The sequence below is a fragment of the Pseudophryne corroboree genome, chromosome 11, assembly GCF_028390025.1.
Source record: "Pseudophryne corroboree isolate aPseCor3 chromosome 11, aPseCor3.hap2, whole genome shotgun sequence".
NCBI lineage: Eukaryota > Metazoa > Chordata > Amphibia > Anura > Myobatrachidae > Pseudophryne > Pseudophryne corroboree.
The window spans coordinates 335,530,838-335,602,926 of NC_086454.1; the positions used below are offsets into that span (position 1 = coordinate 335,530,838).

General features: G+C 48.3%; 1 protein-coding gene across 1 annotated transcript; it reads right to left on the minus strand.

Annotated features, from left to right (window-relative positions):
* Nucleotides 1–17,967: 17,967 nt before the first annotated feature.
* On the minus strand, nucleotides 17,968–52,682 carry CCDC102A (coiled-coil domain containing 102A). The gene is made up of 9 exons (XM_063945800.1): nucleotides 52,349–52,682; nucleotides 42,903–43,653; nucleotides 42,632–42,798; nucleotides 38,542–38,650; nucleotides 35,750–35,866; nucleotides 28,655–28,864; nucleotides 25,593–25,763; nucleotides 23,040–23,143; nucleotides 17,968–18,457 (listed from the first exon to the last, which is right to left on the minus strand). The coding sequence occupies exons 2-9, from the start codon at nucleotides 43,455–43,457 to the stop codon at nucleotides 18,334–18,336; spliced, it is 1,557 nt and encodes a 518-aa protein (XP_063801870.1). The 5' UTR covers nucleotides 43,458–43,653; nucleotides 52,349–52,682; the 3' UTR covers nucleotides 17,968–18,333.
* Nucleotides 52,683–72,089: the final 19,407 nt, after the last annotated feature.

Below are 72,089 nucleotides of genomic sequence, written 5' to 3' on the forward strand. Positions count from 1 at the left end.
GGGAGAAAATGCGGACGAGTCCTCAGTTCTGCCCTATCCGAATGGAAGATTAGATAAGGGCTTTTATAAGATAAAGCCGCCAATTCAGATACTCTCCTGGCGGAAGCCAGGGCCAGTAACATAGTCACTTTCCATGTGAGATATTTAAAATCCACCTTTTTCAATGGTTCAAACCAATGGGATTTGAGGAAATCTAAAACTACATTTAGATCCCACGGTGCCACCGGAGGCACCACAGGAGGCTGTATATGCAGTACTCCTTTAACAAAAGTCTGTACCTCAGGAACTGAGGCCAATTCTTTTTGGAAGAATATTGACAGGGCCGAAATTTGAACCTTAATAGATCTCAATTTGAGACCCATAGACAATCCTGATTGTAGGAAATGTAGGAAACGACCCAGTTGAAATTCCTCCGTCGGAACACTCCGATCCTCGCACCACGCGACATATTTTCGCCAAATGCGGTGATAATGTTTCGCGGTGACTTCCTTCCTTGCCTTAATCAAGGTAGGAATGACTTCTTCTGGAATGCCTTTCCCTTTTAGGATCTGGCGTTCAACCGCCATGCCGTCAAACGCAGCCGCGGTAAGTCTTGAAAGAGACAGGGACCCTGTTGTAGCAGGTCCCTTCTCAGAAGTAGAGGGCACGGGTCGTCCGTGACCAACTCTTGAAGTTCCGGGTACCAAGTCCTTCTTGGCCAATCCGGAGCCACTAGTATTGTTCTTACTCCTCCTCACCGTATAATCTTCAATACCTTTGGTATGAGAGGCAGAGGAGGAAACACATATACTGATTTGTACACCCAAGGTGTTACCAGTGCGTCCACAGCTATTGCCTGTGGATCTCTTGACCTGGCGCAATACTTGTCCAGTTTCTTGTTGAGGCGAGACGCCATCATGTCTACCATTGGTCTTTCCCAACAGTTTATTAGCATGTGGAAGACTTCTGGATGAAGACCCCCCTCTCCCGGGTGAATATCGTGTCTGCTGAGGAAATCTGCTTCCCAGTTGTACACGCCCGGGAAGAACACTGCTGACAGTGCTATTACGTGATTCTCCGCCCAGCGAAGAATCTTGGCAGCTTCTGCCATTGCACTCCTGCTTCTTGTGCCGCCCTGTCTGTTTACATGGGCGACCGCCGTGATGTTGTCCGACTGAATCAACACCGGTTTTCCTTGCAGGAGTGGTTCCGCCTGGCTTAGAGCATTTTAGATTGCTCTTAGTACCAGAATGTTTATGTGAAGAGACTTTTCCAGGTTCGTCCATACCCCCTGGAAGTTTCTTCCTTGTGTGACTGCTCCCCAACCTCTCAGGCTGGCGTCCGTGGTCACCAGGATCAAATCCTGTATGCCGAATCTGCGGCCCTCCAATAGATGAGCCTTTTGCAACCACCACAGAAGATATACCCTTGTCCTTGGCGACAGGGTTATTCGCAGGTGCATCTGAGGATGCGACCCTGACCATTTGTCCAACAGATCCCTTTGGAAAATTCTTGCATGGAATCTGCCGAATGGAATTGCTTCGTAAAAAGCCACCATTTTTCCCAGGACTCTTGTGCATTGATGTACAGACACCTTTCCTGGTTTTAGGAGGTTCCTGACAGGTCGGATAACTCCTTGGCTTTTTCCTCGGGAAGAAAAACCTTTTTCTGAACCGTGTCCAGAATCATCCCTAGGAACAGCAGACGTATCGTCGGAAAACAGCTGCGATTCTTGGAATATTTAGAATCCAGTCGTGCCGTCGAAGAACTACTTTAGATAGTGCTCTTCCGACCTCCAACTGTTCTCTGGAACTTGCCCTTTTTAGGTCGTGCAAGTAAGGGATAATTTAGATGCCTTTTTTCTTTGAAGAAACATCTTTTCGGCCATTACCTTGGTAAAAAGGCCCGGGGTGCCGTGGATAATTCAAACGGCATCGTCTGAAACTGATATTGACAGTTCTGTACCACGAACCAGAGGTACCCTTGATGAGAAGGACAAAATTTGGACATGGAGGTAATCCTTGATGTCCAGGGACACCATATAGTCCCCTTTTTTCCGGTTCGCTATCACTGCTCTGAGTGACTTTATCTCGATTTGAACCTTTTATGTAAGTGTTCAAAACATTTTAGATTTAGACTATGTGTCACCAAGCCGTCTGGCTTCAGTACCACAATATAGTGTGGAAAAATAATACCCTTTTCCTTGTCGTAGGAGGGGTACTTTGATTATCACCTGCTGGATATACAGCTTGTGAATTGTTTCCAATGCTGCCTCCCTGTCGGAGGGAGCCGTTGGTAAAGCAGACTTCAGGAACCTGCGAGGAGAAGATGTCTCGACTCTCCAATCTTTACCCCTGGGATAATACTCGTACGATCTAGGGGTCAACTTGCGAGTGATCCCACTGCGCCCTGAGACTCTTGAGACTACCCCCCCACCTTGAGTCCGCTTGCACGGCCCCAGCGTCATGCTGAGGACTTGGCAGACGCGGTGGAGGGCTTCTTTTCCTGGGAAGGGGCTGCCTGCTGCAGTCTACTTCCCTTACCTCTATGTCTGGGCAGATATGACTGGCCTTTTGCCTGCATGCCCTCATGGGAAAGGAAAGATTGAGGCTGAAAAGACGGTGTCTTTTTTAGCTGAGATGTAACTTGGGGTAAAAAAGGTTGGATTTCCCAGCTGTTGCTGTGGTCCCCAGGTCCGATGGACCGACCCCCAAATAACTCCTTCCCTTTATACAGCAATACTTCCATCTGCCGTATGGGATCTGTATCACCTGACCACTGTCGTGTCCCTGACATCTTCTGGGAGATATGGACAACGCACTTATCTTGATGCCAGAGAGCAAATATCCCTCTGTGCATCTCACATACATATATATAGAATGCATCCTATTAAATGCTCTACATGAATAAAATATTTTCAGTCAGGGAATCCGACCAAGCCAACCCAGCACTGCATCTCCAGGCTGATGGCGATCGCTGGTCGCAGTATAACCACCGTATGTGTGTATATACTTTTTAGGATATTTTTCCAGCTTCCTATCAGCTGGCTCCTTGAGGGCGGCCGTATCTGGAGACGGTAACGCCACTTGATAAGCGTGTGAGCGCCTTATCACCCTAAGGGGTGTTTCCCAACGTACCCTAATTTCTGGCGGGAAAGGGTATAACGCCAATATTTGCTATCGGGGTAACCCTACGCATCATCACACACTTCATTTTATTTTATCTGATTCAGGAAAAACTACAGGTAGTTTTTTCACTCCCACATAATACCCTTTCTTGTGGTACTTGTAGTATCAGAAACACGTAACACCTCCTTCATTGCCCTTAACGTGTGGCCCTAATGAGAAATACGTTTGTTTATTCACCGTCGACACTGTATTCAGTGTCCGTGTCTGTGTCTGTGTCGACCGACTGAGGTAAATGGGCGTTTTTTAAAACCCCTGACGGTGTTTCTGAGACGCCTGGACCGGTCCTAATAGATTGTCGGCCGTCTCATGTCGTCAACCGACCTTGCAGCGTGTTGACATTCTCACGTAATTCTCTAAATAAGCCATCCATTCCGGTGTCGACTCCCTAGAGAGTGACATCACCATTACAGGCAATTTCTCCGCCTCCTCACCAACATCGTCCTCATACATGTCGACACACACGTACCGACACACAGCACACACACCGGGAATGCTCTGACAGAGGACAGGACCCACTAGCCCTTTGGGGAGACAGAGGGAGAGTCTGCCAGCACACACCAAAAACGCTATAATTTTATAGGGACAACCTTATATAAGTGTTTCTCCCTTATAGCATCTTTTATATATATACAATATCGCCAAAATCAGTGCCCCCCCTCTCTGTTTTAACCCTGTTTCTGTAGTGCAGTGCAGGGGAGAGCCTGGGAGCCTTCTCTCCAGCTTTTCTGTGAGAGAAAATGGCGCTGTGTGCTGAGGAGATAGGCCCCGCCCCTTTTTCGGCGGGCTCGTCTCCCGCTATTTTTGAAGTTAGGCAGGGGTTAAATATCTCCATATAGCCTCTGTGGGCTATATGTGAGGTATTTTTTGCCTCTAATAAGGTTTTTATTTGCCTCTCAGAGCGCCCCCCCCAGCGCTCTGCACCCTCAGTGACTGTTGTGTGAAGTGTGCTGAGAGGAAAATGGCGCACAGCTGCAGTGCTGTGCGCTACCTTTATGAAGACTCAGGAGTCTTCAGCCGCCGATTTTGGACCTCTTCTCTCTTCAGCGTCTGCAAGGGGGCCGGCGGCGCGGCTCCGGTGACCATCCAGGCTGTACCTGTGATCGTCCCTCTGGAGCTAGTGTCCAGTAGCCAAGCAGCAAATCCACTCTGCACGCAGGTGAGTTCACTACTTCTCCCCTAAGTCCCTCGTTGCAGTGATCCTGTTGCCAGCAGGACTCACTGTAAAGTAAAAAACCTAAGCTAAACTTTCTCTAAGCAGCTCTTTAGGAGAGCCACCTAGATTGCACCCTTCTCGTTCGGGCACAAAATCTAACTGGAGTCTGGAGGAGGGTCATAGGGGGAGGAGCCAGTGCACACCACCTGATCTGGTAAAAGCTTTACTTTTTTGTGCCCTGTCTCCTGCGGAGCCGCTATTCCCATGGTCCTTTCAGGAACCCCAGCATCCACTTAGGACGATAGAGAAAGGTAAAGCTTTTCACACAACACTTAAGGTCACTGGGAGAGCTGTTGGTTCCCTTTACACAGCAGATAAGCAGTGGCTGACTATCAAGCTCTCCTTTAATGCATTTAAGAGTCAAAATGTCTATGCCTCCTTTCCTCCTATTGCTGTCTGAGAGGTTCAGCAATGTTTAGTTCAACTGACAGGTTAACCTCTGATAATTGAGATACTACCATCTCCTGACTGGAAATAGGTTGGTTAAGCACTTATATCCAAAATCTATATACCACTGACTCCTCACAAAATCCCCTGAGCCATAAGTCTGCACTTCCTTGCCAGTGGCAGTTTTAGAGCAGTCCATTATTCAAATAGGGGAGCCATCCTCAGCGATGTTTGACAGTGTTTAGGGGTGGCAGTTGATGTGGCTTCCCTATTTGAATAATCGACTGCTCTGCCACTGACCAGGAACTCCAGGAACAGAGCATTGTGTCCTCCCCCCTCCGTGAGTTGGTATTGTCAGCACCAAACATTCTTTATAGCCCCAGACAAGAAAAACAAAAGGATTTTTCCCATGCACTCCTAGGGCTGTTAGTAACAAGAACTGTACACTATATAATAATAGAAAATTTAGAGCTCTTAGTTACATATATTTTGCAAAAAATATGATAAGCCTCCAGGCCACTTCACGGCGGCTCTATTGCTGGAGGTCCCTAATACTAAGTATAAGCCCAGGGCGTGGACCCCACACAGTCGGCTCACGCCCAACCACCCCAGGGCAGCACACCATCGAAATACTAAAGTGTTAATATGTGTTAATAAGGAAGAAGCATGTGTTTTGCAAAATATATGTAACTAAGAGTTCTAAATTTTCTATTATTATATAGTGTACAGTTCTTGTTACTAACAGCCCTCAGAGTGCGTGGGAAAAATCCTTTTGTTTTTCTTGTCTAGAGTAACCCCCTCCCGCAACACCTGAAGAATGTTACCAGTTTGATTAGAGCAGTTTGCAATTATATATTGCAATTCTTTATAGCTCCAACTGGGTGGGCTGTCTCAACGCACCTCTGTGAGGGGGGAATTACCTCATCCCAATTAACCCCTTTGCGGGTGGAATTTTGAAAAATCCCTCCTCAGTGGGTGCACACGTCACAAAAGTCCAAATGTCAAGTTCTTAGTCCTTATGGAACATGAGATGTTGTGATGAGTCAGTGGTATTTGCCATATTTTTTATTTATATATATATATATATATATATATATATATATAAGCACTGGAGGTGCATTAATCTATCATAAGGACATTACTACACTATCGTGCACTTTGAATATATCATGGTGCTGGGTGGGGAAGGGGGGGGGGGCACCTGTATTGATCTTGCCTCCAGGCAATTGGATTGGAGTTACGCCACTGTAACCAACAGTAGGTCCTAGGAATAATTACACATTTTTTCTGTTATACAACACATGAGTTTATTGCTATAGTCCCAGTAATACAGCTGTAGTTTCCTAAAGGATATAAGTTATATACAGAACAATATAAAAATATAATATACATATTACAGACGCAGCCAGTCCTGCTGATTACGTGTACTCACTTGTGAGGTGTTATAAAGGTTCTCTGGTATCCAGGGGCTGGTGCTGCCGGAGCTCAGAGAGCACGCTATACAGGGAGATATCAGTATATACACCGTGCCGCCAGCCCTCTGTACAGGGAGATGTCAGTGTATACCGTGCTGCCAGCCCTCTGTACAGGGAGATGTCAGTCTATACTGTGCCGGCAGCTCTCTGTACAGGGAGATGTCAGTGTATACTGTGCCGGCAGCTCTCTGTACAGGGAGATATCAGTGTATACCGTGCCGGCAGCTCTCTGTACAGGGAGATATTAGGGTATACCGTGCCGGTAGCTCTCTGTACAGGGAGATATCAGTGTATACTGTGCCCATAGCTCTCTGTACAGGGAGATATCAGTGTATACCGTGCCGGCAGCTCTCTGTACAGGGAGATGTCAGTGTATACTGTGCCGGCAGCTCTCTGTACAGGGAGATGTCAGTGTATACTGTGCCGGCAGCTCTCTGTACAGGGAGATGTCAGTGTATACCATGCTGCCAGCCCTCTGTACAGGGAGATGTCAGTGTATACTGTGCCGGCAGCTCTCTGTACAGGGAGATGTCCGTGTATACTGTGCCGGCAGCTCTCTGTACAGGGAGATATCAGTGTATACTGTGCCCATAGCTCTCTGTACAGGGAGATGTCAGTGTATACCGTGCCCATAGCGCTCTGTACGGGGAGATGTCAGTGTATACCGTGCCCATAGCTCTCTGTACAGGGAGATATCAGTGTATACTGTGCCGGCAGCTCTCTGTACAGGGAGATGTCAGTGTATACTGTGCCCATAGCTCTCTGTACAGGGAGATGTCAGTGTATACTGTGCCGGCAGCTCTCTGTACAGGGAGATGTCAGTGTATACTGTGCCGGCAGCTCTCTGTACAGGGAGATGTCAGTGTATACCATGCTGCCAGCCCTCTGTACAGGGAGATGTCAGTGTATACTGTGCCCATAGCTCTCTGTACAGGGAGATGTCAGTGTATACTGTGCCGGCAGCTCTCTGTACAGGGAGATGTCAGTGTATACCATGCTGCCAGCCCTCTGTACAGGGAGATGTCAGTGTATACTGTGCCGGCAGCTCTCTGTACAGGGAGATATCAGTGTATACTGTGCCGGCAGCTCTCTGTACAGGGAGATATCAGTGTATACTGTGCCGGCAGCTCTCTGTACAGGGAGATATCAGTGTATACTGTGCCCATAGCTCTCTGTACAGGGAGATGTCAGTGTATACTGTGCCCATAGCTCTCTGTACAGGGAGATGTCAGTGTATACCGTGCCCATAGCTCTCTGTACAGGGAGATATCAGTGTATACTGTGCCGGCAGCTCTCTGTACAGGGAGATATCAGTGTATACTGTGCCCATAGCTCTCTGTACAGGGAGATATCAGTGTATACTGTGCCGGCAGCTCTCTGTACAGGGAGATGTCAGTGTATACCATGCTGCCAGCCCTCTGTACAGGGAGATGTCAGTGTATACTGTGCCGGCAGCTCTCTGTACAGGGAGATGTCAGTGTATACTGTGCCCATAGCTCTCTGTACAGGGAGATGTCAGTGTATACTGTGCCGGCAGCTCTCTGTACAGGGAGATGTCAGTGTATACCATGCTGCCAGCCCTCTGTACAGGGAGATGTCAGTGTATACTGTGCCCATAGCTCTCTGTACAGGGAGATGTCAGTGTATACTGTGCCGGCAGCTCTCTGTACAGGGAGATGTCAGTGTATACCATGCTGCCAGCCCTCTGTACAGGGAGATGTCAGTGTATACTGTGCCGGCAGCTCTCTGTACAGGGAGATATCAGTGTATACTGTGCCCATAGCTCTCTGTACAGGGAGATGTCAGTGTATACCGTGCCCATAGCGCTCTGTACGGGGAGATGTCATTGTATACTGTGCCCATAGCTCTCTGTACAGGGAGATGTCAGTGTATACCGTGCCCATAGCTCTCTGTACAGGGAGATATCAGTGTATACTGTGCCGGCAGCTCTCTGTATAGGGAGATATCAGTGTATACTGTGCCCATAGCTCTCTGTACAGGGAGATATCAGTGTATACTGTGCCGGCAGCTCTCTGTACAGGGAGATGTCAGTGTATACTGTGCCGGCAGCTCTCTGTACAGGGAGATATCAGTGTATACTGTGCCGGCAGCTCTCTGTACAGGGAGATATCAGTGTATACTGTGCCCATAGCTCTCTGTACAGGGAGATGTCAGTGTATACTGTGCCGGCAGCTCTCTGTACAGGGAGATGTCAGTGTATACCGTGCTGCCAGGTCTCTATACAGGGAGATATCAGTGTATACTGTGCCCATAGCTCTCTGTACAGGGAGATATCAGTGTATACTGTGCCCATAGCTCTCTGTACAGGGAGATGTCAGTGTATACCGTGCCCATAGCTCTCTGTACAGGGAGATATAAGTGTATACTGTGCCCATAGCTCTCTGTACAGGGAGATATAAGTGTATACTGTGCCCATAGCTCTGTACAGGGAGATGTCAGTGTATACCGTGCTGCCAGCTCTCTATACAGGGAGATATCAGTGTATACTGTGCCCATAGCTCTCTGTACAGGGAGATGTCAGTGTATACCGTGCTGCCAGCTCTCTATACAGGGAGATATCAGTGTATACTGTGCCGGCAGCTCTCTGTACAGGGAGCTATTAGTGTATACTGTACCCATAGCTCTCTGTACAGGGAGATGTCAGTGTATACTGTGCCCATAGCTCTCTGTACAGGGAGATGTCAGTGTATACTGTGCCCATAGCTCTCTGTACAGGGAGATGTCAGTGTATACTGTGCCGGCAGCTCTCTGTACAGGGAGATATCAGTGTATACTGTGCCCATAGCTCTCTGTACAGGGAGATGTCAGTGTATACTGTGCCCATAGCTCTCTGTACAGGGAGATGTCAGTGTATACTGTGCCGGCAGCTCTCTGTACAGGGAGATGTCAGTGTATACCGTGCTGCCAGGTCTCTGTACAGGGAGATATCAGTGTATACTGTGCCCATAGCTCTCTGTACAGGGAGATGTCAGTGTATACCGTGCCCATAGCTCTCTGTACAGGGAGATATAAGTGTATACTGTGCCCATAGCTCTCTGTACAGGGAGATATAAGTGTATACTGTGCCCATAGCTCTGTACAGGGAGATGTCAGTGTATACCGTGCTGCCAGCTCTCTATACAGGGAGATATCAGTGTATACTGTGCCCATAGCTCTCTGTACAGGGAGATGTCAGTGTATACCGTGCTGCCAGCTCTCTATACAGGGAGATATCAGTGTATACTGTGCCGGCAGCTCTCTGTACAGGGAGCTATTAGTGTATACTGTACCCATAGCTCTCTGTACAGGGAGATGTCAGTGTATACTGTGCCCATAGCTCTCTGTACAGGGAGATGTCAGTGTATACTGTGCCCATAGCTCTCTGTACAGGGAGATGTCAGTGTATACTGTGCCGGCAGCTCTCTGTACAGGGAGATATCAGTGTATACTGTGCCCATAGCTCTCTGTACAGGGAGATGTCAGTGTATACTGTGCCGGCAGCTCTCTGTACAGGGAGATGTCAGTGTATACCATGCTGCCAGCCCTCTGTACAGGGAGATATCAGTGTATACTGTGCCGGAAGCTCTCTGTACAGGGAGATATCAGTGTATACTGTGCCGGCAGCTCTCTGTACAGGGAGATATCAGTGTATACTGTGCCGGAAGCTCTCTGTACAGGGAGATATCAGTGTATACTGTGCCGGCAGCTCTCTGTACAGGGAGATATCAGTGTAAACTGTGCCGGCAGCTCTCTGTACAGGGAGATATCAGTGTATACTGTGCCGGCAGCTCTCTGTACAGGGAGATATCAGTGTATACTGTGCCGGAAGCTCTCTGTACAGGGAGATATCAGTGTATACTGTGCCGGAAGCTCTCTGTACAGGGAGATATCAGTGTATACTGTGCCGGCAGCTCTCTGTACAGGGAGATATCAGTGTATACTGTGCCGGCAGCTCTCTGTACAGGGAGATATCAGTGTATACTGTGCCGGCAGCTCTCTGTACAGGGAGATATCAGTGTATACTGTGCCGGCAGCTCTCTGTACAGGGAGATATCAGTGTATACTGTGCCGGCAGCTCTCTGTACAGGGAGATATCAGTGTATACTGTGCCGGCAGCTCTCTGTACAGGGAGATATCAGTGTATACTGTGCCGGCAGCTCTCTGTACAGGGAGATATCAGTGTATACTGTGCCGGCAGCTCTCTGTACAGGGAGATATCAGTGTATACTGTGCCGGAAGCTCTCTGTACAGGGAGATATCAGTGTATACTGTGCCGGCAGCTCTCTGTACAGGGAGATATCAGTGTATACTGTGCCGGCAGCTCTCTGTACAGGGAGATATCAGTGTATACTGTTCCGGCAGCTCTCTGTACAGGGAGATATTAGGGTATACTGTGCCGGCAGCTCTCAGTACAGGAGAGTAATCATATATTGGCTCTATGACCTTACTGCAGTGAGGGTATAATGTACAAAGGGGGCACAGGCCAGGTACACTCTAATGTTGGACGTCATCTCCGCGTTTGTCAGCAAAACCAGGTTTTGTCTTACCTCTTAAATCCCATTTTCTGACTCCATGGTGGACACTGGGACAGTGGAGCGCAGGGACTGGGCACCAAGGAGTTAACATTGTTGAACTGCATATAGCCCGTTTGTATCTATGGAGACCCGTGTGACTTAACAAGCCCCAGGAAGAGGCAAGGAGGAAAGGAGAAAAACCATCAACAACCCACACACAGAGCACGGTACACAATAACCCTTGCACCGGCTGCCGGAATGAAGAAAACCCCCCAGCAGGTGAGGTGCATGAGTGTGGGCGCTCAGTGTCCACCATGGATTCTGAAAAAGGGATTTAATAGGTAAGACAAAAATCTTTTATCCTATGGTGGACAGTGGGACTTCCCAAAGCTGTCTCTTCAAAGGCGGGAATGCCGAACGAACACTGCGGCCAAAGGGATAATCGGCCGAGGTAAAAGTGTGAAAACTGTAAAACCTGATGAAAGTGTGAGCGGAGGACCATGTAGCTGCCCGACAGAGCTGCTCTGTGTAAGCCCCACGCCAAGCCGCCCACAACTCGTAGATTGCGCCGTAACCAAACGCGGAACTGGCTGCCGAGCGACCAGACAGGCTTTTCGGTTAGTGAGACGCAGCCAGCGCACCAAAGTTTGTTTAGAGGCAGGCCAGCCTCTTTTATAAAAAGCGAGTCCATCTTGCGGAACTCTGCACTCCTGCGAACATTGATACGAAGAGCACAGATGACATCCAAAGACCGAATAAAAGATCCTGATTCGGAAGTGTCTGGAACTGACAGAGACAGAACCACAATCTTCTGGTTTATGTGAAACCAGGAGACAACCTTTGGAAGACAGTCCATATGTGTGCAAAGTACAATCCAGGTGGAGGATAAGAAAGTGCTCCCTGCAAGATAATGCCCCAAGTTGGAGACGCGGCATGCGGAAGCAATTGGTAACAGGTACTGTACACAGCTTTCCAAGTGAGCCACTGAAGATCGACTGAGCGCAAGGGTTCAAAGGGAGCCTCCTGGAAGACGTTCAAAACCAGGGTAAGGGCCCAAGAATGAACTGGCCGAACAAATGGTGGTTGTAAATAAGCACCCCTTGGAGAAAAGTCTGAACCGCCGGAAAACATACCATTGAAACAAAACGGAAAAGGTAGACACGTGCACTTTTTAGGAGGCAAGTCTAAGACCCAGATCCAAACTGGACTGAAAGAAGGACAAATATCTAGGCAGCCTATAAACCCTGGGATCCCACCGTCAGGTGGAACACCACTGGAAGTATGTCCTCCAGACTCGGTAGTAAATCCTAGCTGAGCAAAGTTTCCTGACCCAGAGCATGGTTCGGATAACAGGATAAGAGATACATACGCTTTCAGAAGCGTTGTTTCAATAGCCACCCCATCAAACCTAGGCGAGCGAGGCCAGGGGGGCAGACACGTACCCTGAGGGAAAAGGTCTGGCTTTAGAGGTAGGCAACATGGAGGAGCTGTGGACAATTCTTGAAGGTCTGCGTACCAGGCCCAAATGGGCCAATGGTTGGCCACAAGAATGGCCGTGATGCCCTGCTGACGCAACTTGTTTAAGACCAGCAGCAAGAGAGTGATTGGAGGGAAAAGGTACACCAGTGGAAAGGAGTACTGCATCGCCAGGCATAAACTAGAAAAGCTGTGGGGTCCCTTGTACAGGAACCCTACCAGAGAACTTGGGATTTTGATGGGAAGCTATCAGATCGATCGGCGATCAACCCCAGCAATGAAAAAGAATCCAGAATACTGCAGGGTGGAGAGACCATTCTTCCAAGTGGATGTCCTGTCTGTTTCCCAGTTCAGACCCCCAGGATGTAGACTGCGGACAAAAGCCAGGAGAAACTTCAACGCCCAAGTAAGAATGTGAGTCACCACCCGCATGGACGCATGGCTGTGGGTGCTGTCCTGATGATTGATATATGTGACCACCGTCATGTTGTCTGACTAGACCTTCACAGGATGATGGTGCAAGAGGGGTCCTGCCTGACACACAGCGTGGTAAACAGCATGAAGCTTCAGAATGTTTATCAGGAGAGTGGATTTGAACGAGTGACCACCTCAGAGCCATGGATGCTGGCATGCGCTGTCAGGAGAATCCACTGCTGGACTAGAAATGGGCAAGCTTTGTGCAGGTGAAAGGACTGGAGCCACCACAAAAGGGAGAGGTGCATGTCCCTGGTGAGAATGACCATCTGTGACCTGAGATGGAGAGGACAGCAGTCACACTTGTGCAGGAGTTCCAGTTGCAGCAGTCTGGGATGGAACTGAGCATATTCTACCAGATCAAAACAAGAGACCAGCTTGCCAAGAACGCACATGCACTGATGTACAGAAACCCTGTGTTTCTTCAGAAACTAATGAATGAGAGCCGGAAGGGAGACTAACTTGTCTTTGGGAAGGTCAACCCGCTGGGTTGTCATGTCCAACAGGGCCCCTAGGTGCAATATCCGCTGCGATGGGCTGAGGCTGGACTTGCTCCAATTGATGAGCCAGCCTTGTGACTGTAGGATGCCCAGGGTAAAGCGGAGTTGATTTTGTAGGTGGGCCTGCATTTGGGCCATCAGAAGAAGATCATCCAGTTACGGAAGAATCCTGACACCTTGGTGCCACAGGTGTGCTGCCATGATGGCCATGAACTTCGTAAAAAAAACCTCTGTGCCGTGGCGAGATCACAGGGTAGTGCCCGGAACTAATAATGGTCTGACCAAATGGCAAATTGAAAGAATCTTTGGTGATTGTCTCGAAATGAGACATGTAGATAGGTGTCCAGTATATCCAAGGAGACCATGTAGTCTCCTGGCTGGGGGACTGCATGATTTATCAGAGTGATTCCATTCTGCACCGTGGAACTTTGAGAAACAAGTTCAGCCTCAGCCCATCGCAGCGGATGTTGCACCGAGGGGCCCTGTTGGACATGACAACCCAGCGGGTTTACTTTCCCAAAGACAGTCTGTTTAGGTCGAGAAAGGACTCTTGTGGCTTTTGAATAAAAAAAAAAAAAGGTTTCAGTAAAACCCTGTCCATCTCTGAGGGGAGAGAACTGGGATCACCACTCCTGCCACATGAAGAGAGACACTGGAAGACTGAAGGGCGGCAGCTTTGCAGACATCTGCGGGAAGGTCGATGGAAAATAATTGCATCTGTGGCCTGTCCTGAAAGGCTAGAGAATAAACACTGGACACGATGGTTCAGACCCAGAAGCAGTTTCCAACCAGTCCGTCTCGCCATGCCACTGGTTTATCTGCTGGTTTGGGAACCTGGCGGGGCCCCGTAAAGGCAAGACGGCCCTTGGCTTTGGACGAGGTAGTCTGACCTCTAGCGGAGGGCTGACTTCTGAACCTGCCCTGTGGACGAAAGGATTGAAAAGACTGTTTTCCCGTAGAAACAGCAGAGGGCAAGAAGACTCTTTTAGGGGCTGCTACCGTAGCGACTATTTTTATCAATTTCAGGACCTTAGAGGACATCACCAGAAAATGGAAGCGCTTCCAACACTTTTTTGGAATCGTGATCTGCCCGCCAGGAGCACATAACGAACGCCTGGCTGCTGCTGAAGACGCAGAAATTTTTTATGCCAGGGTACCAGATTCTAGGGCAGCCTCACCTAGGTATGTGCTAGCCTCCCATAAGAGATCCACCATTGAAAATACATAAGAGCGACAGGCCTTCATCTAGCAGTTCAGCCCAGAAATCCAGGCTTAAGCTAAAGTTGGACGAACTGTTGCTTCAGTGTTACTGAAAGCCGACTTTAGGAATTGCTCTAATATCCTATCTGTCGGGTCTTTAAGTGACGCTGCATCCGTAATAAGTAGAGTAGTGGACTTTACCAGTCATGCAGTCCCCAGTAGGCAGGGTCTCCCATTTCTTTCGATCACCCACAGTAAAAGGGTAGAAAGATAAGATGCGTTTGGATACCAAGAATTTTTTATTGGGGTGCGACCATGTCTCTGCCAGGAAGTCCTCCAACTGTGCAGAAGGTGGGAACATGGAAGGGTCCTTATTTTTACACTTGAAGAGGAGTGCCTCCGAAGTAGAAGTAGTGTCAGAGTCCATAATACATACAACGGATCTATCAGCCTTCACCAGAGCCTCAACTCTGACCTGTGTAATATGATCATCTAGAACAGATGACGTGTCTGCGTCCAATGTCGGGGATAAATCCTCCTCAGATGAATCCTCAGATAGGGAATCCTCAGTGAGAAGATGTCCTGCTCTACTGTGTTTCTGGGTAGTGCGTGACGCTGAAGAACCCAAAACCTGGTGTAAGGCAGTAAACACCTGGACTAAGCCCTGAACCCAAGCTGGCTCCGAGAGAGGCAGAGGAGCATTATCTGGAGGAGGTGTAGTGTCAGAAGGCTATGGAAGCCAGGACACTGCCAGCTGGGAAGCCAATTCTTTAATCACTAAGGATAGAGAGGCGGCCCACTCTGGGTCTTGCTGTGGGAATGTCTCAGTGGTATACTCACCATGAAGCCCCGCAGAGCAGCAATCGCAAAGGTAATTAGGGTCCTACACCACACCCGAATAGTTTTTTTTACACAACATGCACATATAAGCATGCAGCACAGGAGGCCCATTATTCTTTTGGGAGGCCTTGGAAGAGGAACCCTTTGAAATCATAATGTCAGTGACAAGAGGAGTACTCCCAACACTGGGCCAGCAATTAGACTGAGAGCCGGAGGGGAGAGCACTGAACAGAATCCACAAATAGATTAATAAGTGGATTAGGCACTTGGGACACGGAGGCTCCAATAGTGTGAGTGGCTTACTGTTAAAAGAAACAATATCTGTTGGTGACTAACTAGTATACAGTAATATGTAATGTGAAAGAACCATGCAGATAAAATATTAGAACAATAGTAAAAAAAAATAAACTATGGCTAAACGACAGACATGTACAGTGCGAGGTCAATGTTTCCCTATCTGAGAGACTCCAAGATGTGTACAGTGCGAGGTCAATGCTTCCCTATCTGAGAGACTCCAAGACGTGTACAGTGCGAGGTCAATTCTTCCCTATCTGAGAGACTCCAAGACGTGTACAGTGCGAGGTCAATGCTTCCCTATCTGAGAGACTCCAAGACGTGTACAGTGCGAGGTCAATGCTTCCCTATCTGAGAGACTCCAAGACGTGTACAGTGCGAGGTCAATGCTTCCCTATCTGAGAGACTCCAAGACGTGTACAGGGCGAGGTCAATGCTTCCCTATCTGAGAGACTCCAAGACGTGTACAGTGCGAGGTCAATGCTTCCCTATGTGAGAGACTCCAAGACGTGTACAGTGCGAGGTCAATGCTTCCCTATGTGAGAGACTCCAAGACGTGTACAGTGCGAGGTCAATGCTTCCCTATCTGAGAGACTCCAAGACGTGTACAGGGCGAGGTCAATGCTTCCCTATCTGAGAGACTCCAAGACGTGTACAGTGCGAGGTCAATGCTTCCCTATCTGAGAGACTCCCAAGATTTTTTACCAGATACAGTAGAAGAAAAGGGATGCCTTTAATTTGCCGGCTGTCGGGATCCTGGTGGTCAGGATACCGACGCCGGAAGGCCAACAGCCGACAATGCCGCCAGCCGGAATCCCGGCTCTACAGGACTATTCCCACTCATGGGTGTCCATGACACCCACAGAGTGGGAATAGATCCTGTGGTAAGCAGAACAGGCAACCGAGCCCGACTATTTGCGCTTGCCCCGCTGCCGACATTCTGTTGTCGGGATATTCACAGCCGGCATCCTGTCTGCTGGTAAATCATACTGAATCCAGGAAAAGATACAATGCTCCCAACAACCACACACCAACAGGTGAGGAAGGGAAGAAATATAACCTGACACCAGGAGGAGGCAGATGCTGTACTCTCCTTCCAGGCAGGCTGAGTGCAGTGCTTGTCCCAGGGGGAGGAGAGAGCAGCCTCTCAACGGGAAACCCAGAGCAGGACCAGCCAAGGGGTTTGGGGCTGGAGCGACTGCGCCAGCTCCGCCCCCACCTGAAAACCTACTAGAGACCCGCAGCCTAATGGCGGCTTCCCTTCACGCATGTGTCCTTGGTGGTCTAGTGGAGGCACAGAGAAGACTGTGCCCTGCTGTCCACAACTGCCGGCGGCTGCCTCCACCCGCCGGTGGCAATGCCACTATAGTGCTACTCTGTGCGCTAGGAACCGGGTCCCAGCGTGGTGGCGGCTTTCCCTTGTGCGGAGGAGATGGCTGGTGTCCCGGCTGTCAGCGGTATCACCAACAGCTCACCACTAACATCCAAAAGTGCAAGTAAAAAAAATAAATAATAAGTTAACATGGGCCGCAAGCAGCACTTCCAAACCGTGCCCCATGCTTGAGGCAATAAGGAAAAAACTGGACTCCAGCAATACAGACGGGCTATAGGGGTGGAGGAGCCTGTGCTGCAGTTCAGCAATGTTAACTCCTTGGTGTCCCTGCGCTCCACTGTACCCCACTGTCCCAGCATCCACCATAGGATGAAAGATAAATGTGCCACCAGCATTCCTATGAAATTACTGTGCCAGTGAGTCACAAGTGGCGCCCTCCCTTTTTCTTCATACCCTAATTACCTTCGACCTCCAAAGGAGTGGGGGACAAAGCAGTGTAATGAGTTGTACTTATAGTATATAAAATACAGCTCTGTCATAATATACAGTAGGTATGTTATTATAAAGGAGGAGATGAGGGCACATGATAAGGATGATGAGAGGAGGGACTGAGATCAAGATAGGGCTTGTGGGGGCTTCCTGCACGTGGACCAGTACCACCTACCCAAACATTGTTTCAGACCAGGCAGCGGCATTGCCCGATGGCAGTGGTCTCTTATAATGCGCCCTGCCACTCTACAAACATTGCTCAGGAATGGTGTGAGGAGCACGGTAAAGAGTTTAAGGTGTCAACTTGGTCTCCAAATTCCCCAGGTCTCATTCTGATCTGCGGGATGAGCCATGGAGGCCCCACCTCACAACTTCCAGGACATAGAGGATCTGCTGCCAACACCGTGGTGCCAGATACCACGTGCTGAGGTCTTGTCCACGCCTCAATGGGTGGGCACTGTTTTGGCGGCAGGGCGAGGACTTACACAATATTATGAAGTAGGATTCATGGGTGTATATCACAATGTAGGATAAATACTGAAACAAGTAAATGTCGAAGCAGCTCAGTCACAGGTCAGTACAGTATATATGACACACACACTATATACTGATGACAGGCAATGGCGCTGTCAGGAAATGTTTATGTGGACCTCTGGCTGTATATGAATGGCAGGAACTAAGACATCACTTTGTGGCTCTTTACAATCTCCCAGGGTAGAACCAGCAGCGCCATTCCCTCAGGTGCCAGGCAGTAACAGCAGAGTTAGGGTGGCAATACTGGACACGATAAGTACCCTGCCTGGAGCTCGCACACACGGTAATACTGGATGTAGCTCCAGGGGGTGACCCATTCTGGAGTGCCCGATGTACCAGTTATATTCCAAGCACCCCATGATGTACAGATTATGCAGAGGCTATTCTGTGCAGCCCTGGATTGGACTGCAGTCTTCTCTTACATAGCGATGCCCGGGCTACGGAACTTGGATCTGGAGATCGTCCTCATCTGGGTCACTTCCCAACTCCCCGCTGTCCTCATTTCCAAACCGTGAGCTCCGCAGCTTCCCAAACAAGGAAGGGTTCTGCTGACGGCGCAGCCTGGGGGAGACAGACGGCTATTACTCAGTCCGCGCAGCTGCATTCCTCCATCTGCTGTGGGCATGTGTATTAGGTACAGTACGCTGCCAAGTACTGATGACTATGTCTGACAGTGACGTGTATGGCTATGTAAGCACTTGCTATAACACATATCTACACATGTTATTCACTCACTAAGTCCATGTTCACAATGTCAGCAGTTATGATGTCTACATGGTTACAATGTCAGCATCTGGAAAATGTCACAATTAGGGGTTGGCGGTATGGTTAGATGTAGGGGTTGGTGCTGGAGGTAAAGTTAGGGGTTGGAGGTATGATTAGGGATACAGTTAGAGTTAGGGTTTGGAGGTATGGTTAGATGTAGGAGTTGGGGCTGGAGGTACAGTTAGGGGTTGGAGATATGATTAGGGTTAGGGATACATTTAGAGTTAGGGTTTGGAGGTACAGTTAGAAGTAAGAGTTGGGGCTGGAGGTACAGTTAGGGGTTGAGGTATGATTAGGGATACAGTTAAAGTTAGGTGTTGGCAGTACGGTTAGATGTAGGGGTTGGGGCTAGAGGTACAGTTAGGGGTTAGAGGTATGATTAGGGTTAGGGATACAGTTAGAGGTTGGTAGTACAGTTAGATGTAGGGGTTGGAGCTGGAGGTACAGTTAGGGGTTGGAGGTATGATTAGGGATACAGTTAGGGTTTGGAGGAACGGTTAGATGTAGGGGCTCGAGGTACAGTTATTGGTTGGAGGTATGATTAGCGTTAGGGATACAGTTAATGTTCGGGGTTGGCAGTACGGTTAGATGTAGGGGTTGGGGCTGGCGGTACAGTTAGGGGTTGGAGGTATGATTAGGGTTAGGGATACAGTTAGAGTTAGAAGTTGGCGGTACGGTTAAATGTAGGGGTTGGAGGTAAGATTAGGGTTAGGGATACAGTAGAGTTAGGGGCTGACGGTACAGTTAGGGGTTGGGGATGAAGTGGATGGTTAGATTTAGAGGTTTGGTGGTACAGTTAGAATTAGGGGTTGAATGTACGGTTCGATTTAGGGGTTTGGAGTACGGTTATAGGCTGGAGGTATAGTTAGATTTAGGGGTTGAAGTTGGAGAAACTTAGATTCAGGGGTTGGGGGTATAATCAGAGTTAGGGGTTGTAGGTACAGTTAGATTTAGGGTTTGGGGGTACAGTTAGGGGTTGAGGTTGGATGAACGGTTAGATTCAGGGGTTGGGGTACAGTCAGATTTAGGGGCTGGGTGTACAGTCAGAGTCAGGGGTTGGAGATACTATTAAGGGTTGGGGGTACGGTTAGATTTAGGGGTTGGGGGTACAGTTAGGGGGTGCAGGTTATATAGTCTATGAGCTTTATGTATGTATGTATGTATGCAGGCTATATAGTCTACGGCTCTGTGTGTGTATGTATGTATGTATGTAAGCTATATAGTCTACGGGCTGTATGTATGTATTTATGCAGGTTATATAGTCTATGGGATGTATGCAAGTTATATAGTCTATGGGCTTTATGTATGTATGTAGGCTATATAGTCTACAGGCTGTGTGTGTGTGTGTGTGTGTGTGTGTGTGTGTGTGTTACATAGTCTACGGGCTGTTTGTATATATGCAGGCTATATAGCAGAGGTTCTCAAACTCGGTCCTCGGGAGCCCACACAGTGCATGTTTTGCAGGTAACCCAGCAGGTGCACAGGTGTATTAATTACTCACTGACACATTTTAAAAGGTCCACAGGTGGAGCTAATTATTTCACTTGCGATTCTGTGAGACCTGCAAAACATGCACTGTGTGGGCCCCCGAGGACCGAGTTTGAGAACCTCTGCTATATAGTCTAAGGGCTGTATGTATGTATGTATGTATGTATGTATGTATGCAGGTTATATAGTCTATGGGATGTGTGCAAGTTATATAGTCTATGGGATGTATGTATGTATGTAGGTTATATAGTCTATGGGGTGTATGTATGTATGTATGTATGTATGTATGTATGTACGTACGTACGTACGTACTGTATGCAGGTTCTATAGTCTATGGGATGTATGTATGTATGTAGGTTATATAGTCTATGGGATGTATGTATGTAGGTTATATAGTCTATGGTATGTATGTATGTATGTATGTATGTATGCAGGTTATATAGTCTATGGGATGGATGGATGGTTGTGTGTATGTATGTATGTAGGTTATGTAGTCTATGGGCTGTATGTATGTGTGTATGTGTGTGTATGTATGTATGTATGTATGTATGTATGTATGTAGGTAGGTTATATAGTCTATGGTATGCATGTATGTATGTTATATAGTCTATTGGCTGTATGTATGTATGTAGGTTATATAATCTATGGTATGCATGTATGTATGTATGTATGTTATATAGTCTATTGGCTGTATGTATGTATGTATGTATGTAGGTTATATAGTCTGTATGTATGTTTATGTTGTATGTAGGATATATAGTCTGTATGTATGTTTATGTTGTATGTAGGATATATAGTCTGTATGTATGTTTATGTTGTATGTAGGTTATATAGTCTGTATGTGTGTTTATGTTGTATGTAGGTTATATAGTCTGTATGTATGTTTATGTTGTATGTAGGTTATATAATCTGTATGTGTGTTTATGTTGTATGTAGGTTATATAGTCTGTATGTATGTTTATGTTGTATGTAGGTTATATAGTCTGTATGTATATTTATGTTGTATGTAGGTTATATAGTCTGTATGTGTGTTTATGTTGTATGTAGGTTATATAGTCTATGTATGTTTATGTTGTATGTAGGTTATATAGTCTGTATGTGTGTTTATGTTGTATGTAGGTTATATAGTCTGTATGTGTGTTTATGTTGTATGTAGGTTATATAGTCTGTATGTATGTTTATGTTGTATGTAGGTTATATAGTCTGTATGTGTGTTTATGTTGTATGTAGGTTATATAGTCTGTATGTATGTTTATGTTGCATGTAGGTTATATAGTCTGTATGTGTGTTTATGTTGTATGTAGGTTATATAGTCTGTATGTTTATGTTGTATGTAGGTTATATAGTCTGTATGTATGTTTATGTTGTATGTAGGATATATAGTCTGTATGTATGTTTATGTTGTATGTAGGTTATATAGTCTATGTGTGTTTATGTTGTATGTAGGTTATATAGTCTGTATGTATGTTTATGTTGTATGTAGGTTATATAATCTGTATGTGTGTTTATGTTGTATGTAGGTTATATAGTCTGTATGTATGTTTATGTTGTATGTAGGTTATATAGTCTGTATGTATGTTTATGTTGTATGTAGGTTATATGTTGTATGTAGGTTATATAGTCTGTATGTGTGTTTATGTTGTATGTAGGTTATATAGTCTGTATGTATGTTTATGTTGTATGTAGGTTATATAGTCTGTATGTGTGTTTATGTTGTATGTAGGTTATATAGTCTGTATGTGTGTTTATGTTGTATGTAGGTTATATAGTCTGTATGTATGTTTATGTTGTATGTAGGTTATATAGTCTGTATGTGTGTTTATGTTGTATGTAGGTTATATAGTCTGTATGTATGTTTATGTTGCATGTAGGTTATATAGTCTGTATGTGTGTTTATGTTGTATGTAGGTTATATAGTCTGTATGTTTATGTTGTATGTAGGTTATATAGTCTGTATGTATGTTTATGTTGTATGTAGGATATATAGTCTGTATGTATGTTTATGTTGTATGTAGGTTATATAGTCTGTATGTTTATGTTGTATGTAGGTTATATAGTCTGTATGTATGTTTATGTTGTATGTAGGTTATATAGTCTGTATGTATGTTTATGTTGTATGTAGGTTATATAGTCTGTATGTATGTTTATGTTGTATGTAGGATATATAGTCTGTATGTATGTTTAATGTAGGTTATATAGTCTGTATGTATGTTTATGTTGTATGTAGGTTATATAGTCTGTATGTGTGTTTATGTTGTATGTAGGTTATATAGTCTGTATGTGTGTTTATGTTGTATGTAGGATATATAGTCTGTATGTGTGTTTATGTTGTATGTAGGTTATATAGTCTGTATGTGTGTTTATGTTGTATGTAGGATATATAGTCTGTATGTGTGTTTATGTTGTATGTAGGTTATATAGTCTGTATGTATGTTTATGTTGTATGTAGGATATGTAGTCTGTATGTGTGTTTATGTTGTATGTAGGTTATATAGTCTGTATGTATGTATATGTTGTATGTAGGTTATATAGTCTGTATGTGTGTTTATGTTGTATGTAGGTTATATAGTCTGTATGTGTGTTTATGTTGTATGTAGGTTATATAGTCTGTATGTGTGTTTATGTTGTATGTAGGTTATATAGTCTGTATGTGTGTTTATGTTGTATGTAGGTTATATAGTATGTATGTTTATGTTGTATGTAGGTTATATAGTCTGTATGTGTGTTTATGTTGTATGTAGGTTATATAGTCTGTATGTATGTTTATGTTGTATGTAGGTTATATAGTCTGTATGTGTGTTTATGTTGTATGTAGGTTATATAGTCTGTATGTTTATGTTGTATGTAGGTTATATAGTCTGTATGTAGGTAACCCAGCTGCGATATGTACCTTGATTGTAGGTGCTCCAGTTGGACCTGTAGGTTTTCATTCAGTTCAGTCTGTTCATCGAGAGATCTCTGTAACTTGCGCGTCTGATTCAGCGTCTCGTCTATCTAAATAACAATATTGGTGTTTTACAGGGAGACAAACATCCAAGCATACGTATATAAAAGCAGAATGACACAAGTGGCTGATTAGCTAGGGGCGGGTGGCAGTAACGAAGCAGCGGAGGGAGACAAGGCTCTGACACTGGGGAGGATGCACAGTATGCTTGGGAGGGGAAGGGGGACATCACTAGCGTACACTATGCAGCGAGGGCACCAAAGCACAGTATGTGAGGGGAGCACCAGGGCACAGTGTATGGGGGGGACACGACACTGGGCACAGTATGCGGGAGGGGGGAGGAAACCAAGGCACACTATGAGGGGGGACACCAGGGCACTGTATGTTGGGGGACACAGGGGCACAGTATATGAGGGTTTGAGGTACAGGGGCACAGTATGCAGGGGGGGTTGTAGCGCGGTATGTAGTGGGGACACTGAGGTACACTATGCGGGGGGCGACATCTTGGTACACTATGCGGGGGGGGGGGAGCCGAGGCTCACCATGAGGGGGGACACCGGGGCACTGTATGTTGGGGGACACAGGGGCACAGTATATGAGGGTTTGAGGTACAGGGGCACAGTATGCAGGGGGGGTTGTAGCACGGTATGTAGTGGGGACACTGAGGTACACTATGCGGGGGGCGACATCGTGGTACACTATGCGGGGGGGGGGGAGCCGAGGCACACTATGAGGGGGGACACCGGGGCACTGGGTGTTGGGGGACACAGGGGCACAGTATATGAGGGGGGACACCAGTGCATGGAATACAGGGGGATTCAGTATACAGTGTACAGCACGGCCAGCGCAGATTCCCCTTGCAGGCTCGGTGGCTTTCTGTGCTCGCCATATGATCTATTCTCACTCTATGGGTGTCGTGGGAACAGTCCTGTAGCGCCGGCATTCCAGCGTCTGTATCCGCAGCCGGACGCTTGTTCTATGACTGCCGATAAAGACATTCAGGTCTTGTAATGGCTGCAGTCATTGCCCCCGAGGGTAGTGACTGTTTCCAGCACCATGTAACCAGGAGCGGCACTGGGCCATCACCATATCACAGAAGGAGGGGTGTAGTCCCTGGTGCCGGGTCACTGTCACCCCTACACTAGGCACCGGGAGGGTTAGAGGGCTGTTCCCGGGATGACAGGATGACCTGCAGGGAAGTAGCGCTGAGGTGTACCGGGGCTCTTCCTGCGTCTATTCCGCAGATGTCTTCCCTCCTCTCTTTATATGTCTAGGAATGGAAGTACGTCCAGGGCCAAACCAAGAGGAAGAACAGCGATGTTCTTCCTCTTCCAAATGCCCTGTGCCCAGTCTGGCATAGCTTATGCAGCTTGCTGGGGTCCTTCCCATTGTAGCTCTGGAGAATGCCCTCTACAAGGACCCTCTCTCCCCTGCAGATGAGCCGTATGGCCCAGGAATCACTAGAATGTACTACCACCAGTCCGTGTCTACAACCAACCAACAGACCAGGAGAAACCAGTTGTTGGACTCACTGGTGACTAGGACGAACATTCCCAGAATCCTCCCGTCAGTTGTCAGTCCTCTTCCCATCATCTTCAGCTCTCTCCCTGTCAGCATCAGATGTCCCCCCGTCGGCTTCTGCTCTCTCACTGTCAGCATTAGATGTCCCCCTGTCAGCATCAGATGTTCCCCCCCTGTTGGCTTCTGCTCTCTGCCTGTCAGCATCAGCTGTCTCCCCTGTCGGCTTCTGCTCTTTCCTTGTCAGCATCAGATGTCCGCCCTGTCGGCTTCTGCTCTATCGCTGTCAGCATCAGATGTACCCCCGTCAGCTTCTGCTCTCTCCCTATCATCAGATGTCCCCCGTGACGGCTTCTGCTCTTTCCCTGTCAGCATCAGATGTCCCCCCTGATGGCTTCTGCTCTTTCCCTGTCAGCATCAGATGTCCCCCGTCGGCTTCTGCTCTTTCCCTGTCAGCATCAGCTGTCTCCCCTGTCGGCTTCTGCTCTCTCCCTGTCAGCATCAGATGTCCCCCCGTCGGCTTCTGCTCTTTCCCTGTCAGCATCAGATGTCCGCCCTGACTGCTTCTGCTCTCTCCCTGGCAGCCCTGTCAGCATCAGATGTCCCCCCTGTCAGCTTCTGCTCTCTCCCTGTCAGCATCAGATGTCCCCCCTGTTGGCTTCTGCGCTCTCCCTGTCAGCATCAGATGTCCCCCATGACGGCTTCTGCTCTTTCCCTGTCAGCATCAGATGTCCCCCCTGTCGGCTTCTGCTCTTTCCCTGTCAGCATCAGATGTCCGCCCTGACAGCTTCTGCTCTCTCCCTGTCAGCATCAGATGTCCCCCCTGTAGGCTTCTGCTCTTTCCCTGTGTCAGACTTCCCCTCCTGCCAGTATCAGACCTCCTAATATCAGCATCATAACTACTAATGTCGCCGTCACATCTCTCCATGTCGGCATCAGCCCTCCCTGTCAGTGTGACGTATCCCTATCAGAGTTTGCTACCTGGTCCTCCGCCTGCCCCAGCTCCTTCTTCAGTTCCTCCACCCGGAGTCGCAGCTTCTTCACTTCCCCCTCCAGCTGTTCCATGCGCCTGTTGGCGTGACTCAGCTCCGCCATTTTCTCATGATGTTGTTTCTTCAACTTAGCATGATTGTGTCGCAGATCCGAAAGTTCCTACAGTTACAGGACAGTGAGAAAGGTTATACACACTTCGCAGAAATCACGCTATCACACACAAGCGCCAGATCAGACAGTTTCTGTTCCCTACAAGAATGTGCAAAATGTAGTTTAATTTGCCAATGTGACCAAGCGTTATAACAATGTGCTAGTCCATCATTCTGCTCTGCAACTGCACTGCAGGACTGATACAGAGCTGTGTAACCGCTGCACTGCGGGACTGACACAGAGCTGTGTAACCGCTGCACTGCGGGACTGACACAGAGCTGTGTAACCGCTGCACTGCGGGACTGACACAGAGCTGTGTAACGGAGTAACCGCTGCACCGATACAGAGCTGTGTAACAAAGTAACCGCTGCACTGCGGGACTGATACAGAGCTGTGTAACCGCTGCACTGCGGGACTGACACAGAGCTGTGTAATGGAGTAACCGCTGCACCGATACAGAGCTGTGTAACAAAGTAACCGCTGCACTGCGGGACTGATACAGAGCTGTGTAACCGCTGCACTGCGGGGCTGACACAGAGCTGTGTAACGGAGTAACCGCTGCACCGATACAGAGCTGTGTAACAAAGTAACCGCTGCACTGCGGGTCTGATACAGAGCTGTGTAACTGCTGCACTGCGGGACTGATACAAAGCAGTGTAACAAAGTAACGGCTGCACTGTGGGACTGATACAGAGCCATGTAACGAAGTAACCTCTGCACCGATACAGAGCTGTGTAACAGAGTAACCACTGCACTGCGGGACTGATACAGAGCTGTGTAACGGAGTAACCGCTGTACTGCAGGACTGATACAGAGCTGTGTAACGGAGTAACCGATGCACTGCGGGACTGATACAGAGCTGTGTAACGGAGTAACCGCTGTACTGCAGGACTGATACAGAGCTGTGTAACGGAGTAACCGATGCACTGCAGGACTGATACAGAGCTGTGTAAAGGAGTAACCGCTGCACTGCAGGACTGATACAGAGCTGTGTAACAGAGTAACCGCTGCACTGCAGGACTGGTACAGAGCTGTGTAACGGCGCAACCACTGCACTGCGGGACTGATACAGAGCTGCGTAACCGCTGCACTGCAAGACTGTTACAGAGCTGTGTAACGGAGTAACTGCTGCACTACAGGACTGATACAGAGCTGTGTAATGGAGTAACCGCTGCACTGCGGGACTGATACAGAGCTGTGTAACGGCATAACCGCTGCACTACGGGACTGATACAGAGCTGTGTAACAGAGTAACCGCTGCACTGTGGGACTGATACAGGGCTGTGTAACGGCATAACCGCTGCACTGCGGGACCGATACAGAGCTGTGTGACAGAGTAACTGCTGCACTGCGGGACTGATACAGAGCTGTGTAACGGCATAACCGCTGCACTGAGGGACGGATACAGAGCCGTGTAACAGAGTAATCACCGCACTGCGGGACTGATACCGAGCTGTGTAACGGCATAACCGCTGCACTACGGGACTGATACAGAGCTGTGTAACAGAGTAACCGCTGCACTGTGGGACTGATACAGGGCTGTGTAACGGCATAACCGCTGCACTGCGGGACCGATACAGAGCTGTGTGACAGAGTAACTGCTGCACTGCGGGACTGATACAGAGCTGTGTGACAGAGTAACTGCTGCACTGCGGGACTGATACAGAGCTGTGTGACAGAGTAACTGCTGCACTGCGGGACTGATACAGAGCTGTGTAACGGCATAACCGCTGCACTGAGGGACGGATACAGAGCCGTGTAACAGAGTAATCACCGCACTGCGGGACTGATACAGAGCTGTGTAACAGAGTAACCGCTGCACTGCAGGACTGATACAAAGTTGTGTAACAGAGTAACCGCTGCACTGCGGGACTGATACAAAGTTGTGTAACAGAGTAACTGCTGCACTGCGGGACTGATACAGAGCTGTGTAACAGAGTAACCGCTGCACTGCAGTACTGATACAAAGTTGTGTAACAGAGTAACTGCTGCACTGCGGGACTGATACAGAGTTGTGTAACAGAGTAACCGCTGCACTGCGGGACTGATATAGAGCCGTGTAACGGAGTAATCACTACACTGCAGGACTGATACAGAGTTGTGTAACGAAGTAACCCGCTGCACTGCGGGACTGATACAGAGCTGTGTAACGGAGTAACCGCTGTCACACAGTGTGACGTCACCCTCCCGGCAGTAGAAGCATGAGAGGGGGGCTGGAGGGGGGAAGGGGCGCTGCTGCAGAGGGTCAGAGCGAGTTCCGGAAGTGGTTGCAGCAAGTATCTTCCAGGAATAGTGGGTAATCACCCTGGCTACTCTCTCCACAGCTACACTGTACATAACGGAGAGTGTGTTCCTAGGAGGAGAGGTAGGAAGCAGGAGATGCTATAGCTGAGGTGCAGCTGCAGTGGCTGATCCTGTAAGCCAGGGATGAGAAGGGACTGGGGAGGCGTACAGCTGTAGAGGGTCAGACAGGGCACTCAGAGGCTGCAGGAAAGATTTATCTTTCGAGACCAGCCGATGGTCACCCCAGCTTTTCGGCATGTCATGCGAACACAACAGGAAAGAGGTTAAGAAACAGGTGGATCAAGCAGTGCTTCATACGTGATCTATAGGTGACTGCAGTATGGATACCTGGGAGAAAGGAGACTAACACCTGGAGACTGGATCAAGCAGTGCTTCATACGTGCTCTTTAGGTGAATGCAGTATGGACACCTGGGAGAAAGGAGACTAACACCTGGAGACTGGATCAAGCAGTGCTCCATACGTGATCTATAGGTGAATGCAGTATGGACACCTGGGAGAATGGAGACTGGAATAGAAATCTGCAGACACTGGACCCATCACCCTGTTGCAGTAGTGACCTCGCTGAGGTATGCTGGACCTTAGGGCCACATCTCACCTTGTTCCTCTCAAAGAGTTCAGCCTGGATAGACTTCAGGTCTGTGTCCAGCGCGCTGGCCGTCTGCCTTCGCTTACGGGTCAGAATCTCCTCCAGGTCCTGGATTTGAAGTCTCAGCTTCTTGTTCTCACGTTCTAGGCTAAGCTTTTCCGTTTCCAGCCTCTCCCGCCGGCCCCACTCCTCTGCGTTCTCCGCCTGCAGCCCCTCCATCTGTGCACATCATTCACAGACACACATCTAAAGTCACTTCTGCTAACCAGTTTTCATTTTCTACCCACAAATTTCCCATTCTCCATGCCATATCAATGCCATGCCAATCTATAGCTAACACCCAACTATCCCGCATATTGGCAGCAAGCAACATACAATTTCTATTAATGTTATTGCAGAAAAACCATGTAATAGGCAGGAAAGAGCAAAGCTCTGTCTGATGAAGCTTTTAGTGCCACGGCCTGAGGTACTCATCCCAGAAAGCCATGTCTGACTTTAATGACATAGCGCATTCAGATAATCAGCAAACGAGGACAGCCATACATAGCCACAGATAATAGTAATACTGGTCACAGATGGGCACCCAGAGCACCAATAATACTGGTAATAGATGGGCACCTCAGCCGGGAGCTCCAATAACACTGGTAACAAGGGGGCACATCAGCCCAAAGCACCAATAATACTGGTAACAGATGGGCACCCGGAGCATGGAGATCCAATAACACTGGTAACAGATGGGCACCTCAGCCGGGAGCTCCAATAACACTGGTAACAAGGGGGCACATCAGCCCAAAGCACCAATAACACTGGTAACAGATGGGCACCTCGGCCCAGGGCACCAATAACACTGGTAACAAGGGGGCACATCAGCCCAAAGCACCAATAACACTGCTAACAGATGGGCACCTAAGCCGGGATCTCCAATAACACTGGTAACAAGGGGGCAAATCAGGCCTAAGCACCAAAAACACTGGTAACAAGGGGGCACATCAGCCCTGACCTCAATAATACTGGTAACAGATGGGCACCTCAGACCAGATCTCCAATAACACTGGTAGCAGATGGGCACCTCAGCCCTGAGCACCAATAACACTGGTAGAAGATGGGCACCTCAGCCCAGAGCTCCAATAATACTGGTAGCAGATGGGCACCTCAGCCCGGACCGCCAATAATATTGCTAACAGATGGGCACCTCAGCCCGGACCTCCAATAAATAAGAATTTACTTACCGATAATTCTATTTCTCGGAGTCCGTAGTGGATGCTGGGGTTCCTGAAAGGACCATGGGGAATAGCGGCTCCGCAGGAGACAGGGCACAAAAAGTAAAGCTTTAGGATCAGGTGGTGTGCACTGGCTCCTCCCCCTATGACCCTCCTCCAAGCCTCAGTTAGGATACTGTGCCCGGACGAGCGTACACAATAAGGAAGGATTTTGAATCCCGGGTAAGACTCATACCAGCCACACCAATCACACTGTACAACCTGTGATCTGAACCCAGTTAACAGTATGATAACAGCGGAGCCTCTGAAAAGATGGCTCACAACAATAATAACCCGATTTTTGTAACTATGTACAAGTATTGCAGATAATCCGCACTTGGGATGGGCGCCCAGCATCCACTACGGACTCAGAGAAATAGAATTATCGGTAAGTAAATTCTTATTTTCTCTATCGTCCTAGTGGATGCTGGGGTTCCTGAAAGGACCATGGGGATTATACCAAAGCTCCCAAACGGGCGGGAGAGTGCGGATGACTCTGCAGCACCGAATGAGAGAACTCCAGGTCCTCCTTAGCCAGGGTATCAAATTTGTAGGATTTTACAAACGTGTTTGCCCCTGACTAAGTAGCCGCTCGGCAAAGTTGTAAAGCCGAGACCCCTCGGGCAGCCGCCCAAGATGAGCCCACCTTCCTTGTGGAATGGGCATTTACATATTTTGGCTGTGGCAGGCCTGCCACAGAATGCGCAAGCTGAATTGTATTACACATCCAACTAGCAATAGTCTGCTTAGAAGCAAGAGCACCCAGTTTGTTGGGTGCATACAGGATAACAGCAAGTCAGTTTTCCTGACTCCAGCCGTCCTGGAACCTATATTTTCAGGGCCCTGACAACATCTAGCAACTTGGAGTCCTCCAAGTCCTTAGTAGGCGCAAGGCACCACAATAAGCTGGTTCAGGTGAAACACTGACACCACCTTAGGGAGAGAACTGGGGACGAGTCCGCAGCTCTGCCCTGTCCGAATGGACAAACAGATATGGGCTTTTTTGAGAAAAAAAAACCACCAATTTGACACTCGCCTGGCCCAGGCCAGGGCCAAGAGCATGGTCACTTTTCATGTGAGATGCTTCAAATCCACAGATTTGACTGGTTTTAAACCAATGTGATTTGAGGAATCCCAGAACTACGTTGAGATCCCACAGTGCCACTGGAGGCACAAAAGGGGGTTGTATATGCAATACTCCCTTGACAAACTTCTGGACTTCAGGAACTGAAGCCAATTCTTTCTGGAAGAAAATCGACAGGGCCGAAATTTGAACCTTAATGGACCCCAATTTGAGGCCCATAGACACTCCTGTTTGCAGGAAATGCAGGAATCGACCGAGTTGAAATTTCTTCGTGGGGCCTTCCTGGCCTCACACCACGCAACATATTTTCGCCCCATGTGGTGATAATGTTGTGCGGTCACCTCCTTCCTGGCTTTGACCAGGGTAGGAATGACCTCTTCCGGAATGCCTTTTTCCCTTAGGATCCGGCGTTCCACCGCCATGCCGTCAAACGCAGCTGCGGTAAGTCTTGGAACAGACATGGTACTTGCTGAAGCAAGTCCCTTCTTAGCGGCAGAGGCCATAAGTCCTCTGTGAGCATCTCTTGAAGTTCCGGGTACCAAGTCCTTCTTGGCCAATCCGGAGCCATGAGTATAGTTCTTACTCCTCTACGTCTTATAATTCTCAGTACCTTAGGTATGAGAAGCAGAGGAGGGAACACATACACCGACTGGTACACCCACGGTGTTACCAGAACGTCCACAGCTATTGCCTGAGGGTCTCTTGACCTGGCGCAATACCTGTCCCGTTTTTTGTTCAGACGGGACGCCATCATGTCCACCTTTGGTATTTCCCAACGGTTCACAATCATGTGGAAAAACTTCCCGATGAAGTTTCCACTCTCCCGGGTGGAGGTCGTGCCTGCTGAGGAAGTCTGCTTCCCAGTTTCCATTCCCGGAATGAAACACTGCTGACAGTGCTATCACATGATTTTCCGCCCAGCGATAAGTCCTTGCAGTTTTTGCCATTGCCCTCCTGCTTCTTGTGCCGCCCTGTCTGTTTACGTGGGCGACTGCCGTGATGTTTTTCCCACTGGATCAATACCGGCTGACCTTGAAGCAGAGGTCTTGCTAAGCTTAGAGCATTATAAAATTACCCTTAGCTCCAGTATATTTATGTGGAGAAAAATCTCCAGACTTGATCACACTCCCTGGAAATTTTTTCCTTGTGTGACTGCTCCCCAGCCTCTCGGGCTGGCCTCCGTGGTCACCAGCATCCAATCCTGAATGCCGAATCTGCGGCCCTCTAGAAGATGAGCACTCTGTAACCACCACAGGAGAGACACCCTTGTCCTTGGATATAGGGTTATCCGCTGATGCATCTGAAGATGCGATCCGGACCATTTGTCCAGCAGATCCCACTGAAAAGTTCTTGCGTGAAATCTGCCGAATGGAATTGCTTCGTAGGAAGCCTCTTTTCCTGGTTTTAGGAGGTTCCTGACTAGCTCGGATAACTCCCTGGCTTTCTCTTCCGGGAGAAACACCTTTTTCTGGACTGTGTCCAGAATCATCCCTAGGCACAGCAGACGTGTCGTCGGGAACAGCTGCGATTTTGGAATATTTAGAATCCACCCGTGCTGTTGTAGCAGTATCCGAGATAGTGCTACTCCGACCTCCAACTGTTCCCTGGACTTTGCCCTTATCAGGAGATCGTCCAAGTAAGGGATAATTAAGACGCCTTTTCTTTGAAGAAGAATCATCATTTCGGCCATTACCTTGGTAAAGACCCGGGGTGCCGTGGACAATCCAAACGGCAGCGTCTGAAACTGATAGTGACAGTTCTGTACCACGAACCTGAAGTACCCTTATGAGAAGGGCAAATTTGGGACATGGAGGTAAGCATCCCTGATGTCCCGGGACACTATATAGTCCCCTTCTTCCTGGTTCGTTATCACTGCTCTGAGTGACTCCATCTTGATTTGAACCTTTGTAAGTGTTCAAATTTTTTTAGATTTAGAATAGGTCTCACCTAGCCTTCTGGCTTCAGTACCACAATATAGTGTGGAATAATACCCCTTTCCTTGTTGTAGGAGGGGTAATTTGATTATCACCTGCTGGGAATACAGCTTGTGAATTGTTTCCCATACTGCCTCCTTGTCGGAGGGAGACCTTGGTAAAGCAGACTTCAGGAGCCTGCGAGGGGGAAACGTCTCGACATTCCAATCTGTACCCCTGGGATACTACTTGTAGGATCCAGGGGTCCTGTACGGTCCCAGCGTCATGCTGAGAGCTTGGCAGAAGCGGTGGAAGGCTTCTGTTCCTGGGAATGGGCTGCCTGCTGCAGTCTTCTTCCCTTTCCTCTATCCCTGGGCAGATATGACTCTTATAGGGACGAAAGGACTGAGGCTGAAAAGACGGTGTCTTTTTCTGCAGAGATGTGACTTAGGGTAAAAACGGTGGATTTTCCAGCAGTTGCCGTGGCCACCAGGTCCGATGGACCGACCCCAAATAACTCCTCTTCCTTTATACGGCAATACACCTTTGTGCCGTTTGGAATCTGCATCACCTGACCACTGTCGTGTCCATAAACATCTTGTGGCAGATATGGACATCGCACTTACTCTTGATGCCAGAGTGCAAATATCCCTCTGTGCATCTCGTATATATAGAAATGCATCCTTTAAATGCTCTATAGTCAATAAAATACTGTCCCTGTCAAGGGTATCAATATTTTTAGTCAGGGAATCCAACCAAGCCACCCCAGCTCTGCACATCCAGGCTGAGGCGATCGCTGGTCGCAGTATAACACCAGTATGTGTGTATATACTTTTTATGATATTTTCCAGCCTCCTGTCAGCTGGCTCCTTGAGGACGGCCCTATCTATAGACGGTACCGCCACTTGTTTTGATAAGCGTGTGAGCGCCTTATCCACCCTAAGGGGTGTTTCCCAACGCGCCCTAACTTCTGGCGGGAAAGGGTATACCGCCAATAATTTTCTATCGGGGGGAACCCACGCATCATCACACACTTCCTTTAATTTATCTGATTCAGGAAAAACTACAGGTAGTTTTTTCACATCCCACATAATACCCTCTTTTGTGGTACTTGTAGTATCAGAAATATGTAACACCTCCTTCATTGCCCTTAACATGTAACGTGTGGTCCTAAAGGGAAATACGTTTGTTTCTTCACCGTCGACACTGAAATCAGTGTCCGTGTCTGTGTCTGTCGACCGACTGAGGTAAAAGGACGTTTTAACGCCCCTGACGGTGTTTGAGACGCCTGGACAGGTACTAATTTGTTTGCCAGCCGTCTCATGTCGCCAACCGACCTTGCAGCGTGTAGACATTATCACGTAATTCCATAAATAAGCCATCCATTCCGGTGTCGACTCCCTAGAGAGTGACATCACCATTACAGGCAATTTGCTCCGCCTCCTCACCAACATCGTCCTCATACATGTCGACACACACGTACCGACATATAGCACACACACACAGGGAATGCTCTGATAGAGGACAGGACCCCACTAGCCCCTTGGGGAGACAGAGGGAGAGTTTGCCAGCACACACCAAAGCGCTATATTTTACAGGGATAGCCTTATAATAAGTGCTCCCTTATAGCTGCTTTTATAAAATCACAATTTCGCCAAATTTTGCCCCCCCTCTCTTGATTTAACCCTGTTTCTGTAGTGCAGTGCAGGGGAGAGCCTGGGAGCCTTCCTGACCAGCGGAACTGTGTGAGGAAATGGCGCTGTGTGCTGAGGAGATAGGCCCCGCCCCCTTTTCGGCGGGCTCGTCTCCCGCTTAAAAATGGATTCTGGCAGGGGTTAAATATCTCCATATAGCCCCGGAGGCTATATGTGAGGTATTTTTTGCCAAAAAAAGGATTTTCATTGCTGCCCAGGGCGCCCCCCCCCCAGCGCCCTGCACCCTCAGTGACTGCCGTGTGAAGTGTGCTGAGAGCAATGGCGCACAGCTGCAGTGCTGTGCGCTACCTTAAGAAGACTGAGGAGTCTTCTGCCGCCGATTCTGGACCTTCTTCTCTTTTCAGCATCTGCAAGGGGGCCGGCGGCGAGGCTCCGGTGACCATCCAGGCTGTACCTGTGATCGTCCCTCTGGAGCTAATGTCCAGTAGCCAAAGAAGCCAATCCATCCTGCACGCAGGTGAGTTCACTTCTTCTCCCCTAAGTCCCTCGATGCAGTGATCCTGTTGCCAGCAGGACTCACTGTAAAATAAAAAACCTAAGCTAAACTTTTCTAAGCAGCTCTTTAGGAGAGCCACCTAGATTGCACCCTTCTCGGCCGGGCACAAAAACCTAACTGAGGCTTGGAGGAGGGTCATAGGGGGAGGAGCCAGTGCACACCACCTGATCCTAAAGCTTTACTTTTTGTGCCCTGTCTCCTGCGGAGCCGCTATTCCCCATGGTCCTTTCAGGAACCCCAGCATCCACTAGGACGATAGAGAAATACTGCTAACAGATGGGCACCACAGCACGGCGCTCCAATAACACTGGTAACAGGTGGGCACCTCAGCCCAAAGCTCCAATAACACTGGTATCAAATGGGCACCTCAGCCCTGAGCACCAATGACACTGGTAGCAGATGGGCACCTCAGCCCGGACCACCAATAATACAGGTAACAGGTGGGCACCTCAGCCCGGAGCTTCAATAACACTGGAAACAGGTGGGCACCTCAGCCCGGACCACTAATAATACAGGTAACAGGTGGGCACCTCAGCCCGGAGCTCCAATAACACTGGTAGCAGATGGGCACCTCAGCCCGGAGCTCCAATAACACTGGTAGCAGATGGGCACCTCTGCTCTGGTAACCGGTATTTACCTCAGCCCGGAGCTCTGCCAATTTCTTATCCATATTGGAGCGAACCCCTAGTTCATCTTGTAGATCTTCAGATATCCGACCCAACTCGTCCTGGTGGCGCTCTCTCAGAAGGGTGAGCTAGAGGAAGGTCGTCATACATTCAGTGACCTTACATTACATACAGGAAGACAGTGGCAGAAGGTGCTCAAACAAACCAATCAGCTTCTAGCTAGACTTTTACAGTGTACTTGATAAAAGGACAGCTAAAAGCTGATTGGTTGCTATGGCCAATTAATCCTACTCCATCTGGCCTCCTACTATGGGCAGCTACTCCAAAGTCACCTGTCCTCATTCTATGGGTAACTGCTCCTACTCCACCTGTCCTCATTCTATGGGTAACTGCTCCTACTCCACCTGTCCTCCTGCTATGGGTAACTACTCCTACTCCACCTGTCCTCCTGCTATGGGTAACTACTCCTACTCCACCTGTCCTCCTGCTATGGGTAACGACTCCTACTCCACCTTTCCTCATGCTATGGGTAACCGCTCCTACTCCACCTGTCTTCCTGCTGTGGGTAACTGCTCCTACTCCACCTGTCCTCCTACTGTGGGCAACTGCTCCTACTCCACCTGTCCTCCTAATATGGGCAACTGCTCCTACTCCACCTGTCCTCCTGCTATGGGCATCTACTCCTACTCCACCTGTCCTCCTGCTGTGGGCAACTGCTCCTACTCCACATGTCCTCCTGCTATGGGCAACTGCTCCAACTCCACCTGTCCTCCTGCTATGGGCAACTGCTCCAACTCCACCTGTCCTCCTGCTATGGGCAACTGCTCCTACTCCACCTGTCCTCCTGCTATGGGCAACTACTCCTACTCCAACTGTCCTCCTGCTATGGGCAACAGCTTCTACTCCACCTGTCCTCCTGCTATGGGTAACTGCTCCTACTCCACCTGTCCTCCTACTATGGGCAACTGCTCCTACTCCACCTGTCCTCCTGCTATGGGCAACTACTCCTACTCCACCTGTCCTCCTGCTGTGGGCAACTGCTCCTACTCCACCTGTCCTCCTACTGTGGGCAACTGCTCCTACTCCACCTGTCCTCCTAATATGGGCAACTGCTCCTACTCCACCTGTCCTCCTGCTATGGGCAACTACTCCTACTCCACCTGTCCTCCTGCTGTGGGCAACTGCTCCTACTCCACATGTCCTCCTGCTATGGGCAACTGCTCCAACTCCACCTGTCCTCCTGCTATGGGCAACTGCTCCTACTCCACCTGTCCTCCTGCTATGGGCAACTACTCCTACTCCAACTGTCCTCCTGCTATGGGCAACAGCTTCTACTCCACCTGTCCTCCTGCTACGGGTAACTGCTCCTACTCCACCTGTCCTCCTACTATGGGCAACTGCTCCTACTCCACCTGTCCTCCTGCTATGGGCAACTACTCCTACTCCACCTGTCCTCCTGCTGTGGGCAACTGCTCCTACTCCACATGTCCTCCTACTATGGGCAACTGCTCCAACTCCACCTGTCCTCCTGCTATGGGCAACTGCTCCTACTCCACCTGTCCTCCTGCTATGGGCAACTACTCCTACTCCACCTGTCCTCCTGCTACGGGCAACAGCTTCTACTCCACCTGTCCTCCTGCTATGGGCAACTGCTCCTACTCCACCTGTCCTCATGCTATGGGCAACTGTTCCTACGCCACCTGTCCTCCTGCTATGGGCAACTACTCCTACTCCACCTGTCCTCCTGCTGTGGGCAACTGCTCCTACTCCACATGTCCTCCTGCTATGGGCAACTGCTCCAACTCCACCTGTCCTCCTGCTATGGGCAACTGCTCCTACTCCACCTGTCCTCCTGCTATGGGCAACTACTCCTACTCCACCTGTCCTCCTGCTACGGGCAACAGCTTCTACTCCACCTGTCCTCCTGCTATGGGCAACTGCTCCTACTCCACCTGTCCTCATGCTATGGGCAACTGTTCCTACGCCACCTGTCCTCATGCTATGGGCAACTGCTCCTACGCCATCTGTCCTCATGCTATGGGCAACTGCTCCTACGCCACCTGTACTCCTGCTGTGGGCAACTACTCCTACTCCACCTGTCCTTCTGCTGTGGGCAACTACTCCTACGCCACCTGTCCTCCTCTTAATATGGGCAACAGCTTCTACTCCACCTGTACTCCTGCTATGGGCAACTGCTCCTACTCCACCTGTCCTCCTGCTATGGGCAACTGCTCCTACTCCACCTGTCCTCCTGCTGTGGGCAACTGCTCCTACCTCACATGTCCTCCTGCTATGGGCAATTGCTCCAACTCCACCTGTCCTCCTGCTATGGGCAACTGCTCCTACTTCACCTGTCCTCCTGCTATGGGCAACTGCTCCTACTCCACCTGTCCTCCTGCTATGGACAACTGCTCCTACTCCACCTGTCCTCCTGCTGTGGGCAACTACTCCTACTCCACCTGTCCTCCTGCTGTGGGCAACTACTCCTACTCCACCTGTCCTCCTGCTGTGGGCAACTACTCCTACTCCACCTGTCCTCCTGCTGTGGGCAACTACTCCTACTCCACCTGTCCTCCTGCTGTGGGCAACTACTCCTACTCCACCTGTCCTCCTCCTATGGGCAACAGCTTCTACTCCACCTGTACTCCTGCTATGGGCAACTGCTCCTGCTCCACCTGTACTCCTGCTATGGGCAACTGCTCCTACTCCACCTGTCCTCCTGCTATGAGGAACTGCTCCTACTTCTGGATACAAATATTCCATAAGCATCAATAATTCTAGTCGTATTAGTTCATTACTTTACCTGTGTGACCACTTCCTGCCGGGACTTGTTCAACTCCTCACACTTCATCCTCCACTTACTGATCTCAGCCTCCATCTTCTCAATGGTCTTACTCAGCAATATCTTGTCTCTTACACGGAAAACAAACAGGAACTGGGTGTGAGAGAGAAGAATGTCCTGATGTATATCGGGATAGGGTGACTACAGGAACTGGGTGTGAAAGAGAAGAATGTCCTGATATATATCGGATAGGGTGACTACAGGAACTGGATGAGGGAGAAGAATGCCCTGATATATATCGGGTAGGGTGACTACAAGAACTGGATGAGAGAGTAGAGTGTCGTCATATATATCGAGATAGGGTGACTACAGGAACTGGATGAGAGAGAAGAATATCCTGATATATATCGGGATAGGGTGACCACAGGAACTGGGTGTGAGAGAGAAGAATGTCCTGATATATATTGGGATAGGGTCACTACAGAAACTGGGTGCGAGAGAGAAGAATGTCCTGATATATACTGTATATCGGGATACGGTGACTACAGGAACTGGGTGTGAGAGAAGAATGTCCTGATATATATCTGGATACGGTGACTACAGGAACTGGGTGCGAGAGAGAAGAATGTCCTGATATATATTGGGATAGGGTCACTACAGGAACTGGGTGCGAGAGAGAAGAATTTCCTGATACATATCGGGTAGGGTGACTACAGGAACTGGATGAAAGAGAAGAATGCCCTGATATATATTGGGTAGGGTGACTACAGGAACTGGATGAGAGAGTAGAGTGTCGTGATATATATCGGGATAGGGTGACTACAGGAACTGGGTGTGAGAGAAGAATGCCCTGATATATATCGGGATAGGGTGACTACAGGAACTGGGTGAGAGAGAGAAGAATGTCCTGATATATATCGGGACAGGGTGACTACAGGAACTGGGTGAGAGAGAAGAATGCCCTGATAAATATCAGGATAGGTGACTACAGGAACTGGGTGAGAGAGAGAAGAATGCCCTGATATATATCGGGACAGGGTGACTACAGGAACTGGGTGAGAGGATACGGTGACTACAGGAACTGGGTGCGAGAGAGAAGAATGTCCTGATATATATTGGGATAGGGTCACTACAGGAACTGGGTGCAAGAGAGAAGAATGTCCTGATATATATCTGGATTGGGTGACAACAGGAACTGGATGAGAGAGAAGAATGCCCTGATATATATTGGGTAGGGTGACTACAGGAACTGGATGAGAGAGTAGAGTGTCGTGATATATATCGGGATAGGGTGACTACAGGAACTGGGTGTGAGAGAGAAGAATGTCCTGATATATATCGGGATAGGTGACTACAGGAACTGGGTGAGAGAAGAAAGCCCTGATATATATCGGGACAGGGCGACTACAGGAACTGGGTGAGAGAGAAGAATGCCCTGATATATATCGGGATAGGGTGACTACAGGAACTGGGTGAGAGAGAGAAGAATGTCCTGATATATATCGGGACAGGGTGACTACAGGAACTGGGTGAGAGAAGAATGCCCTGATATATATCGGGATATATCGGGATACGGTGACTACAGGAACTGGGTGTGAGAGAGAAGAATGTCCTGATATATATCGGGACAGGGTGACTACAGGAACTGGGTGAGAGAAAAGAATGCCCTGATATATATCGGAATACGGTGACTACAGGAACTGGGTGTGAGAGAGAAGAATGTCCTGATATATATCGGGATAGGGTGACCACAAGAACTGGGTGTGAGAGAGAAGAATGTCCTGATATATACTGTATATCGGGATACGGTGACTACAGGAACTACAGAAACTGGGTGTGAGAGAGAAGAATGTCCTGATATCGGGATAGGGTGACTACAGGATCTAGGTGTGAGAGAAAAGAATGTCCTGATATATATTGGGATAGGGTCACTACAGGAACTGGGTGCGAGAGAGAAGAATGTCCTGATATATATCTGGATAGGGTGACTACAGGAACTGGGTGCGAGAGAGAAGAATGTCCTGATATATAGCTGGATAGGGTGACTACAGGAACTGGGTGAGAGAGAAGAATGCCCTAATATATCGGGATAGGGTGACTACAGGAACTGGGTGAGAGAGAGAAGAATGTCCCGATATATATCGGGACAGGCTGACTACAGGAACTGGGTGAGAGAGATGTATGCCCTGATATATATCGGGATACGGTGACTACAGGAACTGGGTGTGAGAGAGAAGAATGTCCTGATATATATCGGGATAGGGTGACTACAGGATCTAGTGTGAGAGAGAAGAATGCCCTGATATATATCGGAATAGGGTGACTACAGGAACTGGATGAGAGAGAAGAATGTCCTGATATATACTGTATATCGGGATAGGGTGTCTACAGGAACTGGGTTTGAGAGAGAAGAATGTCCTGATATATATCGAGATAGGGTGACTACAGGAACTGGATCAGAGAGAAGAATGTCCTGATATATATCGGGATAGTGTGACCACAAGAACTGGGTGTGAGAGAGAAGAATGTCCTGATATATACTGTATATCGGGATACGGTGACTACAGGAACTACAGAACTGGGTGAGAGAGAGAAGAATGTCCTGATATACATCAGGATAGGGTGACTACAGGAACTGGATGAGAGAGACGAGTGTCGTGATATTTATCGGGTAGGGTGACTACAGGAACTGGATGAAAGAGAAGAGTGTCGTGATATTTATCGGGATAGAGTGACTACAGGAACTGGATGAGAGAGAAGAGTGTTGTGGTATATATCGGGATAGGGTGACTACAGGAACTGGATGAGAGAGAAGAATTTCCTGATATATATCGGGATAGGGTGACTACAGGAACTGGGTGTGAGAGAGAAGAATGTCCTGATATATATCGGGATAGGGTGACTACAGGAACTGGGTGTGATATCTGAGCATACTGTGTGAGGGAACACGATGGCCGAAGCATCGCAGCCGTTTTTGGCGTCCCATGCATTGTTTTTGGTGGAATGTGCGTTTTACACAAATAGAAGAATGGAAGTGTACGGATTAAGGCCCTCATTCCGAGTTGTTCGCTCGCAAGGCGAATGTAGCAGAGTTACACACGCTAAGCCGCCGCCTACTGGGAGTGAATCTTAGCTTCTTAAAATTGCGACCGACGTACGCGCAATATTGCGATTACAAACGAGTTAGCAGTTTCAGAGTAGCTCCAGACTTACTCTGCCTGTGCGATCATTTCAGTGCTTGTCGTTCCTGGTTGACGTCACAAACACACCCAGCGTTCGCCCAGGCACTCCCACCGTTTCCCCGGCCACTCCTGCGTTTTTTCCGGAAACGGTAGCGTTTTCAGCCACACGCCCCTGAAACGCCGTGTATCCGCCCAGTAACACCCATTTCCTGTCAATCACATTACGATCGCCGGAGCGAAGAAAAAGCCGTGAGTAAAAATACTTTCTTCATAGTAAAGTTACTTGGCGCAGTCGCAGTGCGAACATTGCGCATGCGTACTAAGCGGATTTTCACTGCGATGCGATGAAAAATACCGAGCGAACAACTCGGAATGAGGGCCTAAGTTGATAGAGACTGTGGGTACTCTGTGGCCTTCATCTGTGACTTTGGGCCTGATTTACATAAATCTCAGATGTCTAATGATCTGCAGAGACGCTCGCAGTGCAACATCGCTGACATGCTGCTGGCGATTGGCGGCGCCGATAGTTTATAAAAAATAGGGGCGTGTCATTTTCTGAGCGTTAAGAAACCAATGGCTACCTCCGTGGATGCAGATCCAATGTCCACGCAGTCTTCACAGAGAAGCGGTCAGTGTACAAAGATGCAGCGGCGGGGACATTAGCATCCACCTCTGTACATAACTTATCCCGTGCCGCAGCCCGGCGCCTCTGGTACAGACTGAGTGGTGTTTCGCTGCGTCCGCGGTGCGTGTAAATCGCTACACTGCACCGCTTGGCGCTGCTCACTCAGGTCGAGCGTCTCGGGCTGAATAGAGGTTTGAGGTATGAGGGCACAGCTCTACACATATAAATAATGGTGGTCTTCCATCCACTCTGGGGTACACCGCTGACTGGGTACAGAAGCCAAGCATTGGGGCTGGATACTTACTCTCTCTCCTTTAGCAGGACCTTCTGGCTCTCGTCCAGTCTCAGTCTCAGGGCAGTGATCTTGGAAGCGTCCTCATCGCTGGGGGCCAGGTCATCCCAATGTCGGGGTCTCGGGCTGCGAGACAGGCCCCCGTTCTGCTGCTCCAGGCTGCTCTCTATGTCAGACTCCTGCACAGACAGTAAGTACATTGGCCGCTGGACACAGCAGTGTATAATGCGGCAAAGGCGGAAGATTATAAAGCTCTCGCCCCCGGAGATAAGCTCCATCTCACCTGGCCTTTGGTGGGTCTGTCGGCATCCACATCACGCACAGGCTCTTCTCTCTGCTGATCGCCAGCCTCTTTCCCCTTCAATCTCTCCACCTCCCTGCGCAGCTGCTCCGTCTCAGTGGCCGCTTCTTGCCTCTCTCTCTTCAGAGCGCCCAACTCCTTGCTGAGGACCTCGAGACGACCGCGAAGCTGAAGGCCTTCCTCCCTGGCCTTGTTACGCTCAGCTCTGACTTTGCTCCACTTCTCTCTCCAGTTGGCGGTGCAGTCCGACCACCAACGCATGGTCTTCTCCATCTGTGAGGCCCTTGCCCTGGCCTCCTCCAGTTCTCGCAGCCGCAGCTCTTCCCGACTCTCCCAGTCTCCCGTAGGCACAGAGATGGGGGCCGGGGAGATTGGAGACGGTGGCAGGCTCTTTGGTGAAGGGGTAAGAGAGTCTGGATGCCGCATACGCTCGGGCTGCGAGCTGTCCAGGCTGCAGAGAAGCTCATTGCTTTGTAGCAGCAGAGAAGAGTCTATCAGCTGGGGGCTAGGACCACTACTCTGACTCATATTGGCCATTTATCAGGGCGATGTACAGCTGGGTAACACACGCCTAAAGGGGGACAGGCTCCTCTAATCAGAGACACTGCCCCCCCTGAGTCTGGACACAAGCCTAGCTATGGGCTCCAACACTGCACTATAAAACGCTGCCAGTGTCCTATTCCAGACGTGGACTCCGTTCTGTGGCTCCGAGTCGATAGCGTTCAGATCAGTCCTGCAACAGAGACAGCACACGTTACTGATGGGGAAATAATATATACACAGTATCACAGAGGGCGAGATACAGGAGTGCGGTCATTGTGCTATTATTGTGTCACCCATTATGTCATTACTATGTCATTTACTAAGCCAATGTGGAGGCTCCCAGGAAGGCCAGGGTGAGGCACGAGGTGTTCTGTGGTCAGACTGGAAGACTAGGGAGGCCACACTATACTCACATTGTGCATATACAGAGGTGCTACGCTCACATTGTGCATATACAGAGGTGCTACGCTCACATTGTGCATATACAGAGGTGCTACGCTCACATTGTGCATATACAGAGGTGCTACGCTCACATTGTGCATATACAGAGGTGCTACGCTCACATTGTGCATATACAGAGGTGCTACGCTCACATTGTGTATATACAGAGGTGCTACGCTCACATTGTGTAGATACAGAGGTGCTACGCTCACATTGTGTATATACAGAGGTGCGACGCTCACATTGTGTATATACAGAGGTGCGACGCTCACATTGTGTATATACAGAGGTGCGACGCTCACATTGTGTATATACAGAGGTGCGACGCTCACATTGTGTATATACAGAGGTGCGACGCTCACATTGTATATATACAGAGGTGCGACGCTCACATTGTGTATATACAGAGGTGCTACGCTCACATTGTGTATATACAGGAGTGCTACGCTCACATTGTGTATATACAGAGGTGCTACGCTCACATTGTGTATATACAGAGGTGCTACGCTCACATTGTGTATATACAGAGGTGCTACGCTCACATTGTGTATATACAGAGGTGCTACGCTCACATTGGGCGGGATGTATTAACATACATCGCCGCCCCTCGCCGGTTACCGCAGCGATGTTGATCGCATATGTACTAACATATGCGATCAACATCGCGATGCGGTGACGGAGGCCCCCCGCGATACCTGTTAGGTGGTCTGCGGGGGGTCTCAGTCACCTCCCCGGGGTCCCCACACTGGCTAGATGCCGGGAAGCAGCAGCAGGCTGCCCCCGGCACCTCCTCCTCCCCCCTGCAGCCGGAAGGACGTCCGGCTGCGTTGCTAGGGGGAGGAGGACACTACTTTCCGGGTCCAGGGCAGCCTGGAGGAAGGTAAGCCAGGGGGAAGGGGGGTCGGCGTCTGCGGCGGGGGTCGACGGTGTCGGCGGGTTGCGGCGGTCGGCGAAAAGAAGCCCATAGGCTTCTATAGGGTTTCGCCATCCAGAGATGGCGAAACCCTGGACGCCGAAAACGCTGCGGTAGGGTCTTAGTAAATATGAAAATGCGGTAAAACCCCCGTTTTCGGGGGTTTTACCGCATTTTTGCTTTAGTACATCCCGCCCACAGTGTATATACAGGGGTGCTACGCTCCCATTGTGTATATACAGGGGTGCTACGCTCCCATTGTGTATATACAGGGGTGCTACGCTCCCATTATGTATACACGGAGGTGCTACGCTCCCATTGTGTATATACAGGGGTGCTACGCTCACATTGTGTATATACGGAGGTGCTACGTGTCACACATGGTATGCACATCAGGATACTCTATGTCCATGTTCTCACACAAAGGCTGAGACCACAGATAGGCCTCACAGTGTACCTCTGACCTCCCCCCACACAGTGACCCCCCAATCCCCTGGTCCCCACTCCTCTCTCACAACCAGGGAATACACCCATCATCACAGCGTGTCACTCAGCGCCTGCAACTAGGCCTCACAGTGTACCTCTGCCCCCCCCCCTCCCCACACGGTGACCCCCCAATCACCTGGTCACCACTCCTCTCTCACAGCCAGGGAATACACCCAGCACAGCATGTCAGTCAGCACCTGTAACTAGGCCTCACAGTGTACCTCTGACCTCTCCCCACACACAGTGACCCCCCAATCCCCCGTCCCCACTCCTCTCTCACAGCCAGGGATACACCCATCACAGCGTGTCAGTCAGCACCTGTAACTAGGCCTCACAGTGTACCTCTGCCCCCCCCCCCCCAATACACACACACAGTGACCCCCCAATCCCCCGTCCCCACTCCTCTCACAGCCAGGGAATACATCCATCACAGCCTGTTACTCAGCGCCTAGAACTAGACCTCACAGTGTACCTCTGACCTCTCTCCACACAGTGACCCCCCTCCCCCCAATCACCTGGTCCCCACTCCTCTCTCACAGCCAGGGTATACACCCATCACAGCATGTCAGTCAGCACCTGTAACAAAGTCTCAGTGTACCTCTGAACTCCCCCCACACTGTGACCCCCCCAATCACCTGGTCCCCACTCGTTCTCTCACAGCCAGGGAATACACCCTGTCACCCAACACAGCATGTCAGTCAGCGCCTGTAACTAGTCCTCACAGTGTACCTCTGACCTCCCCCCACGCAGTGACCCCCCAATCCCCTGGTCCCCACTTCTCTCTCACAGCCAGGAAATACACCCATCACAGCGTGTCACTCAGCGCCTGTAACTAGGCCTCACAGTGTACCTCTGACCCCCCCCCCCCCCCCTACACACACAGTGACCCCCCAATCCCCTGGTCCCCACTGCTCTCTCACAGCCAGGGAATACACCCATCACCCAGCACAGCATGTCACACAGCGCCTGTAACTAGGCCTCACAGTGTACCTCTGACCTCCCCCCACACAGTGACCCCCCAATCACCTGGTCCCCACTGCTCTCTCACAGCCAGGGAATACACCCATCACCCAGCGCCTGTAACCAAGGGTGACAATTCTCTGCAATCTGGGGGGCTGGTAACACAAAGCAGCTTTTCTAGACAAATAAAACAAATTTTCCTCCCTGGAACATTATTGTGGTTTGGACTTGTGTGAGCACATTCTATATATGGAATCATTAAACCCCATGTTAGAAATCCATGCTTTGCTATTTGGTGGTCTCTCAGAAAATACACCATTATTTCATATACTGAGCGTCACAAAATAAAGCGTTATTCCGTATACTGAGCGTTATTACGGAACTACGAAGTACGGCGTTATTCTGTACAGTGGGCAAAGTAATATAGGGTTATGATGTACAGTGGAACGGTGTAATGTGTATGAACATTTTATATACATACATAAAGAGGTAGCCAGTAAATAATATATGGTGTAGGGATATATATACAGCGGTGGGGTGTAATAATACAGGGTGCAGGGATATATATACAGCGGTGGGGTGTAATAATACAGGGTGTAGGGATACATATAGAGCGGTGGGGTGTAATAATATAGGGCATAGGGAAATATATACAGGGGGGGTGTAATAATACAAAGTATAGGGTGTGGCCGGAGGACCCATCGGCCAGTTGGTTAATGGCGGCCACGGCACGTAAGGGGTTAACCCTTAAGTGTCAGGCACCATTTTGAGGACAATAGGCGCTTGGTGCCACTGTTAAATGTACTCACAGCGCCAGGCGTGGACTGTTTAAAAATATGTTTACTGATGTGTTTTAACATGCCATATGTACTGCTCTGTGCACAGCTGTAGGATTGCATGTTTACATGTATTTATATTTAAGATGTGGTCACATGTATTTTAAAAGGAAAAATGCATTTACTATATAGGACTGAATAAGACTCTCCTACCTTCTGTGACTAGGAAATGGGATGCTAATTGCTCTCTCCTAGCAGATCGGGTGAATGACGAAACCTTTTAATGTTGGACAGTGCCCGGCAGGTAAATGCTGGGAGTGTGAATATGTAAAGTGGTATAGGGATTGGTACCTGTATTTATTTATGTAGCTGGTTTGATTGATACACGAATCCTGAGTATATGTAGGAAGGATGAGGAACATTTGTTTGAGAAATCAAATACAAACCGTATTTTGAAGCTACAGTGTGTGATAAATGTATCATTTGAAATGTAAACTGCCAGGTGGTAAGGAATGGAGTTTAAATGACACCAAACTTAGTGTGTGACAGGAAGGAGGAAATTGCTTCATGCACTTATATCCTTTTAAAATGTAATTTATTTATATTTTGTAAGATATCCTGATTGGATGGAAAGGACTCAGGGGGGGAACTACCCCCTGAGGTGCATTGTGGTTTTACTGTATAAAAAGAGGAGGCCTGTGAGCTTCAAAGGTGTATTATACCATTTTCACTCTGCTGTAACATCTGCTGTATTGCTGAGTCTTTTTTAAGACTATTTTGGGCAAATAAAGGTCTTCTGCCTCAAGACGACTGCTTCATCTTGTGACCTGCAGGGCTAGGTGAAACCTAGCTCCATTTTCCATCTGTCCGTCTCCAAACTCCACCTTCCGCCTGCTACTGTGTGCTGTGCTTAGGCAAGCGATGATTGGGGGATTAGTCAACACTACACAGGGATGGTAAGACAGCGTGTCGACGCATACAGAGCAGAACCGTGGTTCCAGACGCCACGGCATATAGGAGTCTGGTGGTGACAGCGTAGTACCCGCCCACTGCGCAGTGGGTGAAGTCAGTAACAGGCGGTTACTGACTGTAAGCGGGAATCCCCTATGTGGCCAGGTCCCGTGTGACCTTATAACTCCATTCTGTGACTGGGGACGGGACCGTCCAGTCACAGAAATTGGGTGGCACAGTGGTGGAATAATCCCAGGCAGCTTTTCGGTCACCCAATTGGAGAGGCCAAGTTACTCAGGAGAGGAGTAACTGCAGCGCAGGAGAACACACAAGATGGCGGACTTCAGCGGAATGTCTAAGGACGATCTGGAGATCGTGTGTCGGCAGAAGGGTGTGGATATTCCTTTAAGCGCATCCAGAAGCGTTATGAGGGCGGCACTCGTGAGCTTTGAGGAGTCCCGCCGGGCGGAGGTAGAGAGCAATGAGTGCGTCGTCATCGAATAGTACAGCCCACCAGTGGATCTCCGTAAGGAACCGGTGAGACCCACAAGCCCTGCCACCTCTAGCAACAGCTATGTTTCCCAACATTCCCTAGCAGGGCCAGGATCTCAACGTCCCAGGGTGGGCGACACGGATACCCTAGTAGATTGGCTAGCGGATTTGGCGGAAAGGGCAACAGAGCAAGAACGCATGCATGTCATTCGGAAATGTGGCATGCGGAGCGGCCATCACAAGCTGTGGTACCCCGGGAGCCGTTGCCTGCTGCTGCACACAGAACTACTGCGCCACTGCTTGGACTGCCTAAACCTCCCAGGTAGCGTCCCCTTCACCCCAAGAGACTGCGGGACCAGGAGCCAAATCGTTGGTACATGATACGCTGGTTTTCATGCTTGAATTTGGGGGGGGGGGGAGGGGAGGGAGGGGGTGTGGCCGGAGGACCCCTCGGCCACATGGTTAATGGCGGCCACGGCACGTAAGGGGTTAACCATTAAGTGCCCACCGACCGTCACTTTGAGGACAATAGGCGCTTGGCACCACTGTTAAATGTACTTATGGCGCCAGGCGCGGACTGTTTAAAAATATGTTTACTGATGTGTTTTAACATGCCATATGTACTGCTCTGTGCACAGTTGTAGGATTGCATGTTTAAATGTATTTATATTTAAGATGTGGTCACATGTATTTTAAAGGGAAAAATGCATTTGCTATATAGGACTGAATAAGACTCTCCTACCTTCTGTGACTAGGAAATGGAATGCTAATTGCCCTCTCCTAGCAGATCGGGTGAATGACAAAACCTTTTAATGTTGGACAGTGCCCGGCAGGTAAATGCTGGGAGTGTGAATATGTAAAGTGGTATGGGGATTGGTACCTGTATTTATTTATGTAGCTGGTTTGATTGATACACGAATCCTGAGTATATGTAGGAAGGATGAGGAACATTTGTTTGAGAAATCAAATACAAACCGTATTTTGAAGCTACAGTGTGTGATAAATGTATCATTTGAAATGTAAACTGCCAGGTGGTAAGGAATGGAGTTTAAATGACACCAAACTTAGTGTGTGACAGGAAGGAGGAAATTGCTTCATGCGCTTATATCCTTTTAAAATGTAATTTATTTATATTTTGTAAGATATCCTGATTGGATGGAAAGGACTCAGGGGGGGAACTACCCCCTGAGATGCATTGTGGTTTTACTGTATAAAAAGAGGAGGCCTGTGAGCTTCAAAGTTGTATTATACCATTTTCACTCTGCTGTAACATCTGCTGTATTGCTGAGTCTTTTTTAAGACTATTTTGGTCAAATAAAGGTCTTCTGCCTCAAGACGACTGCTTCATCTTGTGACCTGCAGGGCTAGGTGAAACCTAGCTCCATTTTCCATCTGTCCGTCTCCAAACTCCACCTTCCGCCTGCTACTGTGTGCTGTGCTTAGGCAAGCGATGATTGGGGGATTAGTCAACACTACACAGGGATGGTAAGACAGCGTGTCGACGCATACAGAGCAGAACCGTGGTTCCAGACGCCACGGCGTATAGGAGTCTGGTGGTGACAGCGTAGTACCCGCCCACTGCGCAGTGGGTGAAGTCAGTAACAGGCGGTTACTGACTGTAAGCGGGAATCCCCTATGTGGCCAGGTCCCGTGTGACCTTATAACTCCATTCTGTGACTGGGGACGGGACCGTCCAGTCACAGAAATTGGGTGGCACAGTGGTGGGATAATCCCAGGCAGCTTTTCGGTCACCCAATTGGAGAGGCCAAGTTACTCAGGAGAGGAGTAACTGCAGCGCAGGAGAACACACAAGATGGCGGACTTCAGCGGAATGTCTAAGGACGATCTGGAGATCGTGTGTCGGCAGAAGGGTGTGGATATTCCTTTAAGCGCATCCAGAAGCGTTATGAGGGCGGCACTCGTGAGCTTTGAGGAGTCCCGCCGGGCGGAGGTAGAGAGCAATGAGTGCGTCGTCATCGAATAGTACAGCCCACCAGTAGATCTCCGTAAGGAACCGGTGAGACCCACAAGCCCTGCCACCTCTAGCAACAGCTATGTTTCCCAACATTCCCTAGCAGGGCCAGGATCTCAACGTCCCACGGTGGGCGACACGGATACCCTAGTAGATTAGCTAGCGGATTTGGCGGAAAGGGCAACAGAGCAAGAACGCATGCATGTCATTCGGAAATGTGGCATGCGGAGCGGCCATCACAAGCTGTAGTACCCCGGGAGCCGTTGCCTGCTGCTGCACACAGAACTACTGCGCCACTGCTTGGACTGCCTAAACCTCCCAGGTAGCGTCCCCTTCACCCCAAGAGACTGCGGGACCAGGAGCCAAATAGTTGGTACATGATACGCTGGTTTTCATGCTTGAATTTGGGGGGGGGAGGGAGGGTGTGTGGCCGGAGGACCCCTCGGCCACATGGTTAATGGCGGCCACGGCACGTAAGGGGTTAACCATTAAGTGCCCACCGACCGTCACTTTGAGGACAATAGGCGCTTGGCACCACTGTTAAATGTACTTATGGCGCCAGGCGCGGAATGTTTAAAAATATGTTTACTGATGTGTTTTAACATGCCATATGTACTGCTCTGTGCACAGTTGTAGGATTGCATGTTTAAATGTATTTATATTTAAGATGTGGTCACATGTATTTTAAAGGGAAAAATGCATTTGCTATATAGGACTGAATAAGACTCTCACACCTTCTGTGACTAGGAAATGGAATGCTAATTGCCCTCTCCTAGCAGATCGGGTGAATGACAAAAGCTTTTTGATATTGGACAGTGCCCGGCAGGTAAATGCTGGGAGTGTGAATATGTAAAGTGGTATGGGGATTGGTACCTGTATTTATTTATGTAGCTGGTTTGATTGATACACGAATCCTGAGTATATGCAGGAAGGATGAGGAACATTTGTTTGAGAAATCAAATACAAACCGTATTTTAAAGCTATGTGATAAATGTATAATTTGAAGTGTAAACTGCCAGGTGGTAAGGAATGGAGTTTAAATGACACCAAACTTTGTGTGTGTGACAGGAAGGAGGAAATTGCTTCATGCACTTATATCCTTTTAAAATGTAATTTATTTAATTATATTTTGTAAGATATTCTGATTGGATGGAAAGGACTCGGGGAAATTCAGGGTCCCGTGTGACCTTAAAACTCCATTCTGTGACTGGGAACGGGACGCGAAGCGGCGAGGGTGTAGTAGGGATATATAATACAGGGTGTAGTAGGGATACATATAATACAGGGTGTAGGGATACATATAATACAGGGTGTAGGGATACATATAATACAGGGTGTAGGGATACATATAATACAGGGTGTAGGGATACATATAATACAGGGTGTAGGGATACATATACAGAGGTGGGTGTAATAAAACAGGGTGTAGGGATATATATATAATACAGGGTGTAGGGGTTTATATACAGAGGTGGCGTGTAATAAAATAGGGTGTAGGAATACATATATATACAGGAGGTGGGTGTAATACTATAGGGTGTATATATAATACAGGGTGTACGGATAAATATATACAGAGGTGGATGTAATAAAACAATGTGTAGGGATATATATATATATATATATATATATATATATATATATATATATATATATATATATAACATAGGGTGTAGGGATACAGATACAGTGTGGGGTGTGATAATACTGGGTGTAGGAATATGCATATGAATGTGCAGTGGGGTGTAATTATACAGATATATTGTGGGGTGTAATAATACTTGGTGTGTATGTATATATATATATATATATATATATACATACAGGGTGTAGGGATATACAGTATATACAGCGGTGAAGGGGGGGGGGGGGTGATAATACAGGGTGTATATACCTTCCTCTCCCCGGGTCTCCGCCGCTCCCAGTCCCCCTGGTGCAGTGATAGGAGCGGAGGAAGCGCTCAGCGCTGATGCCGGGACTCACGGAAAGTTGCCCGAAAACTTCCTCACTTCCCTTCGGAGGATGCGGGAGCCCCGCCCGGCCTGAGCGTACTTCCTCCCGCCGCTGGCAGCCCGCACCGACCGCCCCCCGTCCCCGGGGCCTCTCCTCACCCCACCCTACCCCGGAGCCTCGACTCTCCTCATCCCACCCCGGGGTCTCTCTCCATCCCGTCTCCGGTGACGTGCGGGGCGGGAGAGTGTGTGCGACATGCGGGTCAGGAAAGTGTGTGTGACGTGCGGGTCAGGAGAGTGTGTGTGGCGTGCGGGACAGGAGAGTGTGTGTGATATGCGGGACAGGAAAGTGTGTGTGATATGCTGGACAGGATGCAGGACAGGAGAGTGTGTGATGTGCTGGACAGGAAAGTGTGTGTGATATGCTGGACAGGATGCAGGACAGGAGAGTGTGTGTGATGTGCGGAACAGGAGAGTGTGTGTGATGTGCTGGACAGAAGAGTGTGAGTGCAGTGGAGTCTGTGATATGCTGGACAGGAGAGTGTGTGATGTGCGGGACAGGAGAGTGTGAGTGCAGTGGAGTCTGATATACTGGACAGGAGAGTGTGTGTGATGTGCGGGACAGGAGAGTGTGAGTGCAGTGGAGTCTGTGATATGCTGGACAGGAGAGTGTGTGTGATGTGCGGAACAGGAGAGTGTGTGTGATGTGCGGGACAGGAGAGTGTGAGTGCAGTGGAGTCTGTGATATGCTGGACAGGAGAGTGTGTGTGATGTGCGGGACAGGAGAGTGTGTGTGAAGTGCGGGACAGGAGAGTGTGTGTGAAATGCGGGACAGGAGAGTGTGTGTGACGTGCGGGACAGTAGAGTGTGTGTGATATGCTGGACAGGATGCAGGACAGGAGAGTGTGTGTGACGTGCAGGACAGGAGAGTGTGTGTGATATGCTGGACAGGATGCAGGGCAGGAGAGTGTGTGTGATGTGCGGAACAGGAGAGTGTGTGTGATATGCTGGACAGGATGCAGGACAGGAGAGTGTGTGTGATGTGCGGAACAGGAGAGTGTGTGTGATGTGCTGGACAGGAGAGTGTGTGTGATGTGCGGGACAGGAGAGTGTGTGTGATGTGCGGGACAGGAGAGTGTGAGTGCAGTGGAGTCTGTGATATGCTGGACAGGAGAGTGTGTGTGACATGCGGGACAGGAGAGTGTGTGTGATGTGCGGGACAGGAGAGTGTGAGTGCAGTGGAGTCTGTGATATGCTGGACAGGAGAGTGTGTGTGATGTGCGGGACAGGAGAGTGTGTGTGACGTGCTGGACAGGAGAGTGTGAGTGCAGTGGAGTCTGTGATATGCTGGACAGGAGAGTGTGTGTGATGTGCGGGACAGGAGAGTGTGTGTGATGTGCTGGACAGGAGAGTGTGAGTGCAGTGGAGTCTGTGATATGCTGGACAGGAGAGTGTGTGTGATGTGCGGGACAGGAGAGTGTGTGTGATGTGCTGGACAGGAGAGTGTGAGTGCAGTGGAGTCTGTGATATGCTGGACAGGAGAGTGTGTGTGATGTGCGGGACAGGAGAGTGTGTGTGATGTGCTGGACAGGAGAGTGTGAGTGCAGTGGAGTCTGTGATATGCTGGACAGGAGAGTGTGTGTGATGTGCGGGACAGGAGAGTGTGTGTGATGTGCGGGACAGGAGAGTGTGTGTGAAATGCGGGACAGGAGAGTGTGTGTGACGTGCGGGACAGGAGAGTGTGTGTGATATGCTGGACAGGATGCAGGACAGGAGAGTGTGTGTGTGTGATATGCAGGACAGGAGAGTGTGAGTGACATGCGGGACGGGAGTGTGTGTGACGTGCGGGACAGGAGAGTGTTTTTGACGTGCGGGACAGGAGAGTGTGGGTGACGGGAGAGTATGGGGGACGAGAGAGCGTGAGTGACGTGCGGGGACGGGAGAGCGTGAGTGACGTGCTGGACGGGATAGCGTGAGTTACGTGCGGGGACAGGAGAGCGTGTGTGACATGCTGGACAGGAGAGCGTGTGTGATGTGCGGGACGGGAGAGCGTGTGACATGCTGGACAGGGGAGTGTGTGTGACATGGAGGACGGGAGAGTGTGAGTGACGTGCGGGATGGGAGAGTGTGGGGGACGGGAGAGTGTGAGTGACGTGCGGGACGGGAGAGTGTGGGGGACAGGAGAGTGTGAATGACGTGGGGGACGGGAGAGTGTGGGGGACAGGAGAGTGTGAATGACGTGGGGGACGGGAGAGTGTAAATGACGTGTGGCGCTCGGGAGAGTGTGAGTGACGTGGGGGACGGAAGAGTGTGAGTGAAATGCTGGATGGGAGTGTGTGATGTGCTTGCGGCAAGGCAACAGGGCTGAGCACACCCATGGGGGGATCAGCCTAGCCGGCTCCCTGTGCGGCGCTAGTTAACCCCCGTAGAGGGCAGCGCAAAGTGCTGAGGTCCAGGTGGTTCGCTCCCAGCGCCACAGCATTACCAGGTGGCCCTGCATCATGTAAGCCCCGGTGCAAAGGGAGAGCCAGCTCACTGCACCCAGGGAGAGTCCTAACAGTCGGACTGCAGGGCTAGGGGAGCTGAGCGCTGGGCACAGTATGCAAGCACTACTGTATAAACTGCATAAATGTAATAGTGTGTGTGCAGCACTGAGCCAGGCAAGCAGATCCTGGGCTGCAGTGCTGCACTGTGTAAACGCCTATTGCAGGGCACCAGGCAATAAACATGTTTGAAAGGTATGCTAACTATATTTCTCTGACGTCCTAGTGGATGCTGGGTACTCCGTAAGGACCATGGTGAGTAGACGGGCTCCGCAGGAGACTGGGCACTCTTAAAAGAAAGATTAGGTACTATATCTGGTGTGCACTGGCTCCTCCCTCTATGCCCCTCCTCCAGACCTCAGTTAGAATCTGTGCCCGGCCAGAGCTGGATGCACTTAGTGGGCTCTCCTGAGTTCACTAGAAAAGTCATATGTTTTATTACCTTTGTTCTTATTAAAATTGAGTTACACTATTGCGGTTTCTCCTATCTCTTCTTTTTATACATTGGAGATGAAGAATTAATATCCCTCTGAACCAAAATTGAAGAAGGAGTTGGAGAACCGATGACTCAACAGAAAGAATAAGGGAAATTACGTTTTTTGGGCATTTTCTTGGAACTACAAACTGTGAACTCATCTTGATTCACCTACACAGTGATTTCACCCTATCACAACAGGAGATAGCGCAAAAACCACACATTCTCCTTTTAAACTATATTTTGGTCCTACAGGTGGGCTTAGAGGTTTTTGCAGCTCTCCGTTTGAAGCACCAAATTTACACTTGTTTTTTGTATTGGCCATTTACCTGTATTTAAATTTGTTGTTGCATCATGTTGGGATATCGTGATAAACGAAAATTGTTAATTAATGCACTATTTGATGCAGACGATGGGGAGACGAGATCTCCACAAATAGATGAAGAAATTAGAGAGAATCTTAAATTGTTAGAGAATATATTATGTAAAGAAAGTAAAATATGGTGGGAATTAGTAACCCTGGAAAAATACATATCTGAAGGAATGATCCCAAAAGGACTAAAAATTATTAAAATAGCATCAGGCAATAATGAGAAGGAATCCTTTTTAGAAAAATGGGACAACATTCTAAAAGAATGCTCCATTTCCCTAATCAATCTTATAGTGGGGGAAAGGAAGAAAGATCTGGAAATCTTGGAAAAAGAGATTGAAGACCTCACTACTAGGATTCTACCCTATAGATCAGTAGAAGGATATGCAGATATTGAAAGAGAAATGGAAGCACGGATTATAAGAAAAGAAAGAGAAATCATCCTAAGAAAGAAGAGAAAATATATTAGAGACAAAGAGGTGTTATGATTCCTGTACTCCAGACCGGAGGAGATCTTATGGCAGAGGTCTGAGTACAGGGAAAATAAGCTGGTTGTGGGAGCAGGAGAGCCTAGTAACCCCTGGCACCCTAACTCCGTTGTCTCGCCCGTGTTATCAGAAATCCCCTGCGAGACTATGGTTGCTTGAGCCCATGGCAGCCGCGTTCGAAGGGCGGATTATGTCTGCCCAACCCCGATGCCCCCGCAGGTCTTAAAGGGAGACAAGGGGAAGTCCGAGAGAGGGTGATAACAAGGGGCCCTCTGACTAAGCAACCAGGCCAGGGGTTACAAGCTAACTAACTTAAACCAAAGGTATGTGCGGACTAGCCGCCAGGGAAAAGGACAACCAAAGATCCCCTGATCCGTTACTCCTATCCAGCACCGCTGGATACCAGAGTGGATCTGTGGGAGCGGAATCCTCCGCAAAAGCTCCAGAACACAAGTAAACTAAATAATAAACAGTAAGCGGACAAGCCGCAACACACGGCTGAGCCGCGACTCACGAACACCACAAGAAGTTAAAGGTGCTCGGTCAGACTCCAGGAACAGATGACAAACTTCCGAGTACAGGATCTCTGAGGACAGGAACAACCGGATTGAGCAGGACTGGAAACTCTCTGTAGCAGACACAGGCAAACAGGAAGCTATCACCGGCGTCTGTAAGGAGTCCTGAGGGTGCCTTTATTCAGGAACCCTCCAATCAAAATCCAGACAGGGTAATCAACTGAAATGCCGTGCAGCTTGCATGCTGCACGGCCAGCACACCATGAGGTAATCAGGACAGACCCAGCAACGGGGAACGCGGCTGAACGTGGCGTCCCCGTTGCTAAGGTCAGAGCGGCTCCGTGCGCCCGGCGTCTAGCGTTGCCAGGGAGCCGGCGGCTGTACGCGCACGGCGTCCCTGGTTGCTAGGCGCCGGGCCGCACCGACGAGCGGACCCTGGCGCCTAACAGTACCCCCCCCTTGAGGAGGGGTCAAGGAACCCCTAAAGCCGGGTTTCTGAGGAAATTCTCGAAAAAATGCCCTTTTGAGCCTCGGGGCATGAAGATCCTCATCCAGGACCCAAGACCTTTCCTCTGGCCCATAACCTCTCCAATGTACCAAAAAATAAAGCCGACCCCGGGACAACTTGGAATCGAGAACCTTCTCCACCAAGAACTCCTGCTGACCCTGTACATTTATTGGTGATCTCCCCTGAGATATTTTACGAGGAAATCTACTGGACGAAACATATGGTTTCAGTAATGAGCAATGGAAGGTATTTCCGATCCGTAAAGTTTTTGGTAAACGTAACCGGAAAGCAACTGGATTGACTTTTTTGATAATGAGAAATGGTCCAATAAATCTAGGACCCAATCTGGCTGAGGTTTGTCGAAGTTTAATGTTGCGAGTCGACAACCACACCCTGTCTCCTACTTTAAAAGTGCACGGCCGCCGGAGCCTGTCAGAAAATCTTTTTTCCCGGAATGCTGCTTTTCTGAGAGCCAAGTGCACTTTTTTCCAAATAAGTTTAAGATGAGAGGTCAGTGCCAGAGAGGAGACAGAGGAATGTTGAAAAAATGAATTAGCTCTGGGGTGAAAACCAAAAACTGCAAAAAATGGAGACACATTGGTGGAGGAATGACAGGCATTATTATAAGCAAACTCCGCCAAAGGAAGAAACTCAAACCAGTCATTTTGGAGTTTGGCCGAGTACAAACGCAAATATTGTTTTAGAGATTGGTTAACTCGCTCAGTCTGCCCATTGGATTGGGGATGATAACCGGACGTTAAAGATAATTTCATCTTTAACGAAGCACAAAAAGACTTCCAAAATTGTGCAATGAATTGTGGACCCCTATCAGAAACAATATCAGTGGGTAAGCCATGGAGTCTGAAAACATGGCGGAGGAACAAGACTGCCAATCCCTGGGCAGATGGCAATCGGGGAAGAGCAATGAAATGGGCCATTTTGCTAAAACGGTCCACTACCACCCATATGACTCGGCATCCGGCTGACAGAGGGAGGTCCACCACAAAATCCATGGAGACATGCGACCATGGCCTAAGGGGAACATTCAAGGGCATAAGTTGACCTATAGGCAAAGAACGGGGAACTTTATGCTGTGCACAGACCTGACAAGAAAAAACAAACTCTTTAATGTCTTTGGAAAGACCAGGCCACCATACTGAGCAGGAGACTAATTCCAAAGTCTTAGCGATTCCCGGATGCCCGGCAACCTTGCTATCATGAAACTCCGCCAAAACAGTAGCTCTCAAAAACTCAGGGACAAAAAGACGACCAGCAGGAGTATTTCCAGGAGCTTGATGTTGAAGCAGCTTTAACTGGGTAAATACATCCTGTGTGAGGCCTGCCCGAATGACTGAAGACGGAAGTATGGGAGTAACAGGACTATTGTCTTGAACTGGAAGAAAACTGCATGACAGGGCATCTGCCTTAGTATTCTTGGAACCTGGCCTGAAGGTGATAATGAATTTGAAACGAGTAAAAAATAAAGCCCAACGAGCCTGCCGGGCATTCAGTCGTTTAGCAGATTCAATGTATTGAAGATTTTTGTGATCAGTCAAAACTGAAATGGTATGGGTCGCTCCTTCAAGCCAATGCCTCCACTCCTCGAAAGCCCATTTAATAGCCAGCAATTCCCGGTTACCAACATCGTAGTTGGATTCTGCAGATGAGAATTTCCTGGACATAAAGGCACAAGGATGTAATTCAAGGGAATCTGGATCCTTCTGAGAAAGGATAGCCCCAACTCCAACCTCCGAGGCATCAACCTCAACAATGAAAGGCAATTCTGGGTTGGGATGTCTAAGGACAGGGGCTGAGACAAAGGCTTGTTTCAAGGCCTGAAAAGATAACTCAGCTTCACATGACCAATTGGTAGGATCTGCTCCCTTCTTAGTAAGTGCCACAATGGGTGCAACTAGGTCAGAGAAAGAGTGAATAAATCTTCTATAGTAGTTCGCAAACCCTAAAAAGCGCTGAATTGCTTTTAAGTTGGTGGGTTGCGCCCAACTAAGGATGGCTTGGAGCTTCTTTGGTTCCATACGGAATCCCCGAGGGGAAATAATGTACCCTAAAAAGGATACCTCCGTGACATGAAATTCACACTTCTCCAGTTTGGCATATAGGTGATTTTCACGTAATTTCTGTAGCACCTGACGCACCTGGGTAACATGTTGTTCTACAGAGTCAGAATATATCAAAATATCGTCTAAGTAGACTACAACGAATCTTCCAAGAAATTCACGGAGCACATCATTAATGAGATCCTGGAAAACTGCCGGAGCGTTTGACAGGCCGAATGGCATAACCAGATACTCATAGTGGCCTGATTGAGTACTGAATGCCGTTTTCCACTCATCCCCTGACTTGATTCTGATGAGGTTATATGCTCCTCTAAGGTCAATCTTAGAAAAAATCACAGCCGAACGTAGCTGATCAAAGAGGACAGAGATCAGCGGCAGAGGGTAAGTATTCTTTACTGAGATTTTATTCAAAGCTCTAAAGTCAATGCAGGGTCTGAGTGAACCATCCTTCTTCTCTACGAAGAAGAAACCTGCACTTAAAGGGGATTTAGATGGCCTGATAAAACCTTTCCCAAGGCTTTCTTTCACATACTCATTCATGGCCACAGTTTCAGGACCAGACAATGCATATAACCTTCCTTTAGGCAACGTGGCACCAGGAATTAGCTCAATGGCACAATCGTAAGGCCTATGGGGAGGCAGAATATCCGCATTGCCCTTGGAAAACACGTCAACAAAATCCTGATATTCCTCAGGAATGGGTGCAGGAACGGCGGCAGCTACTCGGATAGGAAGCGTAATACATTCTTTATTACAGATGGTACCCCATTGTAAGATCTCCCCCGACTGCCAATCAATGATGGGATTATGAAAGGCCAGCCAAGGGTGACCCAGAACCACAGGAACTGCTGGACAATGAGTAAGGAAAAACTCAATCTTTTTAGAATGCAGGGCTCCCACCGAGAGTAAAACAGGAGGTGTACCTAGAGAAATAACCCCATTGGACAAGGGACTCCCATCTAAACCATGCATGGTGACACACCTACCCAAGGTTAACTGAGGAATACCTAAGGCCTTGGCCCATGTTAAATCCATAAAGTTCCCTGCAGCTCCACTGTCCACAAAAGCAGAGACCGAGGAACAGAGGCTGCCAAAGGAAACTTTAGCAGGAACTAACAGTGAGTTATTTGAGGAGATGAGCTGCAGACCAAAGTGAACCCCCTCACAATTCACTTGGTCAGGAAGTTTCCCGATTTGTTCGGACAACTACGGGCAAAATGTCCCTTACCTCCACAGTATAAACAAAGACCAGAATTCTGCCTCCTGGTTCTTTCTTCAGGAGACAGTTTGGAGAGACCTATCTGCATAGGCTCCTCCATGTCTACAGGAATGGAAAGCACACAAGGAGTAGACCCGACAGATGCCCCTTTTTCAGCCCTCCGCTCTCTGAGCCGACGATCTATCTTAATAGAGAGCTCCATGAGTTTATCGAGAGTCTCAGGAGCGGGATACTGAAGGAGACTGTCTTTTATAGATTCAGATAAGCCGAGGCGAAACTGACTGCGCAGAGCTGGGTCATTCCATCCACAGTCGTTCGACCAACGGCGAAACTCCGTACAATAATTCTCTGCGGGATTCCTACCCTATCTAAGAGCACGCAACTGACTCTCAGCGGACGCCTCTCTATCAGGGTCGTCATACAATAGCCCTAAAGATTTTAAAAAGGCGTCTACAGACGATAAGGCCGGATCATCTGTCTTTAAACCAAAAGCCCAGGTCTGAGGATCCCCCTGAAGCAGAGAAATAATAATTCCAACCCGCTGAGCCTCCGTACCTGAGGAGACTGGTCTTAAACGAAAATAAAGTTTACAAGACTCTTTAAAATTAAAAAACTGTTTTCTATCCCCAGAAAAACGGTCAGGCAGATGCATTTTTGGTTCAGGGATGACCCTCGGGGAAGTCCGTAACAGATCTTCCTGTGACCTCACCCGGAGGGACAGATCCTGAACCATCTGAGTAAGTTCTTGAATCTGACTAACTAGAAGCTGGCCAGGATTTGGCCCAATACCGGCGGGATTCATGAGGCCGACAAAATCTCCCAACTGAATAAGTGAAAAAATTAACTCCTGTTAATTAAAAATTTTTCTTTTGTCTGGCCGGTGATAATGTTATGATTCCTGTACTCCAGACCGGAGGAGATCTTATGGCAGAGGTCTGAGTACAGGGAAAATAAGCTGGTTGTGGGAGCAGGAGAGCCTAGTAACCCCTGGCACCCTAACTCCGTTGTCTCGCCCGTGTTATCAGAAATCCCCTGCGAGACTATGGTTGCTTGAGCCCATGGCAGCCGCGTTCGAAGGGCGGATTATGTCTGCCCAACCCCGATGCCCCCGCAGGTCTTAAAGGGAGACAAGGGGAAGTCCGAGACAGGGTGATAACAAGGGGCCCTCTGACTAAGCAACCAGGCCAGGGGTTACAAGCTAACTAACTTAAACCAAAGGTATGTGCGGACTAGCCGCCAGGGAAAAGGACAACCAAAGATCCCCTGATCCGTTACTCCTATCCAGCACCGCTGGATACCAGAGTGGATCTGTGGGAGCGGAATCCTCCGCAAAAGCTCCAGAACACAAGTAAACTAAATAATAAACAGTAAGCGGACAAGCCGCAACACACGGCTGAGCCGCGACTCACGAACACCACAAGAAGTTAAAGGTGCTCGGTCAGACTCCAGGAACAGATGACAAACTTCCGAGTACAGGATCTCTGAGGACAGGAACAACCGGATTGAGCAGGACTGGAAACTCTCTGTAGCAGACACAGGCAAACAGGAAGCTATCACCGGCGTCTGTAAGGAGTCCTGAGGGTGCCTTTATTCAGGAACCCTCCAATCAAAATCCAGACAGGGTAATCAACTGAAATGCCGTGCAGCTTGCATGCTGCACGGCCAGCACACCATGAGGTAATCAGGACAGACCCAGCAACGGGGAACGCGGCTGAACGTGGCGTCCCCGTTGCTAAGGTCAGAGCGGCTCCGTGCGCCCGGCGTCTAGCGTTGCCAGGGAGCCGGCGGCTGTACGCGCACGGCGTCCCTGGTTGCTAGGCGCCGGGCCGCACCGACGAGCGGACCCTGGCGCCTAACAAGAGGAAGTCAATAATGAAAATAGGGATATGGAAGAAGATCTCACCATAGAAGATGTTGACGACAGATCTCAAAGGAAAACAACTTCACCAGAACATAGACCGAGAAGGGAAAGAGAAAGAACAAAAGAACGCCTATGAGAAGACGAACAGAGAGAGAAAACATAACACCACAGTATCAAGAAAGAAGAAGAATCCATGAGAGAATATCAAAACCTGAGAACAACTATGGAAGATATAGAAAGGAGAGATTCCAAAGAGAAGAAAATTACAACCAAGAGGGAGTAAGGAGAAGGAATCCAAATATAAGAAACAATAGGAACGCACCAAAAAGACATGAATATTATTTAAAAGATGAATGGTACCCAGAGGCACGGACATCAAGACCGGAACAGATGTCAACATTAAATCGGTTTAAATTACTCAATGAGGATAATTTTTTAGAGCGGAGTTGGCGGAAGAAACACAGATTTTAAAAGAAAAGATAAAGAGAAAACCAACTAGACGGGGGAAGAGAGGGAAAGGCAAAATGAGTAAACAAGAAACTAAATTCGTTCAAAACAATGGAAGGGAAACAAGTATCAAGATTTTTAATCTTAGTAAACATACATTATCAAAGGAGGAAGATTCCATTCTTCAGAAGGGATTGAAATTCGCCCCAGACAATAAACTAAATAAATTTGCCACGTATATCGATATACAAAAATTTGTACGTAAGGTCTCGCTGAAAAAATACTTCATAAATCAGAAGGCAGAAGCAAATTTTAAAAGTGACATTTTTAAACCAAAATCAAATTTTAACCCTATATTTAATAGAGGATGTTTTATCGAAAGCTTTCAGAAAGCAGTTAGTATGGATTTAGAAGACATTGGACCACAGCGAAACCAACATCAGAACATTACAAGAAAAGAAAGAACAGCCCTTAAGAACTTAGAAAAGAATGAAAATGTAACAATAAAACCAGCAGATAAGGGTGGTAGCATAGTTATTATGGACACCGAAAAATATGAAGCTGAAATAAAAAGACAACTCAACGACAAGGAAACGTATAAAGTCTTGAAGAATAACCCTAGTGATCGAGTAGAAAAGTCACTTAAGAATTTACTAGGTGAATATAAGGAAAAATATATACTATCCGAGAACGAATTTAAATATATCATTCATCCTAATCCTATGCTACCGGTGTTTTACGTCCTACCAAAAATCCATAAAGACCTGGAAAACCCACCTGGACGACCGATAGTAGCGGGAACAGAATCCATAACTTCCAACCTATCGCACTTTGTGGACTATCACCTACAACCAGAGGTCCTAAAATTAAAATCGTATATAAAGGACACCACAGACATCCTTAGGAAATTGAAGACCATAGAGTGGAAGGAAAGTTATACATTAATTACAGCGGATGTAAGAACCCTATACACAATAATTGAACATCAAAAGGGAATAGAAGCTGCGAAATTCTTCCTAGAAAAATCAGATATGGATTCGCAAAAACTTGAATTAATCCTTAGAAGCATAGAGTTTATTTTGAATAACAACTTTTTTTGGCATAATGGAGTATTCTATGAACAAAAAAGAGGAACAGCCATGGGAACTCGCTTCGCACCGGCATATGCCAACTTATTTATGGGCTATTGGGAGGAGTCTGCGATTTGGAATAACAATAAATTTATAAAGAATGTCATTTTATGGCATCGATTTATTGACGACATTATATTCATATGGGAAGGTGGATTAGAAGATTTAAACACCTTCTGTCAAGAGCTGAACAAAAATGAAGTCAATATTAATCTGACGTATAACATCAGCAAAGAAGAAATAACTTTCCTGGATTTAACAATTTACATTAAAGACAACTGTTTACAAACAAGAAATTTCAATAAACCAACCGATAGTAATTCGTACATTCCAAAAAATAGTAATCATCATCCAACCTGGTTAAAAAACATCCCAAAAGGTCAAATGAGGAGATTACGAAGGAACTGTACAGAAACATCCACATTCCTAGAACAAGTAACAGACCTAAAAGAAAAATTCCTAACTAAAGGCTATACAGAAGATGATCTAAAAAAACCACTAGAAGAAATTACCAACATGGAAAGAGAAGAATTACTTGAAAGTAAAAGGCAAACCAAGAAAGAGGAAATCCAACTGCCGTTTATTACCACATTTAATGGGCAATACAAACAAGTAGAGAAAATCATCCGCAAACACTGGCACCTCCTGACCAAAGACCCAATAATAGGCACTTTTGTCCCTAAAAAACCTAAATTTATATATAAAAAAAGCCAACAATGTAAGAAATAAGGTAGTCAAAAGTTCCGTACCGCCTAAAAGAGAAGGAAGAATTAAAACAAAAGGATTCCATAGATGTAGACTCTGTATGATGTGTAGGAACCATCAGGGACAAGGAAGTAAAACTACCCACTATCAGTCGACATCCACAAAACAAGAATTTGAAATATCTAATTTCATAACGTGTAATAGTAGTAACTGCATCTACATTATCGAATGCAAATGTAACCTACAATATATAGGACGTACTACAAGACCACTGAAAGAGAGGTGGTCTGAACATTTACGAAATATTAAAAAAGGTTATGAGAAACACTCCTTATCCCTACATTTTAAGGAAAAACATTCAAGTTCAATATCAGGGATTAAGAATGTTATAGGAATCAAAACAGTGGAAAAACAATGGAGAAGGAAATCAATAGAAAACAATCTTGCCACCACTGAAATGAGAGCAATATACGAGATGAAAACCCTCCATCCAAAAGGAATCAATACAGACTTTGAGATCAAATGGTTCCTATAGCTTAACTAGTATGAAATATATACACCTCTGTGCAAAATTGTTGGTTTATGAAAATAAAACCAGTTTTGCATGGAAGGAATCATCTTCCAATAATTAACCCACTGCCTTTAACAACAAAAGTGTTTTTTATATACATCCCCTCTTTTTATATAAATCCCCGTTTTTTACTTCAGAAAGCTTCGTTATAATATCAGGTTTTATGAGAATCAAAATTCCCCCTGTTAAAAGAGGAAGTGATAGTCAGTGTCTGCACACCCGATATTTGCGTTCCAACTGACTTTAACACAAACACGGAAGTGCAGGCCGCAGTTGGAACGCAAACGCCGAGGTGGAACGCAAACCGGAAGTTGGTATACGACACTTCCGCCGGGGATCGGAACAGCACTACACACTAAAAGCCCCGCAATAGCAGTTAATTAGTATGTGTTTAGACACTAGGGGGAAATTATTAAATGAAACACATGGATCTCGGGATTACATCCGGAAATATACCGGAAATAATTGTTTTAGTATTCATTTAGACTTGTTTTTAAGGTATTAAAAAATCGTTTTTGTATAAAATTTATTTTAATAGAATGTATATCAAACAGAGATTATGTGTATGGAAATAATTATGTATTTTGAAATGATAAGATATATTAAGGAAGTTCACTTCCTGGAAAGAATCCACCAATGACCTTTCAGTAAGGGGTATATATATACCCAGAGTACCATCAGCCCAAACACCTTGATAAAGGCTCAGGAGAGCCGAAACGCGTTGGTGAACAGCATCTGTCTGGACAGCGACCCATCTTTGGATTCTGAAGGGATTCTCATACCAGGGATTCACCACAGACATTTTATACACGAGACTTGGTGTGATATATACACCTTATTCTAAGGTACGCTGCCAGCCATATGTTTTATTACCTTTGTTCTTATTAAAATTGAGTTACACTATTGCGGTTTCTCCTATCTCTTCTTTTTATACATTGGAGATGAAGAATTAATATCCCTCTGAACCAAAATTGAAGAAGGAGTTGGAGAACCGATGACTCAACAGAAAGAATAAGGGAAATTACGTTTTTTGGGCATTTTCTTGGAACTACAAACTGTGAACTCATCTTGATTCACCTACACAGTGATTTCACCCTATCACAACAGGAGATAGCGCAAAAACCACACATTCTCCTTTTAAGCAGATCCTGGGCTGCAGTGCTGCACTGTGTAAACGCCTATTGCAGGGCACCAGGCAATAAACATGTTTGAAAGGTATGCTAACTATATTTCTCTGACGTCCTAGTGGATGCTGGGTACTCCGTAAGGACCATGGTGAGTAGACGGGCTCCGCAGGAGACTGGGCACTCTTAAAAGAAAGATTAGGTACTATATCTGGTGTGCACTGGCTCCTCCCTCTATGCCTCTCCTCCAGACCTCAGTTAGAATCTGTGCCCGGCCAGAGCTGGATGCACTTAGTGGGCTCTCCTGAGTTCACTAGAAAAGAAAGTATTTGTTAGGTTTTTATTTTCAGTGAGATCTGCTGGCAACAGACTCACTGCTACGAGGGACTGAGGGGAGAGAAGCAAACCTACCTGCTTGCAGCTAGCTTGTGCTTCTAAGGCTACTGGACACCATTAGCTCCAGAGGGATCGAACACAGGGCCTGACCTCGATCGTCCGTTCCCGAAGCCACACCGCCGTCCCCCTAGCAGAGCCAGAAGACGGAAGATAAAGATGAAAAACGGCGGCTGAAGACTCCTGTCTTCATTAAGGTAGCGCACAGCACTGCAGCTGTGCGCCATTGCTCCCATAGCACACCACACACTCCGGTCACTGTTGGGTGCAGGGCGCTGGGGGGGGGGCGCCCTGGGCAGCAATTAGTTTACCTTTTGGCATAAATTAGCACATAATACAGTGTATAACACTGTATATATGCAAAAAACCCCGCCATTAACATTATAAAAAGCGGGAAAAGAGAGATGGGGCACATAAATTTAGGCGCAATTTGTGTATTAGCAGCTATTGGGAAAAATCACTCAGTATAGTGGATATCCCTGTGTTATATAGCGCTGTGGTGTGTGCTGGCATACTCTCTCTCTGTCTCCCCAAAGGACTTTGTGGGGTCCTGTCCTCAGTCAGAGCATTCCCTGTGTGTGTGCGGTGTGTCGGTACGGCTGTGTCGACATGTTTGAGGAGGAGGGCTACGTGGAGGCGGAGCAGGAGCCGATAAGTGTGATGTCGCCCCCTACGGGGCCGACACCAGAGTGGATGGATATGTGGAAGGTATTAACCGACAGTGTCAACTCTTTACATAAAAGGTTCGATGACGTAACAGCCTTGGGACAGCCGGCATCTCAGCCCGCGCCTGCCCAGGCGTCTCAGAGGCCATCAGGGGCTCAAAAACGCCCGCTAGCTCAGATGGCAGACACAGATGTCGACACGGAGTCTGACTCCAGTGTAGACGAGGATGAGACAAATGTACAGTCCACAAGGGCCATCCGATGCATGATTACGGCAATGAAAAATGTGTTGCACATTTCTGACATTAACCCAGTTACCACTAAAAAGGGTATTATAGTTGGGGAGAAAAAGCAGCCAGTGACTTTTCCCCCATCTGATGAATTAAATGAATTGTGTGAGGAAGCATGGGGTTCCCCTGATAAGAAACTAGTGGTTTCTAAGAGGTTACTGATGGCGTACCCTTTCCCGCCAACGCTGGGAGACATCCTCTAGGGTGGACAAGGCGCTCACATGATTATCTAAAAGGGTGGCACTGCCGTCTCAGGATACGGCCGCCCTAAAGGAGCCTGCAGATAGGAAGCAGGAGGCTATCCTGAAGTCTGTTTATACACACTCAGGTACTATACTGAGACCTGCTATTGCCTCAGCATGGATGTGTAGTGCTGCAGCAGCATGGTCTGATACCCTGTCAGACAACATTGATACGCTCGACAGGGATGCTATTTTGCTAACCATAGAGCATATAAAGGACGTTGTCTTGTATATGAGGGATGCACAGAGGGACATTTGCCGGCTGGCATCTAGAATTAATGCAATGTCCATTTCTGCCAGGAGAGTATTATGGACTCGGCAGTGGACAGGTGATGCTGATTCTAAAAGGCACATGGAGGTGTTGCCTTATAAGGGTGAGGAATTGTTTGGGGACGGTCTCTCGGACCTCGTATCCACAGCAACAGCTGGGAAGTCGACTTTTTTACCTCAGGTTCCCTCACAGCCTAAGAAAGCACCGTATTATCAAGTACAGTCCTTTCGGCCTCAGAAAGGGAAGCGAGTCAGAGGCGCATCCTTTCTGCCCAGAGGCAGGGGTAGAGGAAAAAAGCTGCACCAGACAGCCAGTTCCCAGGAACAAAAATCCTCCCCTGCTTCCACTAAGTCCACCGCATGACGCTGGGGCTCCACATGTGGAGCCAGGTGCGGTGGGGGCCCGTCTCCGGAACTTCAGCGACCAGTGGGTTCGCTCACAGGTGGATCTCTGGGTTCTAAAAGTGGTATCTCAGGGATACAAGCTGGAGTTCGAGGCGACTCCCCCTCGCCGTTACCTCAAATCAGCATTGCCAGCGGCTCCCAGGGAAAGGGAGGTAGTGCTGGCGGCTATTCACAAGCTGTACCTTCAGCAGGTGATTATCAAAGTTCCCCTCCTTCAACAGGGACGGGGTTACTATTCCACAATGTTTGTGGTACCGAAACCGGACGGTTCGGTGAGACCCATTCTAAATTTAAAATCCTTGAACACTTATGTAAGGAAGTTCAAGTTCAAAATGGAATCGCTCAGGGCGGTTATTGCAAGCCTGGAAGAGGGGGATTTTATGGTGTCGCTGGACATCAAGGACGCTTATCTGCATGTCCCCATTTACCCACCTCACCAGGAGTACCTCAGGTTTGTGGTACAGGACTGTCATTACCAATTCCAGACGTTGCCGTTTGGTCTGTCCCCGGCACCGAGGGTATTTACCAAGGTAATGGCCGAAATGATGATACTCCTTCGGAAGAAGGGAGTTATAATTATCCCGTACTTGGACGATCTCCTTATAAAGGCGAGGTCCAGAGAGCAGTTGTTAGTCAGCGTAGCACTTTCTCGGGAAGTGTTGCAACAGCACGGCTGGATTCTGAATATCCCAAAGTCGCAGCTGATTCCTGCGACGCGTCTGCTCTTCCTGGGCATGATTCTGGACACAGAACAGAAGAAGGTGTTTCTCCCGGTGGAGAAAGCCCAGGAATTGTCATCGCTGGTCAGGGACCTCCTGAAACCAAAACAGTTGTCGGTGCATCACTGCACGCGAGTACTGGGAAAGATGGTGGCTTCTTACGAAGCAATTCCCTTCGGCAGGTTCCATGCAAGGATCTTTCAGTGGGATCTGTTAGACAAATGGTCTGGATCGCATCTTCAGATGCATCGGTTGATCACCCTGTCCCCAAGGGCCAGGGTGTCTCTGCTGTGGTGGCTGCAGAGTGCTCATCTTCTCGAGGGCCGCAGGTTCGGCATACAGGACTGGATCCTGGTGACCACGGACGCAAGCCTCCGAGGATGGGGGGCAGTCACTCAGGGAAGGAACTTCCAGGGACAGTGGTCAAGTCAGGAGACTTCACTACACATAAATATACTGGAACTAAGGGCCATTTACAACGCCCTGAGTCAAGCAGAGCCCCTGCTTCAAAACCAACCAGTGCTGATTCAATCAGACAACATCACGGCGGTCGCTCATGTAAACCGCCAGGGCGGCACAAGAAGCAGGATGGCGGTGGCAGAAGCCACAAGGATTCTCAGATGGGCGGAAAATCACGTGCTAGCACTGTCAGCAGTGTTCATTCCGGGAGTGGACAACTGGGAAGCAGACTTCCTCAGCAGGCAAGACCTCCACCCGGGAGAGTGGGGACTTCATCCAGAAGTCTTCACACAGATTGTAAACCGTTGGGAACGGCCACAGGTGGACATGATGGCGTCCCGCCTCAACAAAAAGCTAAAAAAATATTGCGCCAGGTCAAGAGACCCTCAGGCGATAGCTGTGGACGCACTAGTGACACCGTGGGTGTACCAGTCGTTTTATGTGTTCCCTCCTCTTCCTCTCATACCCAAGGTACTTAGGATAGTAAGAAAGAGAGGAGTAAGAACTATACTCATCGTTCCGGATTGGCCAAGAAGAACTTGGTACCCAGAACTACAAGAAATGATCTCAGAGGAACCATGGCCTCTGCCTCTCAGACAGGACCTGTTACAGCAGGGGCCCTGTCTGTTCCAAGACTTACCGCGGCTGCGTTTGACGGCATGGCGGTTGAACGCCGGATCCTAACGGAAAAGGGCATTCCAGATGAAGTGATTCCTACGCTGATAAAGGCTAGGAAAGATGTGACAGCACAACATTATCACCGTATATGGCGAAAATATGTTGCTTGGTGTGAGGCCAGGAAGGCCCCTACAGAGGAATTCCAGCTGGGTCGATTCCTGCACTTCCTACAGTCAGGAGTGACTATGGGCCTAAAATTAGGATCCATAAAGGTCCAGATTTCGGCCCTATCTATTTTCTTTCAAAAAGAACTGGCTTCACTACCTGAAGTGCAGATGTTTGTTAAGGGAGTGCTGCATATTCAGCCCCCTTTTGTGCCTCCAGTGGCACCTTGGGATCTTAACGTCGTGTTGGATTTCCTGAAATCCCACTGGTTTGAGCCACTTAAGACCGTGGAACTAAAATATCTCACGTGGAAAGTGGTCATGCCATTGGCCTTAGCTTCGGCTAGGCGTGTGTCAGAATTGGCGGCTTTGTCGTGTAAAAGCCCTTATCTGATCTTCCATATGGACAGGGCGGAATTGAGGACTCGTCCCCAATTTCTCCCAAAGGTGGTATCAGCGTTTCATTTGAACCAACCTATTGTGGTGCCTGCGGCTACTCGGGACTCCAAGTTACTAGATGTAGTCAGGGCTTTGCAAATCTATGTAGCCAGGACGGCTGGAGTCAGGAAGACTGACTCGCTGTTTATCCTGCATGCGCCCAACAAGCTGGGTGCTCCTGCTTCAAAGCAAACTATTGCGCGCTGGATCTGTAACACGATTCAGCAAGCTCATTCTGCGGCAGGATTGCCGCATCCTAAATCAGTAAAAGCCCATTCCACGAGGAAGATGGGCTCTTCTTGGGCGGCTGCCCGAGGGGTCTCGGCTTTACAACTTTGCCGAGCTGCTACTTGGTCGGGTTCAAACACATTTGCTAAATTCTACAAATTTGATACCCTGGCTGAGGAGGACCTTGCCTTTGCTCATTCGGTGCTGCAGAGTCGTCCGCACTCTCCCGCCCGTTTGGGAGCTTTGGTATAATCCCCATGGTCCTTACGGAGTACCCAGCATCCACTAGGACGTGAGAGAAAAAAGAATTTACTCACCGGTAATTCTATTTCTCGTAGTCCGTAGTGGATGCTGGGAGCCCGTCCCAAAGTGCGGACTCTCTGCAATACATGTATATAGTTATTGCTTACCTAAAGGGTTATTGTTTTGAGCCATCTGTTGACTGAGGCTCAGTTGTTGTTCATACTGTTAACTGGGTATGGTTATCACAAGTTGTACAGTGTGATTGGTGTGGCTGGTATGAGTCTTACCCTGGATTCCAAATCCTTTCTTAGTAATGTCAGCTCTTCCGGGCACAGTTTCCTTAACTGAGGTCTGGAGGAGGGGCATAGAGGGAGGAGCCAGTGCACACCAGATATAGTACCTAATCTTTCTTTTAAGAGTGCCCAGTCTCCTGCAGAGCCCGTCTATTCCCCATGGTCCTTACGGAGTACCCAGCATCCACTACGGACTACGAGAAATAGAATTACCGGTGAGTA

Excerpts from the sequence above, each read along its gene's own strand:
- CCDC102A (XM_063945800.1), bottom strand. The coding sequence starts at position 43,457 with ATGGCCAATATGAGTCAGAGTAGTGGTCCTAGCCCCCAGCTGATAGAC. Across the intron at positions 25,764-28,654 it reads AACTCTTTGAGAGGAACAAG|GAACTTTCGGATCTGCGACA; the intron begins GTGAGATGTGGC and ends CTGTAACTGTAG. Across the intron at positions 23,144-25,592 it reads TGGGGCAGGCGGAGGACCAG|ATAGACGAGACGCTGAATCA; the intron begins GTAGCAAACTCT and ends ATTGTTATTTAG.